This window comes from Mobula birostris, unplaced genomic scaffold (genome assembly GCF_030028105.1).
Source record: "Mobula birostris isolate sMobBir1 unplaced genomic scaffold, sMobBir1.hap1 scaffold_2497, whole genome shotgun sequence".
Classification (NCBI taxonomy): domain Eukaryota; kingdom Metazoa; phylum Chordata; class Chondrichthyes; order Myliobatiformes; family Myliobatidae; genus Mobula; species Mobula birostris.
This window is the reverse complement of record NW_027275547.1, coordinates 1-56273: the sequence shown is the minus strand read 5'-3', so window position 1 is coordinate 56273 and position 56273 is coordinate 1. Positions and strand designations below refer to the sequence as shown.

Below are 56273 nucleotides of genomic sequence, written 5' to 3'. Positions count from 1 at the left end.
GGGGGGGAGCAGCCCAGAAGTGCCGTCGTGCTTCTGCCGCTGACATAGCAGCCCCACAGCTCACCGAAACCTAACCCTTACCCCCTTCTCGGGAATGTGGGAGGAGGCTCTTGTGGGCCGAAGGGCCTGTACTGTCCTCGAGCATTCTTTGTTCAGATCTCTCATCACCTTCAACACTTGTATAGTGCCTCCTTCGTTTCCAGAGGAACAGGCACAAAACGCTGGGGGAGCTCAGCGGTCTGGGGACCCCTTGCTAATAGTATTGGTCCAGGGTGCAAAACAGGTTGGGAACCCCTCACCTACAGGGAGGAAGAAAGAGCTGACGTTTTGGGCTGAGACATTTGACCATGTTGGTTCATTATGAGCCACATTGGCGCGTGGCCAAGTGGTTAAGGTGGCGGTCTGGTAATCTGAAGGTCGCTAGTTCGAGCCTCCGCTGAGCCAGTGTGTTGTATCCTTGAGCAAGGCACTTAACCACACATTGCTCTGCAACGACACCAGTGCCAAGCTGTATGGGTCCTAATGCCCTTCCCCTGGACAACATCGGTGGCATGGGGAGGGGAGACTTGCAGCATGGGCAATTGCTGGTCTTCCATACAACCTTGCCCAGGCCTGCACCCTGGAAACCTCCCAAGGTGCAAATCCATGGTCTCACGACACTAATGGATGCCTATCATACATATGACATCATCATCAGGTAACATGATGTATGACATCATGATCAGGCGCCATGTCGTAAGACATGGCAATCATGGTCTTTCCATGGCCATGATTGTTCTTGGCAAATTTTTTTCTGCAGGAGTGGTTTGCCATTGCCTTCTTCCTCCGGGCAGTGCCCTTACAAGACAGGTGACCCCAGCTATTATCAACTCTCTTCAGAGATTGTCTGCCTGGCGTCAGTGGTCGCATAACCAGGACCTGTGATGTGCCCAACTGCTCATACGACCATTCACCACTTGCTCCCAAGGCTTCACGTGGCCCTGATCGGGGTTGTGGGGGGGGGGGGGGCTAAGCAGGTGCTACACTCTACCCAAGGGTGACCTGCAGGCTGGCGGGGCATGGGGGGTGGGGGGAGGATCGTCTTACACCTCTTTTAGCCGAGACGCTTGTCCACCCCCGCCACATCGTGAGTCCTGATGAAGAGATTCCGCCCCACCATCAAGACATCGCCAACCAGTTCCGACCTAACGTGCTCCGTGGTTGTTAAGGGAGGGGAGGGAGGTGGGGGTGGTGGGAGGAGCAGGGAGCAACAAGCATAAAACTAAAGACAAGGTGACTCAGGCAAGCATCTTACCTAGGCCGTGACCTCCGATTGACACTGAGGTGAAAGGGCAGAGAGCAAGGAAAGTCAGGTGAGATTGTGCTCAGGAAAACATAATTTAAAAAAAAAAATGAGCGTTGAAACCGATTGAAAATAAAATTGAAAAGTGTGCAGCTCTGGGTATAGAGGGTGTGTGTGCGCGTGGACAGGGGGTGTGCGTGACGTCGTAGCAGCTCGGCAAGTGAACGCTCCGCGCCACCCGCGCGCGCGCCATTCCCCCCACCCTGCCCCCTCACCTGTGACCGTGCACTTGCTGGCGTCGCCGGTGGGCAGGGCTCGGATGCGGTACGGGGAGTACGGGATCTCGTCACCACCGTACTTGATGAGGATGGTGTAGCGGCCGGCCATGGCCGGGATGTAGGAGACGGTGTAGGTGCCATCGCCATTGTCGCGGATGTTCGCCTTCCTGGGCTTCCCCTCGGGGTCCTGCCGGGGAAAATCGGAAGGTCGGGTGGGGCATTTTATTTTGAGATGGCGTTATCATTTCAGAGGATCTGTCCTGGGATCGTCACAAAGGCACGGCAGCACCAGTACTCTCTTAGAAGTTTGCAAAGGTCCAGCATGTCAGCTAAACTTTTACACACTTCTACAGATGGGCAATGGAGAGTGTCCTGACTGGTCGAATCACGGCTTGGTATGGAAACACCAAAGCCCAGGAATGGAACGGTCTACAGAAAGTGTTGGATACAGCCCAGTCCGTCACAGGCAAAGCCCTCCCCACCATTGAGAACATCTACTCAGAGCTCTGCCACAAGAAAGCAGCGTCCATCATCACCACCCAGGCCATGCTGTCTTCTCACTGCTGCCATCGGGAAGGAGGTACAGGAGCCTCAGGTCCCACACCAGCAGGTTCAGGAACAGTTATTACCCCTCAACCATCAGGCTCCTGAACTGGCAGGGAGAACCTCACTCACCCCAACACTGAAGAGATTTTACAACCTAGAGACTCACTTTCAAGGACTCTACAACTCATGATCTCAGTGTTATTTTTTAGTTTTGCAACAATTGGTTATTTTAAGGATAGTTTTTTTTCATGAATTCTATTGTATTTCTTCATTTTCCTGTAAATCTCTGCAAGAAAATCGGGGAATATGGGTCCAAAATTCCTTGAAAGAGGCGTCACAAGCAGATTTGTTATTTTTTCATTATTAAGTGCAGTTCTGAACAATAGCCAGATCAGAAATGCTGATCAAGTCAACCAGTTCCCGGAGAGAACTCTGACAGGCCAGTCAGATGGTTCACTGCAGCTCAGCGATAGAAACAGGCACAAGGGTCACGAGCCCCTGTACCCCAGAAACACAGCTGAGCAGTGCGGCAGAGGTATGTGCTATGCATGACCTGATCTGAAAGCACCAAGTTGACTCATAACAGATCGTGTTCACGGTGGAACAGCTTAGTCAAGGATGGGGTGATCAACACAGATGGACAAATTATACCTCCACTGCCAGATAGGCTGGTAAACAGGCTTTTGGCACATTCATTTGTTAGGTTCTGTGTCATATGACATCATCATTATGTGCCGTATCACATGTCATGGGTGATCATGGTCTTTGACCATGATTGTTCTTGGCAAATTTCTCTACAGAAGTGGTTTGCCATCGTCTTCTTCCGGGCAGTGCCTTTACAAGACAGGTGACTCCCAGCCGTGACCAACATCTCTAGGAGATCGTCTGCTGGATCTCATAACCAGGGCTTGTGACGTGAGACTGGGCGCGTCGGCCTTCATAAATCAAAGCATTGAGTACAGGAGCTTTGGGATGTTATGTTGAAGGTGTAGAAGATGTCGGGGAGGCCGAATTTGGAGTATCCGGTGCAGTGCTGGTAACCCTGCTAAAATATCGAAAGGCACAGCTGAATGCGTCAACAACCAGCAGGGTGTGGGGGATACGTGGGGGGCAGCCCGCTCTTGTAGCTGACCTTCCAGTGCCAAAGTAGCATACCCACAACTTACTAAGCCTTACCCAGACGTCTGTGGAATGTGGGAGGAAACCGGGGCACCCGGAGGAAACCTACGCGCTCTCGAGGAGATCGACGCATTACCTCTTTAACGAGGACGTTGGGTTGAACTCTGGACTCTGACCCCCCCCAGCCCCCGCGAGCTGCTAACTCTGGCTCCGAAGCTCTTCTGGCCGGCCTCTGAGGGGAAGGGACAGCCCCGGGATCTTGCTGTGCCACCGCACCCACCCTCCCGTCACACAGAGAAGAGGAGGCTCACGGTGATCTGGACCGTCAGTAGGCCCTCGCCCGCATCCTTGGCGTCAATGGTGAACTCCACGGGCAGGCTGGCAGGCACCCCGGTCGTGTTGAGGCCCGGTCCGCTGGCCCTGACCTTGCTGGCATCGTGGGTGGGTAGAACCTTCACCTTGTAGGGGCTGGGGTGGGGGGTATGAAGTGGTGAGGGTGGGTGAAGGAAAAGGGTTCATCAGGCCTTGTCAAGACTGGCCCAGCTCGGGCCCTCGGCCCCCAAGGCCCCGAGCAAACCCCTGTTTACCAAGCACAGACCCTTCCGTCCATTTTACCCTGCGCCCCGATCTCTCTGCTCCCTCATCCCCCACCCCACCCCCCACAGCCCCAATCCCCAGTTCCCCTCCCTCAGCCCACCCATCCCCATCCTCCAGTCCCCCTCCCTCAATCAACAATTCCCTCCAGTGCCCTCCCTCAATCAATAATTCCCTCGACCCCCTCCCTCAATCAATGATTCCCTCCAGTGCCCCTCCCTCAATCAATAATTCCCTCGACCCCCTCCCTCAATCAACAATTCCCTCCAGTGCCCCTCCCTCAATCAATAATTCCCTCCAGTCCCATCCCTCAATCAATAATTCCCTCGACCCCCTCCCTCAATCAATAATTCCCTCCAGTGCCCCTCCCTCAATCAATAATTCCCTCCAGTCCCCCTCCCTCAATCAACAATTCCCACCCTCCAATCTCAACCCTCAATCCCCAATCCCTTCCCTCCCCCAATACTCATCCCAAATCCCTTCTCCCTCGATCCTCATCCTCACCAGTCTCTAAGACCCACCCTCTTCATCCTCCTTCCGTGCTCCCTGCCTTCCCCCATTCCTCAGCTCTAGCATCTTCCTTCCCTTTGCCTGATACCCTAAAGAGAGCAAACCCCAGGTTGGCCTCCTCTCCAACACCCCCCCTCTCCATCCCAGCCCACCCCCAGTTCCCCATGGATCACTGTCCTGGTCCTGCCAGTTGGCAATAGGACATCCACCCACCTCCGTGGGATCTCCTGATCACCGTACTGGACGCCAATGGTGTAGGGGCCTTCACAGGTGGGGACGTAGTTGACCGTCTTGGTCCTGTTGGGATTGTCCACGATCTGCACTGGTTCCACCACCCCTGAGGAAGAGGGGAGAGAGAGAGAGAGAGAGCATAAAAACGGAAATTGATTGGTTGCAGGGATGCTTTGATAAAGATACTGGGGGATTTTGGGGTCCATGCCCATGGACCTTGCTTAGTCAGAGTGTCAAAGGTCACAGGGAGAAGGCAGGAGAATGAAAAGATAGGATTAGAAAGTTTGCAGATGTCATGAAGGTTGGTGGTGTTGTGGATAGTGTAGGAGATTGTCGAGGTTACAACGGGACACAGCCAAGATGGGGAGCTGGGCTAAGAAGTGGCAGATGGAGTTTAACCCAGGTAAAGTGTGAAGCAATTCACTTTGGAAGGTCAAATACGGCAGGATGCTTAGCAGTGTGGAGGAACTGAGGGATCTCGGGGTGCATGTCCTCAGATTCCTCAAGGCTGCCGCGCAAGGGGGCGTATGACTTGTTGGTCTTCATTAGTCAAGGATTGAGTCCAAGAGCCGCAAGGTAATGTTGCAGCTCTATTAAAACATGGTTAGACCACACTTGGAGAATTGTGTTCACTTCTGGTCGCCTTATTATAGGAAGGATGAGGAGAGGGTGCAGAGGAGATTTACCAGGATGCTGCCTGGATTAGAAAGCATGTCTTAAGAGGATATTAATGAATATATAATGGATATTAATTAATGAATATAATGAATATAAGAGGATATTGAATGAGCTGGGGATTTTCTCTTTGGCGTGAAGGAGGGTGAGAAGTGACTTGATAGAGGTGTACAAGACGATAAGAGGAACAGAATGAGTGGACAGCCAGAGACTTTTTCCCAGCGTGGGAATGACAACTACGAGAGGGGACAATTTTGAAGTGATTGGAGGAAAGTATAGGAGGGATGTCAGAGGTATGTTATTTACACCGAGGGTGGTGGGCGTGTGGAAAGTGCAGCCGGGGGTGGTGGTACTTTAGGGAAATTTAAGAGGCTCTTAGATAGTCACATGGATGATAGAAGAATGGAGGGATATGTAAGGGGGGGAAGGGGTGGATTGATCTTCAACTAGGTTAAAGGGTCAGCACAGCATTGCAGGCTGAAGGGCTTGAATGTTCTAGGCTCTATATGTCAGTGATTATACACCGGATTTTGATTTTGAAATAAAGAAGAGAGCTCGCCAGGACTAAACAAACGAGCAAGACCGAAGCTGGCAAACCTTTAGGCCCAAGCACGCTGACGTTGAGAGGGGCCACTCCTGCCTTGCTCGTGTCAACAGTGAAGGATTGTGGGACGTTGGCTCGGACGTTGTTTCCTAGGCCCTGCCCCGAGCACTTGACCTTGGTGGCGTCGACGGTGTCTCCGACCGGAACCTTGAATGGACTTCCTGTGTGCGAGGAGGAGAGAGAGAGGTGGGGAGACAGGGAGAGAGGTCAGGCAGCGGTAAATCGTCCTGCAGTCTTCTTTTCTCCGTCAATTCAGAGATATGGCATGGCCGACAAACGCCCGCCGCCCAATTACGCCCGCATGACCAATTAACCTACTAATCCACTCAGCGCGGGGGAAACCGGAGCACCCGGAGGAAACCCACACAGCCACGCGGACAAGGTACAAACTCCTCACAGGCACCGGTGGGAATGGAAACGCAGTCGCTGGTGCTGTCAGAACCTTGCGCTGACCATGCTGCGCCAGGAGATACAGCGAGGATCTCCGCCCACCACCACCCCGCTCGCTCTCCCGCGGCCTCACCGGGTATCTGCTGGCCTCCGTAGGTGATGATGACGTCGTAGGTCCCCGGCTCATACGGCGTGTATTCCACAGAGCAGCTGCCATCTTTGTTGTCCTTGCAGGTGATCTTGGCCTCGGACGGTCCTTCGACAGCGAGGCCCAGGCCACCGGTCCCTGCGTTCCTGCGACCCGGAGCGGGGAGAGGAGGGGGGAGAAAAACGGTTTGAGATTAAACCAGGGAGAGGAGACGTGGCAACACTTGCGGGCATGATCCTTGCTGATTTGATTTGATGCAAACGACATATTTCATTGCATGTTTAGCTATACATGTGACAAATAAAACTAATTTTTTTTTTTAAAAAGGATGTTTCCTATAGCGAGAAAGCCCAGGACCAGAGGACACAGCCTCAGAATCGAAGGATGCCCATTTAGAACGGAGATGAGGAGGAAATTCTTTAGCCAGAGGGTGGTGAATGTGTAGAATTCATTTCCAGAGACGGCTGTGGAGGCCAAATCGTTGGGATTTTCTAAAATGAATGTTGATAGGTCTTGATTTAGTGATGATGTCAAAGGTTACAAGGAGAAGGCAGGAAAATAGGGTTGAGAGAGATAATAAATCAGCCACAATGGAATAGTGGAGCAGACTCGATGGGCTGAATGGACTAATTCTGTTCCTATGCCTCATGGCACTTCGGGGACAACCTCGACATGTTGGCAGGCACTGCTGACAGCTTCATGGTGGGACAGGCAGATGTGAACCACTCTAACCTGACCCCGCGTCCCACGATGAGTGGAGGGGAGGGCGCGATGGGCAACCCCTTGGCCACCCCGAGTCTCACCTGGTCTCCACGGTGAACTTGTTGGGCTTGTTGGTGATTCCACCATCCAGGCCTGGTCCATAGGCCCGCACCCTGCCGGCGTCACAGCCTTCCTTCACGGGCACCTTGAATGGGCTCTTGGGAACGGGAGAGTCGTCATAGGAAACGTCGATGGAGTGTACACCTGGTGGTGGGGGTGGGGAAGGGATGGCAAGGAGAAACGGGGAGACGAGATCATTAACATCACCTTGAGGCTGTAAAAACCCAGGCCTCAGGTCTGGGTGTGTCTGCACCCGTGATGCCCCCTGCCCCTGGCACCCTCCCCTCTCTGCCACCTGTCCCACACCCCTCCCGTGGTGCTCCACCCTCGCCATTCCCAACATCCCTTGCTCCCACCGGATTTACAAACTCGCTACCCGCTCCACGTTGATGAGCCTAAGACTTTTGCAAAGTATTCTGGAAATTAAAATGGCTGCCACATCTCTGTCTGAAGTACGATCTCCTCCCCCACCAAATCTTGAGGCTATTTCATCTGGTTCCATTCTCATCTTCAACCCCTCCCCGCACCACCCACACCCAGTACACCAGCCCCTCAGCTTCTCACCTTCCTCAAACGGAGTGTATTCAACTTTGTAGGTACCGTCACCCTTGTCCTGAATCACAGTGTCGGTGTGGGAGCCTGAGGGGTTGGTGATGCGGGCTTGGACGTGCTTGCCCCCGGAGCTGGTCAGCTTCCGGGCGTCCACCTCGAATTCCGTCGTTGCCTCCCGGTACACTCCTGGGAGGGTGGGAAGGGTTTGGGGGAGAGAAGAGAGACCGGGCGTCAGCGCGAGGTACCTCATATCCGTCCACGAGAGAACCTGACCCCTGACCTCAGCTCCCACCCTCTGCGCGGGGACAATAGTGCGGGCCACTGTACGGCCAAGACCCTCACGCACCGATGGGCAGTTGTGGGGATGAGGAGGGGAGGGGGGACGGGGGGGTCTGGCAAGGGGAAGGGGGAGAGAGTCAGGAGGGAAGGGGGGGCAGGTGCAAGGCCACCTCAGAAGGTAGGGCGTAGGGAAGAGTTGGAGGGTGATGGAGGGGAAAGGGAAAGGGTTGAGGGACGGGAGGGCATGTTGGCTAGGATGCTGGCGATGAAGGGAAGGGGCTGGGTGCAGAGGTGGATGAGAGCGAGGAGAAGCAGGACCCGAGGGGACAGGCGGTGGGGATGGAAGGGGGGCAAGTGGGGGCCGCGTAGGCTGCCGTAAGTCTGAGGAACCGCTGTCCCAGCCAAACAATGACCTCGGGACCCCGGGGTACAGGTGGTGGGTAGAGAGGGGTGAAAATGAAACAGGGTGTGAGGAGGACGGTGGGAGAGGTGTACCATTCCCAAACCGCCCCCCTCCATCCCCACGAGGAGTGAGACACCCTAGGCCTGTTCCACGCTGGACGGATGCAGCAGGGAGACAGAACCCCTTCCAGAAAGTTGGATAGAGACACCACATCGCCCCCACCCAAATCGGCAGAGTGCTGTCCTGACGATGTGAGAGATGGTGGCCCCCGCCCCCAGTGGACAGAGAGACCCCAGCTGAGGGAACGGGCGGGGAGCGCCCTTCACGGATTCGAGGGACTGGCCACTGAACTCACCCAGTCCCTCCACTCCGGGCCCGTAGACCTGGACGCCGGAAGTGTCGATGGCCGGCTCCACCTCCAGCTTGGCAGGGAAATTGGGCACAAGCTGCCCGCCGTATTTGATGGTGATGGTGTAGGTGCCCGGGTAGAGGGGGATGTAGGTGATCGTATAGGTCCCGTCGCCGTTGTCCTGCACGTGGACCTCAGCCGGCGCCCCGGACTCCGAGATGATCTCGATGGTGAGCTCGGCCGCACCAGCGTTGCTGCAGTCCACCACGAAGTTGCCCAGCTCGCCGGCCCTGGCCCGCTCCAGGCCTGGCCCTGAGGCCTTCACCTTGGATGCATCGAAGGAGCCCTGGACCTTGGCCTTGAAGGGCGAGCCAGGAATGTGGGACTCAGCGAACAGGATGTTGATGGAGTAGTCACCGGGCTCGGTGGGGAGGTAGGACACGGAGCAGGTCCCGTCACCATTGTCCAGGCACTCGATCTTGGCCTCACAGGGGCCCTCCACGGTCAGGCCGAGGCCTCCCGCCCCGGCTCCCTTCGTGTCGATGGTGAAGGGGGCAGGCGATCCCACCACGCCACCTCGCAGGCCTGGTCCATAGGCCTTAACCTGGGGGAACGTGGAAGCAAGTGATAGACCACAAGACACAAGAGCAGAATGAAGCCATTCAGCCCATCAAGTCTACTCCCCCATTCCATCATGGCTGATTTATTATCCCCTCTCAACCCCATTCTCCTGTCTTCTCCTGTGATCTCCGACGCACTTACTAATCAAGAACCTATCAAACTCGGCTTTGAACATACCCAATGACTTGGCCTCCACAGCTGCCTGTGGCAATGACATTCCTCCTCACCTCTGTTCTGAAGGGACATCCTTACATTCTGAGGCTGTGCCCTCTGGCCCGAGACTGCCCCACTACAGCAATCATCCTCCGCACATCCCCTCTACCAGGGCCTTCCAATGAGATCCACCCTCATTCTCAAAAACTCCAGTGAGTTCAGGCCCACAGCCATTAAATGCTCCTCATACATTAACCCTTTCATTCCCGGGATCATTCTCATGAACCTTTCATTCTTGGAATAATACATTGTATCATTTTTTAACGCATGCATTTCTAAATGACAATAAATGGAAACTGAACTAATACCGATGAACCTCCTCTGGACCTTCTCCAATGCCAACACATCCTTTCTTCGATAAGGGGCCCAGAATTGCTCACAATACTCCCAAGTGCGGTCTGGCCAACGCCTTACAAAGCCTCAGCATTACACATCAACACACACAAAACGCGGGAGGAACTGAGCAGGCCAGGCAGCACCTATGGAATAGAGTCGCGCTCGAGGCTCAGCTTACGAACTTGCTCGAAGTGAACGCTAACATCGCATTGGTCTACCTCATCACCCACTCAACCTGAAAATTAACCCCTTGGGAATCCTGCACGAGGACTCCCAATGTCCCTTTGCACCTTGGAGCTTCGAATTTGCTCCCCGTTTAGAAAATAGTCGACGTCTTCAATCCTGCCACCAAAGTGTACGGCCGTACACTTCCCTGCGTGCTGGCTTCGTGTTTGCCTTCATTACTAGTGACTCAACCTTACCACAAAGTCAGTGAGCCAGTGAAGGTGGCAGCAGCCCCCCGCCCCCTGCAAACCCGCCCACCACACGCCTCCGACCCGATGACTCACCTTGGAAGGGTTGGAGGGGGCCACAGCCTCGACAGGGAAGGGGCTGCCCGGCACGGGGATCCCGTCGTAGGTCAGGTCCACCTGGTAGGGCCCCTCAGTCTGGGGGATGAACTTGATGATGCTGTTGTCCGCGCTGAGCCCCGGCTCCACCTTGCAGGGCACCACCTTGTTATTGGGACCCAGGATCTTGGCGGCCACCTTGCCCTGCCCTCCTGCGCCCTTCGACTTCACCGTGAACTCCTGGTCCGTGCTGACCTCCACCTCTGTCGGGGGGGGGGGGGGGACAAGATTCGGGCATTCAGCAAAGCAGGCCCCTCTTCCTCCGCCCCCTCCCTTCTGCCCTCAGCCTCGGTTATCCGCAGAAAGCTAGCTGGCCCTTCTGCCCAACTCTTTCATGCTCACCAGGGTTTCCATCTGAGCGAGTGCCATTTGCACGCGATTGTCCGCATCTAAAACTGTAACAAACTTCTACAGACACGCAGGGGCGTGGCTGTGTCGCCGCGTGGTGTGGAAATGCCAGTACCCAAAAAAGTTTACAGAAAGTAGTGGACACAGCCCAGTCCGCCACAGGCAAATCCCTTGCCACCTCTGAGCACACCTACAAGGAGCACTGCCCCGAGAAAGCATCATCCATCATCAGGAACCCCACCACCCAGGCCATGCTCTCTTCTCGCTGCTGCCATCGGGAAGGAGGTACAGGAGCCTCAGCTCCCACACCACCAGATTCAGGAACAGTTACTACCCTTCAATCATCAGGCTCCTGAATCAGAGAGTCATAATGCCAAGAAAAGTACAGTCCTTCAGTCCAATTAGTCTGGGCTGAACCATTTAGGCTGCCTACTCCCATCCACCTGCTCCGGTACCATACCCCTCCCATCCAGGTACCGATCCAAACTTAAACCTAGTCCATGCAGAAACCATTTAAACTGCCGACTCCAATCGACCGCACCGGGGCCACAGCCCTCCATTACCCTCCCAACCATGGACCTATCCAAACTTCTCGAAAACGTTGAAATCCAGCTCGCATGCTCGTTCCACACTCTCACCACCCTCTGAGGGAAGAAGTTTTTTCCCTCATGTTCCCCGTAAACTTCTCACCTTTCACCCTTAACCCATGACCTCTGGCTGTAGTCCCATCCAACCTCAGTGCAAAAAGCCTTCTTTCATTTACCTTATCTATACCCCTCACGATTATGTATACCTCTATCAAATCTCCCCTCAATCTTATACGTTACAAAGAATAAAGTCCTAACCTAACCAATCTTTCCTTATAACTCAGGTCCTCCAGTCCCAGCAACATCCTTGTACATTTTCTCCGCACTCTTTCAAAGTTATTTAAATCTTTCCTGTAGGTAAGTGATGAAAACTACACACAATACTCCAAATCAGGCCTCACCAACGCCTTGTAAAACTTCAACATCCCATCTCCTGTACTCAATACTTTGATTTATGTGCCAATGTGCCCAATAGCTTTCTTTGCGACCCCTATCTAACTGTGACACCGCTTTCAATGAATTATGGACCCGTATTCCCAGACTCCTTTGTTCTACCGCACTCCTCAGTGCCCTACCGTTGACTGTGAGAGGCCCACCCTGGTCTTACACAGTGACCAGCGTGGGTGACTTCACTCACTACATCCCTCAACGGATTCCACAACCTATGGACTCACTTTCAAGGACTCTACATCTCATGTTCTTGGTTTAATCTGTCACTTACACCAGGTGGGACCCGCTTTCAGGCTTCTGTGTCTTCCGCCCAAGGGGAGAAGAGAGAATGCCCGGGGTAGGTGGGTGATGGTGGGGGGTATTGCTGCTTTAATGAGGCAGAGGGAAGTGTAGACAGTCTGTGGAGGGGAGGCTCGTTTCTGCGATGTGCTGAGCCGTGTCCACGACTCCCAGCGGTTTCTCACGGTCACAGGCAGAGCGGTTGCCATGCCGAGGCCGTGATCCATCCAGACAGAATGTTTTCTATGGTGCGTTGATAAAATCAATGCCACTCCGCCGGACTTAACCCTAGTCAGGACAATTTACAATGACCAATGAACCTACCCACCCGTGTTTGGACTGTGGGAGGAAACCGGGGCACACGGAGGAAAGCCATGCGGTTACGGGCAGAACGTACAAACTCCTTACAGGCCGTGGCGGGAACTAAACCCGTGTCGCCAGTACCGTAAACCGTTGTGCTAACCACTATGCCACCATGTTTGCTCCAGACTGTCGTGGAAGCAGAGGCGCAGGAGAATTTTCTTGGCCTTGTTGGACCAAGACTGGCTTCTGGTGACCTCACTCCCAGGAAGTTGAACCTGTCGCCCCTGTCGATCGCAGCACCAGGCACGCGCATCCCCTCCCTCCCACTTCCCAAAATCAATGATTTGCTCTTTTCATCAGCTATGTAAGATGAGGTTTTCACTGTATACGAGACAATAATAAACCGAATCCAGAACTCCCCCCCCCACTGTCCCGCCAACCCCGCAGATCCCAAACCACTCCCCCCCCCCCCCCCACACTCACTGTCGTTGAGCCCGGTGATTTTAATCTTGCTCAGGTCGACGGAGGGCGCCACGCCAACATTGAAGGGGCTCTTGGGGATGGAGTCGCCTCCATAGGTGACACTGATACCAAGGTTACCCTGTAAGGCAGAGCGGGAGGTGGGGTCAGCAGGTGGGGAACTCTCTTGTCCACTCGGCCCATCTATCACCTCCTGTTTCTGTCTGCGTGTGTGCATCTGTGTCTGTGTGCTGGTGACACCCACCCTCCGTCCCGTGACCACGGAGATATTCAGCCCACAACATGTGGACATGGAGCAATGCTTCATATAGTGAGGGAGTCTAGGACCAGAAGGCAGAGCCTTGGAATACAAGGATGTCCCTTTGGAACGGAGATGAGGAGGAATTTCTTTAGCCAGAGAGTGGTGGAATCTGTGGAATTCATTGCCACAGGCAGCTTTGGAGGCCAAGTCCTTTGGTATATTTAAAGCAGAGCTTGATAGGTTCTTGATTAGTCGGCGTGTCAGAGATTATGGGGAGAAGGCAGGAGAATGGGGTTGAGGGGGATAATAAATCAGCCTTGCTGGAACGGCTGAGCAGACGATGGGCTGAATGGCCTAACTCTGCTTCTACTTATGTCACAATGCACTCACAGCACAGAGAGGTCTCAGGGTGGGACTCTCCACCTTCTTCCCATGACTGTGGAGGGGGGGGGGGTTGTGAAGCCAGTGGGTCTCGCTCTCCCTCCCTGCGGCCCTTCCCTTGGGGCACTTGGACCCCAACCCACTAGTGAAAGGTAACCGGGGCTCCTCCCTGCTTCCCGCCTTTCCTCAGCCCCCACCACAGGGGGAGTGAATCAAACCCTCTGACCTGTTGAGGAGGAGGGGGTGGAGGATGTAGGAACAGACCTCCCGAGTGGCCTGCTGGATGCCGGGGGGTTATGGGTCAGGGGTCAGAGGGCGACCTTACCTGCTGCACTGGCGTGTACTTGACAGTGTAGGTCTCGTCGTGGTTGTCGACAATCTCCATGTCTCGCACCGCCTCACCCTTGGTCGGCCCGGTGAACTGGGCATTGGGTTTGGCCTTGCCAGCTCCCTTGGTGTGGACTGTGAAGTGGGTCGGTTTGCCCATCTCCACTCCTGGGAGCGAGAGAGATAGACAGAGGCAGAGACAGACAGAGAGACAGAAAGAGTGAGAGAGATAGAGAGAGAGAGACAGAGAGAGGGATGGAGAGAGGTAGAGAGAGAGGAGAGAGTGAGAGAGAGAGAATCAGTCAGACAAAGACAGAGACGCAGAGAGAGACAGAAAGAAGAAAGGGCAAATGAGAGAGATAGAGAGAAAGAGACAGAGAGAGGGATGGAGACAGACAGAAAGAGAGAAAGAGAGAGAGAGAGAGAGAGAGAGAGAGAGAGAGAGAGTGAGTGAGACAGAGAGGAGAGAGATAGAGAGAGAGAGAGAAAGAGAAAGAGAAAGAGGGAGGGTGAGACAAAGAGAGACACAGAGAAAAGGGAGGAGGGTGAGAAAGAGGGAGAGGGACAGAAAGAGAGAGAGAGACAGACAGAAACATAGAGATTGAAAAACAGGATGGAGGTGGGTGAAAACAGGGATGTATATCAGCCCCTCCCATTTCCATTTCCTGAGGACCCCAGTTGAGCTCACACAGTCCGGTCCCCTCCCCCCACACGTGCACGCGGATGCCTGTTACAGCCCCTCACTGTGACGGGGGCTGCCTGCTCCTCCGGCGTCACATCTGTCCCCCAAAGAACCCTCCCTCCCTCGTCTCCACCACCGGTACACAATGGCTGCAGAGTGCCCTGCGGTCAATGGACCGGGCCACTCCCGGACACGACACGCCTGGCCCCACAGCTGGGACCCCACCTCCCGGCATGGGATTGCAGCCTCCCTTCATTGCCCCTGGGTCAGAGTCCCAGAGAGGCACAGGCGTTCATTTTAAGGATGGCGCTGAGCCACAGTCTTCATGGAGATTGAGGTTCAGATTTTGTCGGGGTTTCTTTAAGGCTTGCAGGGATGGATTTGGGCGACGGAGCGGGGGGATTAGGGGTCAGGTATGGGTTTAGAGGGAGGGTTGTGGAGAACTAGAGGTCAGGCTGGAATCTAAGCCTCTGTTCCACATTCGAAGGCCATCAACACAGAAAAGTGAGACATCACGGGTCGGAGGCTGGCCCTGCAGACCTCCCCCCAAGGGTCAGCGGGTTCCGGAGTCGGAGTTTGCACGGGCAGGAGGAGCGAGATCCGACGGCTTCGCGGATCGGTGAGGCCGGAGCTCGAGGCCTAGTCCTCGGTGTCCCGTTGTCGAGTCCAGAGTTCCGAGGCCCAGTGTCCGGTGGTCGACAGGTCCTGGGATCGATGACAAGGATCGAGGCTCGCGGTGGAGGGGGGAGAATCGGAATTCGAGGTCCTTCGGCTGTCGCCGCGAGTCGTTGAATGTCTGAGAGTCAGCTGAGCCTGCTGAAGGCCCTGGGTGGAAGAATGCTTCCCGCCTGTCCTCGGGGGTGGAAGCCTGGGTGTGTGTGGGCTGCTGAGCATTGTGGGTACCGCCATGTTGGCACCAAACTATGTGGCGACACTTGCAAATGACGCACCTCACCGCAGGCTTCAACTTAAATTGAAAGGGTGTGACCTTCCCAGCACCATCCCGTGCGACTGCGAAAAACCCCACAGACCCCGTCAAAGGGAGGCGGATCCTTACCAGTCCGGCTCAGTCCGGGACCCTCGACCTTCACCTTGCTGGCATCGTGGGACGGTTCCACCTTCACGCGGAGGGGGCTCATCGGAATGGCCTGGGGGGGGGGAAACGGCAGAGGTCAAAGTTGACAGCACGCTCCCAGCCGAGGCTGGTACATTCACGTCACCGTGAATTACAGAGGAGGAGGTGCTCACTGTCTTGAGGCAAATTAGGGTGGATAAATCGCCAGGGCCTGACAAGGTGCCCCCTCGGACTGGGGCAGAAATTGCAGTGGCCCAGCAGAGGCATTTAAAACTTCCTCAGCCATGGGAGAGGTGCCAGAGGATTGGAATTCAGTTCCGTCGTTTAAGAAAGGCTCAAAGAACAAGCCAGGAAATGATAGGCTTGAGAGCCTGACGTCAGTAGTAGGAAAGTTTTTGGAAAGCTTTCTGAAGGTCTGGATATATAAATATTTGGATAGACAAGGACTGATTATGGATAGTCATCATGGCTTTATGTGTGGTAGGTCATACCTAACCAATCTTAAGAGAGGAAGTTACCAGGAAAGTTGATGAAGGAAAGGCAGAGGGTGTTGCCTATATGGATAACAGCCAGACAGCATTCTGCCTCCTCTACCTCCACCCTGTCCCACAGAGACCGGGCAACATTCGGCCCCTCTACCTTACCCTGTCCCACAGAGACCGGGCAACATTCGGCCCCTCTACCTCACCCTGTCCCACAGAGACCGGGCAACATTCGGCCCCTCTACCTCACCCTGTCCCACAGAGACCGGGCAACATTCGGCCCCTCTACCTCACCCTGTCCCACAGAGACCGGGCAACATTCGGCCCCTCTACCTCACCCTGTCCCACAGAGACCGGGCAACATTCGGCCCCTCTACCTCACCCTGTCCCACAGAGACCGGGCAACATTCGGCCCCTCTACCTCACCCTGTCCCACAGAGACCGGGCAACATTCGGCCCCTCTACCTCACCCTGTCCCACAGAGACCGGGCAACATTCGGCCCCTCTACCTCACCCTGTCCCACAGAGACCGGGCAACATTCGGCCCCTCTACCTCACCCTGTCCCACAGAGACCAGGCAACATTCGGCCCCTCTACCTCACCCTGTCCCACAGAGACCGGGCAACATTCGGCCCCTCTACCTCTATCCTGTCCCAGAGCAACCGGGCAACATTCAGCCCCTCTACCCCACTCTGTTCCATAGAGACTGGGCAACATTTGGCTCCTTCTCCCCTCCCCGGCCTGTTCCAGAAGTCTGACTGACAGCCCCCTCCATTTTGCAAGGTGCACCCCCCAGCCCCAGGGAGCCGATGTCCTCTGCTCCCTAACCCCAAATCCCATTCCTTTCAGATCCTTTGACTGCCTCTGTCTCTCTACCCCTCAGACTAACCCACTCCGGCGAGGGGCTTGGGAAGGGTCGCCGAAGGCTTGCAGGTGGAGAGGCCTTCCCACTGACCTGGTCGGCGAACAGCACCATGATGGTATAGTGGCCCGCACCGGGGGGAGTGTACTTCACGGTGAAGGTATCGTTGTCGTTGCGGATAATGTCAAAATCGATGTCGGCCTCCGCTGGCCCCACCACACCGGGGGCACACTTAATCCCGATGCTGATGTCACCTGCAGTGGGGGAGATAGAGCCCAGTCACGTCGGTGAACCCTGCACTGACACTCGCCCCCCACCAACTCCCTCCTAAGAACATAAGACCGTAAGATATAGGAGCAGAAGTAGGCCATTCAGCCCATCAAATCTGTTCCGCCATTCAATCATGAGCTGATCCAATTCTTTCAGTCATCCCCACTCCCCGCCTTCACCCCATACCCTATGACGTCCTGGCTAATCAGGAACCGATCTATCTCTGCCTTAATGACTTGGCATCCACAGATTTACTGCCCTCTGACTAAAGTAATTACTCCACATCTCTGTTCTAAATGGACATCCTTCAATCGTGAAGTTGTGCCCTCTTGTCCTAGAATCCCCTACCACGGGAAATAACTTTGCCATATCTAATCTGTTCAGGCCTTTTAACATTTGGAATGTTTCTATGAGATCCCCCCTCACCCCCCTCATTCTGCTGAACTCCAGGGAATACAGCCCAAGAGCTGCCAGACGTTCCTCATACAGTAACCCTTTCATTCCTGCAATCATTCTCGTGAATCTTCTCTGAACCCTCTCCAATGTCAGTATATCCTCTCTAAAATAAGGAGCCCAGAACTGCACACAATACTCCCAGTGTGGTCTCACGACTTCCTTATAGAGTACGTTAGCCTGCCACCCATTTCGGTTTCTGTCCTGAGTACACAGCTCCACCCACTCCCTCCTCCCCTCCCCACTCAGATGCCAGGGAAACGGGACCCTCGTTACCTTGTCCGGCCTCAGCGCAGTCTACGGTGAAGTACGTTGGCTCAAAGGCCTTCAGGCCTGTTTTCGCCACCCCCGGCCCGTAGACCTTGACCTTCTGCGGGTGGCTGCCTGCTCCGACATTGACCTGGGGTCAGGAGGGAGGCCGGAGGTTAGAGGCCAAGATTCAACATTCAACTTTGTTTCTCACGCGCACATTGAAACACGGGGTGAAATGCCCGCAAAAGTCACTACACGTTCCGGCGCCGACACAGCGTACCCACAATGCTCGGCAGAACAACACAGAGCACAAGAAGCAACGAAACAACGACAGCGAAACGAGCCTCATTTCTTCCTCCCTCCTGCACAGACATCCAACCCCAGGACGGTGTGTAATCTTCAGCCTCCTGGATTCGGAGGCCAACGTACTAACATTGGGCCTCCGACTTCCTCAGCGGACTCACAGAGATTTGCTGACTGGGGGCTCCGGCCACTTTCCAGACTTCCAATTCAACCCTCAGGCCTGGATGCTCAGCATCGACCACAAATCTGCCGATCACCGGCCACCAGGCCTCCAGCTCCGGACTCGCCGATGGCAGGACCCCGAACACTAGGCCTGAAACTCTGGCCTTGCTGTTTCGCAAACCCAGGCACCCGCCAGAACTTGGTCCTCCTGCCCGGGTGGAACTCTGATTCCAGAACCCGCCAGCAGCCTCCGTCCACGCTGGTCTGCCGACCGGACATCCTGGCCCGGTCAGCGAGCCGGCCGCGAAGCTTCAAATTCAGAGAGGAGAATTAAGATTCAGGCCTGCCCTCTAATACCCCCACATACCCGTCACTAAAACCAAACCTGACCTCTAACACTCTTCTCTGTCCCCAAACCATCCCTACAAACCTACAAAGTACTGAGAAACAAATCAAACTGAGGCGCAACCTGAACGGGCAACTCAGCTGGACTCCTGTCTCAGATCTCAGGTCAGGGGGCGAGGGAAAGACCCGTGGCGGAGATGGGTGGGGGGGGGGGCTGGCTGGAAGCGGAACACTCACCCGGAAGGGGCTGTTGGGGATGCTGACCCCGCCCCAGGACACCAGGACGGTGTGTTTGATTGGCTGCTTCGGCGTGTAGGAGCACGAGTACGTGCCGTCTTTGTTATCGCGGACCCGCACGTCGATCGACATCCCCTCCGCGTCCTGGGGGGGGGGGGAAGAACGAGCGCAGTTAGAGAAGGAGGAGGGAGGAACAGACAGCCGGGGGAGGAGGAGGGGAGGAATGGACGCCCGAGGGGAGGGGGGAGGGAGAAACAGATAACTGGGGGGGGGGGGTCGGTGGGGGTGGAAAGGAGTGGAACAGACAACTGAGGGGGACAACAGGAACAGATGCCGGAGGGGTGGAGGAGAGGAGGAACGGACACCCATAGGGGAGCAGGGAGGAAAGGATGACCGACAACTGGTGGGGGGGGGGTGGAATTGGACGCCCAAGGGGAGAGTGGAGTAATGGACAACCGAGGGGAGGGGGAAGGAATGGACGACTGAGGGGAGGTGGAGGAATCGGACGTCCAAAGGGGAGGGGGGAGGAACGGATGACCGGGGGGAGGGAGAGGGGGGCAGACTCGAGAGGAGGAGGCAAAGGAGCTCAGAGCAGGAGGGAGATAGGGAGCATCAGAGATGCTCAAGGGGTGGGGGAGGGAGAGGGGGATGGGGCTGAGTCACTGGAGGGGAGGGAGGAGGAGGTGAGACTCAAAGGGAGATGGAGGGAAGGCAGAGATGCAGGAGGGTAAGTGGAACGGGAGACAGAAGGTGCAGGGGAGAGTGCGTGAGGGAGGTAGGCAGAGAAAGAGGTGGGAGGCAGGAGGGGAGAGGGAGGAAGGGAGTTGATTTGGGGAACGTAGAGGTGCCCGTACCTGGCCGTACACCTTCAGCTGGCTCTTCCCCGCACTCTTGGCGTCGATGGTGAACTCTGCCGGCTTGTTGATGACATTCCCCGTGCTCTCCAAGCCTGGGCCGTAGGCGCGAACCTGCAGGTGTCGGGGAGGCAAAGGGAGGGAGTGGATACTCGGCTACAAGTGCCGCTCGGTGAGAGCCTGTCAGCACCCCTCCCCGTCCCACCACCCGCCCTTGGGGGAGGGGTTGGTCGCCGGTGTCCTCCTCTCTTGTCAGAATGAGAGAGGAGAACAGAGATCACAGGCAACACACACAAAATACCAGAGGAACTCGTCATTGAGAACCTTCACTCTGTCTGCCGCAAGAGGCCACCTCTCCCAGATTCAACTCCCCATTCTGATATGTCGGTCCATGGCCTCCTCCACTGCCACAATGAGACCAAACTCAGCTTGGAGGAGTGGCACTCATATTCCGTCTGGGTAGCCTCCAAACTGACGATGTGATCATCGATTTCTCAAACTTCCAGTAACTGACTCCCCTCTTTCTCTTTTTCCATTCTGGATCCCCTCACCTCCCTCTGGGTCCCCTCCTCCTTCCCTTCCTCCCAGGGTCCACTCGCCTCTCCTATCAGATTCCTTCTTCTTCAGCCCTTTCTTTTCCACCAATCACCTCCTAGCTTCTTACTCCATCCTCCCCTCCGGCCCACCCCTCTTCCTCCTCACCTGGTCTCACCTACCACCCCTCCGCCTTCTTGTTCTGGCTTCTTCTTTCCAGTCCTGAAGAAAGATCTCGGCCCCCAGCACCCCCCAACCAACCTTCTGCCTTCTTCCTCCTCTGTTTCCAATCCAGATGAAGGGTCCCGACCCAAAACATCGACTGTTTATTCATTTCTGTTGATGCGGCCTGACCTACCGAATTCCTCCGGCATTTTGCTTGTGTTGCCAGCGTCTGCAAGAATCTCGTGTTCTGGGGTCCAGGGTGGGGGTGGGGGGGTGATCAAGGCAGGGTCCTCCCCCACCCCGCGGCAGGAGACAGGGTGGGCAAACAAGAGGCCGCTAAAGGCAGTGGACAAGTACCAGAGGTCATCGCCAGGGTTAAAGGTCAATAGGGTCAAGTGAGGCCAAGACACCAGCCTTCCCAACACCCCGTGGAATGTGGGGAGGAGGGGTACGTCATCTTTTTGGTCAGAGAGCGGAACAAATATTTTCCCTCTGTAACCTTTGTTATTTATTTAGAGAGATACAGTGCCCTACAAGCTGCACTGCCCAGCAACCCCTGAAAAATCCGATTTCACAATGACCAGCAAACTTTGGACTGTGGGAGGAAACCAGAGGAAATTCATTACAGAAGGTTCCGGAATCCGGAATCCGACGTTGGGAATGTCCCGACCTGTAAAAGCATCGCGTTAACTGCTACACTCTTGAGCGGCCTGGAGGCCTCCCACAGGGTCAAAGGTGAGGGGGCATTGGGTAAGATCACAGGTTGAAGATTGGCCCCAAAAGCAGGGTTGCAGGGTCCCTGAGATCCCCACGAGGGTGTGAAGAGGACAGGCAGCCTCCCACCCCCCACCACCCTGCCCTGACGCCCCCCAACCCCCTCCCCTCACTGTCTGCTCACCTTGTCGGGCTTGAAGTTGGGCGGGGCGGCCTGGATGTCGGCCATGAAGGGGCTGTACTTGATGTCCTCGTTGTTACAGAGGACGTGGACGGCGTACTCCCCGGGCTCCGTGGGCCAGTAGCGGACGTCGCACGAGCCGTCCCCCTTGTCGTCACACTCAATCTTGGCTTGGGACGGCCCCTCGACGGAGAAACCTGTGAGGGGGTGTGGAGGAAGGGCGGTTACGAGTGGCTGTAGAGAAGGCTGACCGATATCAGCGGGCACCTTTCCTAAAGACGGGTCGGACAAAATCTTTTTTTCCAACTTATTTTGATTTGGGAGTCCTTGTGCAGGATTCCCTGAAGGGTATAACTCGCAAGTTGTGTTGGTGGTGAGGAAGGCAAATGCAACATTGGCATTTATTCTGAGAGAACTAGAATGTATAAAAGCAAGGATGTAATGCTGAGATTTTCTGAGGCACTGGTCAGACATTAGTTGGAGTATTTTGGCCCTTTATCTAAGAGAGGATGTGCTGGCATTGGAGAGGATCCAGAGGATGTTTACTATAACGATCCTGAGAATGAAAGGGTTAATGTACGAGGAGCATTTGAAGGCTCCGGGCCTTTATTCTCTGGAGATCAGAAGAATGAGAGGGGATCTTATTGAAACCTATCGAATACTGAAAGGTCTAGATAGAGTGGATGAGGAGGGCGTTTCCTATAGTGGGGGAGCCTAGGACCAGAGGGCACAGCCTCAGAATACAAGGATGTCCCTTTAGAACAGAGATGAGGAGGAATTTCTTTAGCCAGAGGGTGGTGAATCTGTGGAATTCATTGCCACAGATGGCTGTGGAGGCCAAGTCATTGGGTATATTTAAAGCAGAGGTTGTAGTCAGGGTGTCAAAGATTACGGAGAGAAGGCAGGAGAATGGGGTTGAGAGGGATAATCAATAAGCCATGATGGAATGGTAGACCAGGCTCGATGGGCCCAGTGGCCCAATTGTGCTCCTATGCCCTGTGGTCTAATGGCCCAATGAGGCGAGCCGCCCATGTGACCAATTAACCCACGAACCGGTGCTTTTTGCCACGTGGGAGGAAACCGTAGCACCCGGAGGAAACCCACGCGGTCACAGGATGAACATAGAAACACATTTCAGACAAACTTCGACCAACACAGGCCAGGGCTGAGCGGGGGGAGGAATCTGGAGCCGCATGGCCGCGGGGAGAACATGGCTCAATGGGCCGAACGGCCAGCTGCTGCTCTGTCACGGATTTCTCCCGACAGCTTGTAACTGCAGACCCCTCCCCGTGGCCCCCCCCCACCCCGAGCCCAGCGGCACTCACCCAGGGTCCCAACGTCGGTGCCGATGGCCTCCACCACAAAGTCGGCCGATTGTCCAGCCACTCCTCCCTCCAGGCCTGGACCCCACGCCCTCACCTTCTGAGGCCCGGCCTCGGACCCCACCTTCACCTCGAAGGGGCTGCGGGAGGAACGGGAGGAGGCTCGCTGAGTTAGGCACAGAGGAAGTGGGCCGGAAGGACGGGCACAGACAGGGAGAGGGGGACCGCGATGAGGGAGGGGAGTGCGAGGGGCGAGAGAACAGAGCGAGACAGAGCGCAAAGGGGAGAAAGAAAGGGCGCAGAAAGAGCCAGGCAAGAGGGAGAGAGGGAGGGTGGGGGAGAGGAATAGACGGAGAAAGGGATGGTGCTGGGGAGACGGGGAGTGTTGGGAGAGGGGTGGAGAGAGGGGGGGGGTGGAGAGAGGGGGGGAGGGGAGAGAGGGGGAGGGGAGAGAGGGGGATTGGGGGTGAATGGGAGGGGGAGAGAGAGGGGATGGGGAGGGAGGGGGAGACGGGAGAGGGGAGAGGGGAGAGGGGATGAGGGAGGGGGAGAGGGCGGTGAATGAGAGTGGAAGAGAGGGTATGGGGGAGGGAGGACAGAGATATTCCAGACAGTGTGGGGGCCGTGAGTAGGAAAGGAGATGCAGAGAGGGAAGGGGAGGGAAGGGTTCAAACGGGCCGGTGAGGGAAGTACACACCTGCGAGGAATGTGCTGGCCGCCCCAGGTGATGGTGACGGTGTAGGTGCCTGGTGTGTTGGGGTAGTACTCACAAGCGTAGACACCTTCGCCCAGATCCTTCTGCCTGACCAGTTCCTCGAGACCCTCTGGGAGTGGAAACAAGACACGGTCAAACACACCTCCCCGCCCCACAACCACCCATGTTCCTGCCCAGTATTCCCTCGCAGGCTGGGGAATTTTTGACAAAGTTCATCTGATGCACAGTGGAGAGTATCCTTCCTGGTTGCACCACGGCCTGGTATGGAAACACCAATGCCCAGGAATGGGAAAAGCCAACAAAAAGTGGTAGATAGGGCCCAGTCCATCACAGGCAAAACCCTCCCCGTCATTGAGCACATCCACTAAGAGCTCACCACAAGAAAGCAGCATCCATCGTCAATGATCCCACCACCCAGGCCATGCTCTCTTCTTGCTGCTGCCATCAGGAGGAGGTACAGGAGCCTCAGGTCCCACACCACCAGGTTCAGGAACAGTAATTACCCCTCAACCATCAGGCTCCTGAACCAGTGTGGATCACTTCACTCACCCCAACACTGAACTGATTCCATAACCTATGGTCCCACTTTCTATGACTCTACAACTCATGTTCTCAGTTTTAGTTTATTTGCACAGTTTCTCTTATTCTGAACGTTGATTGTTTATCAGTCTTTGTTTGTGTGTAGTTATTTTGCAAACTAAATTGTATTTCTTCTAAATGCCTGCAAGAAAATGACTCAAGGGGATACAAGACCATATGACATCATCGTTATGTGCCATTGTATGACATCATCGTTATGTACCGTGCCGCATGACGTGGGTGATTATGGTCATTCCATGACCATGATTGTCCTTGACAAATTTGTCTGCAGAAGTGGTTTGCCATTGCCTTCTTCTAGGCAGTGTCTTTACCAGACGGGTGACCCCAGCCATTATCAATACTCTTCAGAGATTGTCTGCCTGGCGTCAGTGGTCGCATAACCAGGATTTGTGATCTGCACCGGCTACTCATACACCCATCCACCACCTGCCCCCATGGCTTCACATGACCCTGATCGGGGGCTAAGCAGGTGCTACACCTTGCCCAAGGGTGACCTGCAGGCTAGCGGAGGAAAGAGCACCTTACACCTCCTCTGGTAGAGACGAATCTCCACCCCGCCTTATAAGACATAGGAGCAGAATTAGGCCACTAAGTCTGCTCCACCATTCTATCATGGCTGATTTATTATCCTTCTCCATCCCATTCTCCTGCCTTTTTCCTGTAACCTCTGACACCCTGACTAATCAATAACATATCAGCCTCTGTTTTAAATCTACCCAATGACTTGGCCTCCAGCCGTCTGTGGCAGTGAATTTCACAGATTCACCACCATCTTCTCATCTCTGTTCTAAAGGGACGTCCTTCTAGTCTATGCCTTCTGGTCCTAGACACCCTCACTACAGGAAACATCCTCCCCCTGTTCACTCTGTCAAGGCCCACAATATTCAATAGGTTCCAGTGAGATCCCGCCCACCCATTCTTCTAAGCTGAAGTGAGTACCAGAGTCGTCAAACACTCCTCATACGTTAACCCTTTCGCTCCTGGGATCATTCTTGTGAACCTCCTCTGGACTCTGTCAAATGGCAGCACCTCCCTTCTCAGGTGAGGAGTCAGTTTAGTGCTGAGGTGAGGGAAACGGGTCCAGGAGCCCGGTAGGTGTAGGACAACAACTGCTCCCAAACCTGGTGGCCTTGGGGCCCCAAGACTCTTGAACCTCTCACCCAATGATAAAGAAGAGGGGGAGACAGGTCAAACATAGGCAGACGGGACGGGCTCATTCGGGGGACCTCAGCTGGCACAGAGTACTAGTTTCCATCGCGGGCCTTGACGCCTTAATCTGGCTTGAAGCCCGGCCTGCCGAGCTTTGGTTGCTTCAAGGTGCTGTACCAGCATTCTCACAAGTCAAGGTCGCCAAATCCTTCAGGAGACTGTAAAATTGCCAGTTTGTTTTAGATGGCTCAGAAGTCAGGTTCTCAAAGGGAAACTCCAGTCTGCAGGTTGCAGCGATTGTTGTCCACAGGTAGATCTAGAAGTTTTGTAAGCTACCAGCAAAACGTCATCGTATTTCACCAACGCCATCCTGTGGTGAACATTTGCTGTAATCATGAGACCCCCACCATGCCTCTTCTGACAGTTCCTGTCAGGGCGGGAGGTACAAAAGCCTGAAGTCCCACACCTCCAGGTTCAGGAGCAGCGACTTCCCTTCAACCATTCGGATCTTGAACCATCCAGCACAACCCTACTCACCACCTCAGTCCAGCAACACTGTGACCACTTTGCACTAGAGAGGATGGTGTAAATCATGGCCTTTCTTGCAAAACTCACCAAACGCTAACAAACTTCTATAGGTGTCCTGACGAAAGTACCCCGACTGGTCGCCCCGTAGTCCCCTGCGAGAGGACCCGAAACTTGTAGGGGTTGGAGGTCTGCCTCAATGACCCGGAGAGCTCTGTTGTCCTTGTGCTTTGGCTTTTGATTGGGTCACCCATGTCTGGTAGAGACCAGATTAAGAGTGGTCAACCTGTCCTACAGGTTTGGGGGTTCATCTCAGGGCTAACAACCCTGACTGGGAAAACAAAACTGCGACGGGAACGGCAATGAAGAATCTTTCTACAGCTGTGTGTGACAGAGTTGGATGACCTTTGTCGCTGCCCAAATGCCAGTGGCATAAGTTGCCCCGAGGTCTGCTACGGCAATTTGAATGCGCGGGTCATAAGTCCAGAGAGTAGTGGACACTACCCAATACATCCCAGGCACATACTCTCGCCAATGTCGGCAGTATCTTGCAGGCATTCACAGTAGAACAAAGAAATACAACAGAGTCAAATGAAAAACTACACCAAGGCTGACAAACAACCAAAGGGCAAAATACAAAGAAAACACAAATAATAATAATAAACAAATAATCTTGAGAATGTGGAGTCCATGAAAGTGAGTCTGCAGGTTGTGGAATCAGTTCAGAGGTGGGGTGAGTGAAGTGATCCACACTGGTTCAGGAGCCAGATGGTTGAGGGGTAATAACCGTTCCTGAACCTGCTGGTGTGGGACCTCCTTCCCGATGGCAGCAAGAAGAGAGCATGGTGGAGATTTTGGGGATCCTTGATGACGGACATACTTGTAGATGTGCTCAATGGTGGGGAGGGCGTCGCCTGTGATGGGCTGGGCTGTGTCCACTGCTTTCCCGTTCAAGGGCGCTGGTGTTTCCGTACCAGACTGGGATGCAACCAGCCAATAGACGCTCCACCCTGCGCTCTTTGTTGAAGAAGAAGCATTACTTCATCAGAGGGATTGAAATTCTGGTGTGGGGGCAAAAAGAGGCAGATCTTGTTTTCCCTCCGCACCCCCCCCCCCAGCAATATCCCGACACGTCCCGGCGAACCGTGTGCCCCTCCCGGCCCCGCGACTTACTCGGGTCCTTCACCAGCACCTTCAGCTCCCCGCTGCCCGCTCCCTGGGTGTACACTTTGAAGTCCGCCGTCTCCTTTAGCCGCACGCCCTTAGGCTGCAGCCCCCTGCCGATGGCTCGGCAGGCGTTGGGGTTACACGCTGTGGGGTGGGGCGGGGAGGGGACAAGAAGAAAAATTTTTTACAAAAGGAGAGGGGAGTGAGTGAACTCCAGATAACCTGTTCTCCTGCAACCCACCCACAGAGATTTCCCAGCCAATACCCCTCCCGCCCGATGGGGTGGGCCAGTGGTGTGACGGGGGCGGGGCGGCAACATTTCTGGCGGGGGGAGAGACACCACCTTGGAAATGGGAGGATGGGGGCGGGTGGGGGTGGTATTGGACTACGTTGGCCCAATGGGGAGGAGGTGGAGGGTGGAGGCTGGAGAGGGGGGAGGGAAAGGGAGGAAGGGGGTCGAAGGAGTGGGTGAGTAAGGGGGTGGAAGTGAGGGGGGAGACAAGGGGAGGGCGAAGAGAAGACAGGGCAGAATCTACCAGGTAGGTCATGACAGGGACTAGGGAACTAAGTGTGGGCCGAAAAGCCTTGCAGCAGTCTGGCTTGACCAGGAGATGACGGAGGAAGGCAGAGACCCGCGCAGCGTTCACGGATAACCGCCAGGCGTGGAAGACTGCAGGGGAAAGCGGGTTAGCATCAACGCTTAGGGCTGAAGGGGGAGCTGTGAGGGGGTCAGAACCGCGGATAGACTCACTGGAACCATCAGAAAGAAAGGCATCGGTGGCAGGAGGAGTTCAGCCCGAGCTGCATCCCACGTCCCGGAGACGGGCGAGAGTCAGAGTGCGGAGAGAAGATACGAGCGTACGAGAGAGAGGGAGAGAGAAAAAGAGAGAGAGAAAGAGAGAAAAGTAGAGGAAGGAGAGAAGGTAGTTAAATCTCTGGCTGAATCCACGAGCCACTTCATTCCCGGTCCATTGTCAAACTGACTCAAACCAACCCAACCCACTCAATTCCAGGGGACCTCAATGGGAGCATTCTCCCTAGAGGGGGTGGGGGAAGAACTGGTACAAAGAACCCACTTCCCCCCACATGAACCACAGAGACCAGCTATGCACACCCAACTGCTCAGAACAAGGTTGTCACGACCACTCTTGTCATAGAAACAGGCCCTTCTGCCTCTCTAGTTCTGTGCAGAACTGCTAATCTGTCCAGACCTGGGCCATAGTCCTCCACAGCCCTCCCATCCCGGTACCTATCCAAGCTTCTCTTCAACATTGAAATCTAACCCACTTCCGCTGTCAGTTCGTTCCACTGCCCTCTGAGTGAAGAAGTTGCCCCCTCATGTTTGGCCTCAAATATTTCACCTTTCACCCTCAATCTTTGACCTCTAGTTCACCCAACTTTAAACCCCTAATAATTTTGTATACCTCTATCAAATCTCCCCTCGTTCCCCTCCACACCAGGAAATAAAGTCCTAACCTATTCAGACTTTCCTTATAACTGAGGTCCTCAAGTCCCAGCAACGTCCTTTAAACTTTCTGTATACTCTTTCAATCTTATTGACCTTTTTCCTCTAGTTAGGTGACCAGAGCTGAACACTTCACTCCGCTGACCTGTCTAACTAACAAGGTAGTTTTGCCCACAGAACTACTGCTCACTGGATGTTCTTTCCGTTTCCTGGTCCACTCTCCGTAAACTCTAGAAACTTCCTGTGCATGGAAGTCAACAGATACTCAGACCACCCCATCTGGCACCAACAATCGTTCTCCGGTCAAAGTCACATTTCTTCCCCATTCTGATGTTTGGTCTGAGCAACAACTGAACCTCTTGACCACGTCTGCATGCTTTTATGCATTGGCTTGCTGCCACGTGATTGGCTGATTATGTATTTGCATCTGGGTGCAGGTGTAGCTGATAAAGCAGCCACTGAGCGCAGAGACGTTTAATTTCTATTTTAAAATCGTCCGGCCACTGGTGTTGTGCCGAGCTATTTTAACTAGTAATTAGTCCTCCTTTTGCTGACAACGTGTCCAGATCGGTCCGTTCCCTGTACATTAAATGCTTCTCCAGGAGCCATTTAAACGCCTTGATCGTATCTGCCTCCACAGCCTCACCTGGCAGCACACTCCACACACCTGCCTCTCACTGCATTAAAAAAAACTTGCCCTGCAACTCTCTCTCCATGAATGCACGTCCTCTAATATTAGAGGTTCTAACCCTGAGGGATAGATACTGACCTTTGCACTCTGACCTCTTACCTCTTCTCCTCACCTCCCCCGGTGCCCCTTCTCCTTCCCTTTCCACTCTCCTCTCCTATCAGATTCCTCCTTCTTCGGCCCTTTACCTCTTCCACCTATCACCTACTGGCTTCTTGCTTCATCACCGAGCTGGCTTCACCTATCACCTTCCAGCTTGTCCTCTCATTCTGGCTGCTTCCCCCTTCCTTTCCAGCCCCGATGAAGGGTCTCGGCCCGAGGTTTATTCCCCTCCATAGGTGCTGCCCGACCTGCTGAGTCCCTCCAGCGTTTTGTATCTGTTGCTCTGGATTTCCAGCACCTCTTGTGTTTACTGTTTCTGAGCCCCTTATAAACCTCTGACAGGTCTCCCCTCAGCCTCTGGCTCCCCAGAGGGAAGCTCGTGTGACCTCTAATCCTGGTAAACCAATCCCGCACCCTCTCCAAAGCCCCGCACGTCCATCCCGCGCTGGATCGAGGAAGGGGAGCAGACCCACCTTTGGCGATGGTGACCGAATAGGGGCTCTTGGGGATGGGGGCACCGGCAAAGCTGATGGTGATGGTGTGGAGACCCTCGACGGTGGGCCGGTAGGTACAGCGGTAGCAGTTGTTTCCCCGGTCCTCCAGCTCCACGCTGACCGTGTCCTCCTTGCCGTTGGGGTCGGTCACGATGACCGTCACGTTGCCGACCCCGGCGCCTGGTGGGAGCGAGAGCGAGGGGTCGGAGGTCAGATCAGCGCTCGTACAGAGCTCCTCACCTCATGCACCGTTCCTCACCGTGACCCTCCCATCACACCTCGCACACCCCGTCCACCCTTACTCCAGCGACCTCTCTCACCCCATTGCACCTCTCCCTTCCAAACCACCAACACCCTCCCCTCCTACCCAGCTCAGCCCCTCCCCCCGTGCCCCTCACTTCCCTCAACAACACTCCCCTCTGTTCCTTCCCTTCATGGAAATTTGCCCTCCTCCACCCTCGAGCCCTCCCTCCCTCCAACCCACCCACCCCACTTTGCCCCTCCCATCCCATTCCACCCTCCTAATATTCCAGAACTCCCCTCTCCCTCCCTCCAATCCGCCAGTTCTCTGGTCATCACACACACACACACACACACACCTCCCAACATCAGGAAAGCCTGCTGCACTAGACCAGAGTTCCTGGGGACACTCGTGCCCCTGCTCCCTCTCTGTCCCGGGGCAGAAAGGGTCAGAGGGTGGGCTGAGGGAGGATTATTGGGAGAAAGATCATCCCCACCCCTTCCCCACCGGCGGGGTGAGGAATGGACGGAAGAAGGCTGTCAGGCGAAGGGTCACACCTCACCCCCATCCCCATCCCAGGGTGGGTGGGAAGGGGGCAGAGGAGGGGATTTCCTCCCACAGTCCAAAGACGGACCAGTTGGAGGGGTTAATTGGTCATTGTAGATTGTCCCGTGGTCAGGCCGGGGTTAAATCGGGAAGGGTGGGGGGGTTGCCTGGCAGTGAGGCTTGAAGGGCCGGAAGGCCGGGAATGCCTGTATCCAAAAACAAAATGTTGGCAGAAGGGTCACCCCACACCCTCCCTCTCTGCCCCAGGATGGGTAGGATGGAGGGGGGAGGGAAAGGGATGTCAGGAGAACGCCCCCCCCCCCCACCGCCACACCCTACCTGCGGTGTAGACGTCGAAGTAGGTGGCCTTGTTGGCGATGTTTCCCAGTGGCTCCAGCCCGGGACCCTGGGCCGTCACCTTGCTGGCATCCCCCTGTGCCTTCCCCACTGTCACCTCGAAGGGGCTCTTGGAAATGTGCTGCCCTGCGAACAGTACGGTCACCTGGCAGAGACAGAGGGAGGGACAGGGTGGGGTGGTAAGTGCAGGCCATCAGCTCTACGGTGAAGACCCTCCACTGGGGTGGTGGGGAGGGTGTAACCCCTCGGAAGTGGGGAGTGGGGGAGGTTTCTTCCTAGTGCTCCAGTTTCCTCCCACGTGCCAAGGGCATAGGGTTAGTGTCACCGAGTTGCGGGCAAGCTATGTTGGAGCCGGAAGCCTGGCGGCCCTTGCGGGCTGCCTCCAGTGCATCCTCACTGATTTGATTTGACGCAAATGACACTTTTCACCGTCTGTTTCGAGGGACGTGACAGATTGGATTGGCCATACCGAGAGAGTCCGGGGCGGTTGCATGCGTTAGGGTGTCAGAGGGATGGATTTCCTGTGGGGGGGGGGCAGTTTAATACAAGATTATGTTGCCTCCCACACAAACCTGGGCTGAGAAGTGGCAGATGGAGTTCAACCCCGAAAAGTGCGAAGTTCATCCACTTTGGAAGGTCGGATACAGGGTTAAAGGCAGGAACAGGAGGATGTTGGGGTTCACGTCCACAGACTCCTCAAAGTTGGGAGGACGGATAAGAAGGCATATGGTGTGCTGGGCCTTAAGTTCAAGAGCCAAGGGATGCCGTTGCAGCTCTATAAAACCCTGGATAGACCACACTGAGAGTTCAGTTCAGGTCATCTCATTATAGGAAGGATGTGGAAGCTTTAGAGAGTGTGCAGAGGAGACTTACCAGGATGCTGCCTCGATAAGAGAGCGTGCCTCATGAGGAGAAGTTGAGAGAGCTCGGGCTTCTCTCTTTAGAGCGAGGGAGGATGAGAGGTGACTTGATAGAGGTGTACAAGATGATATGAGGCATAGGTCGAGAGGAGACTGACAGAGAACTCTCCCCCAGGCACCAGGGGTATAATTTTAAGGAGACTGGAGGAAAGTATAAAATCAGATGTTTTTTACTCAGAGACTGGTGGATGAGTGGAACACCCTGCCAGAGGTGGTGGTGGACACAGATACATTAGAGACATTTAAGAGACTCTGAGGTAGGTACATGGATGATAGAAAAATGGAGGGTTATGTAGAGGTGAAGGGTTGGATTGATCTTAGAGTAGATTAAAAGGTGAGCACAACATTGTGGGCTGAAGGGCCTGTAGTGTTCCAAGTTAAAAATTCTAAGTTTTAAGTTCTAAGTTATACAAGGGCCTCCCTCACACTTAAAATAAGTGTGGTCATTCGACCCAGGGATATGTCGAGTCCAACTGCATTGAAGACGCTCCGTGGCCAATGGGAAGCCAGGGCCAAACCTGGGGGCGGGAGGAGGAGAGTCGCGGGGCCCAGCTGAGACGGAGCTGAGAATGATCAGGTCACAGGGTACTGGGACCCAGAACAGACTGGCTTCGCCCAGAACAACCATGGCAGGGTCCTTACCTTGTGAAGTCCAACCACTTTGGGTATGTAGTACACAGAGTAGGTGCGGTTTTTGTCGTTATTTGCCGTCACCTTCGCCTGCCGGTGGGGGAGGTGAAGGGGTGGAAAGGGGAAAGGGAGGAAAATGAAAGAGAAACCATAAGACATAGCAGATTTAGGCCACTTGGCCCATCGAGTTTGCTCTGCCATTCCATCATGGCTGATTTATTTTCCCTCTCAACCCCATTCTCCTGCCTTCTCCCCGTAACTTTTGACGCACTTGCTAATCAAGAACCTATCAGCCTCCGCTTTAAATATACCCAACGACTTGACCCCTACAGCTGTCTGCGGCAACGAATTCCACAGATTCACCACACTCTAGCTAAAGAAATTCCTCCTCATCTCTATTCTAAAGGGACACCCTTCTATTCTGAGGCTGTGCCCTCTGGTCCTAGACTCCCCCCACCCCACCTCCGCCACTATTGGGAACAGTCCCACGGAAGGTAATGGTCCATGGGACGAAGCTGGCTGGTGCACTGCAAGATCCCAAAAAGTGTAATTCAACTGCAGGCTGGGTTAGGGTGGAGCTTCCTCTGTCTCCCCACACTGCCCACCCAGGCCCTAAACCAGAACGATGGGGGTTTCGGAGGGAGGAGCTGGATAAACACCAACAAGGGGAGGATACCAGAATAGAGCAGAGGGGCCAAATGGCCTGCTTTTAAAACAAAAATCCTTTTTCTTGTTTTCCTTCCCCCAGTCTTTTTATTAATTTTCAAAATTATAAACATAACAATAATATTAATAAACAGAGAATGGGATTACATTATTGATAGCTAACATTTGCAAATATAAAATTGCTGCAACAGGTATGTTAGATCTCTCCAACTCTAAATGTAATTGAACATGGTAAAGGATAAATGGGGAAAACAAAACTAAAAAAAAACCCAAACTAGAAAAGAAAAAAAAACACACTAAACTAAGCCAGGCAAAACTAGACTAAACTAAATAAAACTAAAACAAAGTCAGGCTAACATATTACATCAGATACTATCATTAATGTCATTAACTCCACTCCTCTAGCTGTATATTACTAGTTAAAAAAAAGGATTCGAAAAAGGTCAAACTGTGTTGGGCACGTGGCCAAGTGGTTAAGGCGTTCACCTGGTTATCTCAAGGTTGCTAGTTCGAGCCTCAGTTGTGGCAGTGTGTTTGTGCCTCGAGCAAGGAACTTAATCACACATTGCTCTAGTCTGTGTGAGGAGCGGCATCCCACACAGACTTCCAGCCTGCGCCTTGTAAGGCATGAAACATGCCCGACGCAGGCCTCTCATGGTCTGAGTTGATGTTCCCTCCCCTCCAAACTACATCGTATGAAAATGTTGGGTAAATGGTCTCCAAGTCTCTTCAAATTTAACCGAAGGATCAAAGGTGTGCCACTTCTGATTCTCTCTAAACTTAACCAAGATATGGTTTGAAATGTAGTAGGAGGGTTGAGCTCTTTCCAATTCAATAAGATAGATCTTCTAGCCAGTAATGTAAGGAATGCAATCATCCGACAGGCTGAGGGGGATGAGTAACTATCTTTCATCAGTGGTAACCCAAAAATTGCAGTAATGGGTGAGGTTGTAAATCAATACACAAAACTGTAGAAATAATATCAAAGGTATCTTTCCTATATTTATCCAAAAAAGGGCAAGACCAAAACATATGAGTCAAGGAAGCAAATTCAGAATGCCACTTATCACAAATAGGGCTTATATGAGAATAAAAATGAGCTAATTTATCTTTAGACATATGAGCCCTATGTACCACCTTAAATTGTATCAATATATGTTTAGCACATAAAGAGGACATGTTAACTAATTGAAATTCTTTTCCCCATTTTTCTGTAGGTAAGTAAAGTTGAAGTTCCCTTTCCCATTCAGTCTTAATTTTATCAGAAATACCGGAATGGATTTTCATAATCAAATCATAAATGATTGCTATTAAACCCTTCTGATAAGGATTTAAATCTAATTTTTTTTCCGTGATATCAAATGGATCTGAAGTTGGAAATGTAGGTAGCTTAGTATTTAAAAAGTTTCTAATTTGTAAACATCTGAAAAAAAAATGAGATCTTGGCAAATTATATTTATTGGATAACTGTTCAAAAGACATAAAACATTTATCCAAAACTAAATCACGAAAGCTTAATATACCCCTCATTTTCCGTACCAAAAAAGCTTGATCTGTAACAGATGGTTGAAAGAAAAAGTTAGATATAATAGGGCGAGATAAAATAAATTGGTTCAAACCAGAAAATTTACGAAATTGAAACCATATTCATAGTGTATGTTTAATTATTGGATTAACCATTTGTTTATTTAATTTAGAAAGAACAAGTGGAAGAGGAATCCCTAAAATGGAAGTCAGAGAAAACCCTTGCACGGATTTACATTCCAGGTTTACCCATTGTGGGCATAAAGTTATATCCAAATCTTGTGTCCAAAATATTAAACATCAAATATTAATTGCCCAATAGTAAAATCTAAAATTCAGCAATGCTAAACCACCATCCTTTTTAGACTTCTGTAAATATTTTTTACTTAATCTAGGATTTTTATTTTGCCATATATATGAAGAAATTTTAGAATTTAAAGTATCAAAACAGGATTTAGAAATGAAAATTGGTAATGCTTGAAACAAGTATAAAAATTTAGGTAGGACAATCATCTTAATAGCATTAATTCGACCAAGCATTGATAGAAACAACGGGGACTATTTAATAAACAATTGTTTAACCTGATCAATTAAAGGTTAAAAATTATGCTTAAATAAATCCTTATGTTTCTTAGTAATTTTAACACCCAGATAAGTAATCAGTAACCATTCTGAATGGTGAACATCTATAAATTGGAACCTGCATATTTAAAGGGAAGAGTCCGCTGTTATTAAGGTTCAATTTGTAGCCAGAAAAAATTACTAAACTGATCAAGCAAGGATATTACTGCCGGAATAGATTTTTTGGGGTGAGAGGTATATAGTAATAAATCATCAGCATATAGTGATAAGTTATGTATTTCATTCCCCCGGGTGATACCAAATATATTAGTTGATTCTCAAATAACAATGGCAAAGCAATATCAAATAACAGTGGACTAACGGGACGACCTTGCCTGGTGCCGCGAAAGAGATCTTTGATTATTGGTAAGCACCGACGCCGAAGGAGTAAGATATATTAATTTAATCCAAGATATAAATATCGGACTAAAATTATATTTTTCAAGCGTAGTAAATAAATATGTCCATTGTTGAATGGACAAAAATTCTTAAAGTGCATGCATGGATACAATCTGAAGACTTTCATCAGAATAGAAATTTCATGGTCCACAGTCCACAACTCACCCTTCACCCCCCCCAATGAAATTTGATATATGGAGTAGATTAAGTCATGTTGTCATCATTATTGTAGCCAGAGCTCTCCCTTTCGAACAGATCCCGCAGAATCCAGTCCTCCCAATCCCCCCACCTGCCATGGCCAACATTACTTCGCTGATGCGTGACAAGATCCGAGGGGTAGAATCAAAGGGGTGGGGGAGGAGGGATGGTACCTCACCTCCTCACGATGACCCGCAGGGTCTTCAACGTAAACCAGCACCTCACCGAGCCCGGCGCTCACCGTCTCCACGGTGAATTCCGCCTTCCTCATCACCACATTCCCAGTTGGTTCGATGCCTGAGAATTGAGGAGGGGAGGGGAAAGAGAGAGAAAATTAAAAAATTAATATTAATAAAAAGCAAAAATAATGATAAGGTTTAAGGCAAGCACAACCAATTCTAATAAGAAGTACACAGCACTAAAGTTATCTGAAAGCACAACCCGGAAAAATGAGGACATTATCACTATTGAAGAAAAAGTTAACCAATGGAAGGGCATGACCCTCCATGGAAGACAACCCCACGATCTGAGCAGACTAGAAATAGCCAAGGAAGCGGCGAACTCCTGGCTCAGAGTTGGAGACCTCTTCCCAGAACCAGAAGGGGTCCTTGTGACAATACAGGACCAGGCAGTTAACACAAAAAAATATCAAAAATACATAATAAAAGGACCAACAAATTCAAGACGATCAATGCAGAAAATGCCAAGAGAAACCAGAAACAATCCAACATATTACAGGATTCTGTAGCAGTTTAACTCAATCTGATTACCTACACAGGCACAATCAAGTGGCAAACATCGTTCAGCAAAATCTTGTTTAAAAATACAAACTCATAAAAGACATCATACCTTACTATAAAGTTTTAGAATCAGATTCCTACAATTTATATTAGGACTGATCTGTCATTACTGATAGGACAATCCTGAACAACTGTCTGGATATAATGGTACAGGATAAGCAAACAAAAACAACTTGCTTAATAGATATAGCCATTCCAAACACACATAACTTACAGAAATCAATAAGTGAAAAACGCCAGAAATATGCTGAATGAAAAAAGGAAATTGAAAGACTATGGAACATGAACAGGGAATACATTGTCCCAATAGTAATATCTACAAATAGTATCATCCCAAAGTCATAACACAATAGCGTTAAACATTTAGGGCAACACAGCAATACTTATGTAAGTCTGCAGAAAGCCACAATACTGTACATCACTAGGATAGTCTGAAAGTTCCTAGCAATTCAGAAATGAGCGTATTTGGCTATGCTAAACTGAGGTTTTACTAGCTGGAGCTGAGAAAAAAGTAAATTACAATAATAAGAAATAATATTAATCATAATTTTAAAAAAACAAACAAAATGGGAATAATAATTTGAAAGACAGTCGGCATATTTTCAGTAAGTTCGGCAGCTAACGAAGACAATTCTACAAACCCGCGGCGAAGACAGACCTGGTCCATAGGCTCTGGCTTTTTTTGGATTGAGTTTTGGCCGAAGGGGAGCCCCCGGTTTGAGCTTGGCTTTGGGAAACTGCGACAGGTAGGTCATGACGGAATGCTCGTCCACGTTGGGGTCCAGAATTTCCTCGGGGGTGATAACCTGAGGGGGTTGGAGAGGGAGAAAGGGAGAGAAGGGAGAAAATTTTTAGGAAACCACTGCACAGATTGATTGGGTGGCAAAGACGGTGTGCGACGAGCTCACACACAAAATGCCGGAGGAACTCAGCAGGTCGGGCAGCATCTATGGAGGGGAAGTAATCAGTTGAAGTTTTGGCCCGAGAATATTTTTTAGGACTCTCTTTGGAAGGGAAGGGTGGGGGGGCAGAAGCCGGAATAAGGTGCTGGGGGGAGGGGGAAGGAGTATTAGTTGGCAGGTGGGGGGGGGAGGCAGGGTGAAGTAAGAAGCTGGGAGGGGATAGGTGGAACCGGCGAAGAGCTGAAGAAGGAGGAATCCGATTGGGCGCCGTGGGTAGTGCAGTGCCATGACAGCGCGGAGTGTCCCAGAGTTTGGAGTTTACTTCCGGCGCCGTTCCGAAAGGAATCTCCGTACAGCCGTGGTTTTCTCTGGGTTGTCCAGGTTCCCTCCACAATCCACAGACGTACCGGGTAGGCTGGCTGGTCGTTGGAAATTGTCCTGTGATTAGGTTAGGGTTTGTCGGGTTTGACCAGGGTTACCGGGGCGGTGTGCCTCGAAGAGCTGCAAGGGTCAGCACGTGCGTTCATCGGCAAACAGGAGAGGGAGCAGAAAGAGAAGGCGGGCGGGGTAAGGAACCGAGACAGGGTACGACAGGAACCAGAAAGGGGATTGGAAAAAGATAGAGAGGGAGGGGCGGAGAAGTTACCGGACTTCAGAGAAATCGATTTTTACGCCGGCAGGTTGGAGGCCACCCAGGCGGAACACGAGGGGTTGCCCCTCCAGCCTGGGATTGGCCTCACTGTGTCAGCGGAGGAGGCCGTGTTGGAATGGGAATGGGGAGAAGAAATGAAATGGGCGTCCAGCGGGGATATCACGCCCGCTGTGGCGGACGGGGCGCGGCGCACCTGCGGAATCCCCCGGGCGTATGGCGTGCTGGGCCCGATTAGTCGACGACCTGCGTTAGAGAGTCAGGAGGTTACACTGCCGCCTTGTGAAACTCCATGACGGGGTGGGTGTGCTCTGGAGAGGGTGCAGAAGAGGTTCACCAGGATGCTGCCTGGATTAGAGAGCGTGAGAGGATGGACGGACGTGGGCTGGTTTCTCTGGAGTGCCGGAGGCCGAGGGAGGCCTGATAGAAGTTTGTAATACTATGAGAGCCATAGACAAATTGGACAGACAAGAGTCATATTCCCAGGGTTGAAAAATCTAACATTGGGGGCATTTCCAGTGAGAGGGGGTAAGTTCAAAGGAGATGTGTGGGGCAACATTTTTTTTTTTTGCTTACACAGAGAGCGATGGGTGTGTGGAACATCCCGCCAGGGGTTATGGTAGAGGCAGATACATCAGGGACATCTAAGAGACTCAGATAGGGCCACAGGTGATGGAAAAATGGAGGGTTATGCAGGAGGGAAGGGTTAGATTGATCTTGGAGCAGGTTAAAAGGTCAACACGACACTGTGCTGTGCTGTAATTTTCTATTTTCAGTGTTAAAGAGGCTGGTGGATACGTGAACATGCAGGAGCGCAGGGGTACAGATCGCGAGCTGGCAGGAATATTTTGGTTTAATTCGGCACAGACATTGCTCCTGTGTTGTCGCGGTCTACATCCCCGGCCCCGCCGTGCCCAAACTTGCACCCTTTGGAGTCCCCAGTCTGATCCGACGAACACCTGGGCCTACCTGAGGAATAACAGCTTGTCGGAGGCAAGGGTAGGACTGATCCTAGTGTAGGTTAAAGGGACAGCACAGCACTGTGGGCCGAAGGGCCTGTAGTGCGCGGTGTCGTTCTAAGCTTTATGTTCTGAAGCGTGGGGTGATCAACAACAACAGTTCAAATGCCAGAGGGCATGCACAGTGTCTTGAGGAGCACTGATCGGCAAAGGAAAATCAAGATCCAAGCCCACAGCTCCCCGATTGTCGCCCCAGAGCAAGCAGGAGGTAGAGAAGGCACATGGCACGCTTGCCCTCATGGCAGTCAGGGTGTCGAGTATGAACCCTGGCCCTGCCACTCCCGACGAGTATCACGGCCTACCTGGGGAATGCCCAGCCAGTCGTCAGCCTGTTGCATTGCCTCTCGGGCGTTGTCCACGGGTCTCGTCCCATCCCAGGTCTCCCAGTCAGGGCACAGGCCTGCAAAGAGGGAAAAGGAAGCCATGACGGTCGGGTCCCGGAAACACTGGGCCACCTCCCACCCAGCTCCAAGCCCATGGCCCGTCAGCCTCAGCCCCAGTCCAGACGAGTACTTCTGAGTTTAAAATGTGCAAGGGTCACCAATAAGAAGACAACAACACCAAACAAGCCCAATTCTCACCTTCCAACCCACTAGCTCAGACTCACTGAGTGATAGTCCTGTTTGCTTTGTCTGGCCCAAACCTCTCTTATCCACGTGCCTCTCTGAGTGTTTCTAAATGTTATTGTACCTGCCTTCACCACTTCCTCTGGCAGCTCTTTTCACGCACCCTCCACCCTCTCAATGAGCTCGCTTCGAAATCTTTCCCCTCTCATCTCAAAACCCCTGTCCTCCGGTTTCTGAACGGCCCGTGAACACAATGTCACTGTTTTTGCTCTCCCGCCAGATTCACGTTTATCACGACTGAAGTATGCCACAAAGTGTGCTGTACTGTGGCACAATTGCAGCATTTAAGAAAATTAACGGTGGAAAAAGGGAGAATAACAGTGAGGCGATGTTCGTGGGCCACTCAGAGATCGGACAGCGGAGGGGAAGGAGCTGTTCCTGAATCAGTGAGTGTGGGCCTTCAGGCTCCTGTACCTCCTTCCTGACGGTAACAGTGAGAAAGAGAGCATGACCTGGGTGATGGGGCCCTTAGGATGTTGCCTTTTTGAGGCATCATCGCTTGAAGAATGTTCTGGATGCTGGGGAGGCTGGTGCCCATGATATGGAGCTGGCTGAGTCCACAACTCTCTGCAGCTTACCTCGATCCCGGCAACCCCCCACACCAGATGGCAATGCACCCAGTCAGAGTGCTCTCCACCGTATATCTGTAGAAACTTCCCGGAGTCCTTGGTGACGTACCAAATCTCCTCCAACTCCTGATGAAATATAGCTGCTGTCAGGCCTTCTTTGTAACTGCATCGATATGTAGGCCGAGGATAGATCCTCAGAGCCATTGACATCCAGGAAATTGAAGCATAATTTATTTATTCATAATAACTAAGTGATTTTTCAAATTCTGTCACAGAACAATAAACCATGACATCTGACAGTGATTATAAACCTGATTTTGATCCAATACTTCATATAACTGCAAGATAACGTCCCAACTCAAATCCTCAATGCCCTGACTGATGAAGGCCGGCATATCACGCAGACTCTTCACCCTCTCTACCTCTGACCCCACCTTCAGCGAACCCAGTATCTGAAGGTCAAGGTCCCTCCGTCGGTCGAGGTCGTACGTGGATGTTGGATCCGAGCAGTCCTATGATAACGTGTCGACACGCAAAGCAGGACGCACGACATGCAGAGCAAGCTGTTGCCCGTGCAGCTGGCTCCCCCTCCTCCGCGCTCCAAAGGTACGGCAGGGACCGATACAGTTTGGCACAGGAGTTGCCAGTCGGCACTGAACTCAATGTCAGACTGCCGTAGGGACTCCAGCCCTGGATTTTTCCCTCGGGGTTTACTCCCGAAGCCTTCCCCACGAGTGGGTGTAGCCTCAAGGCAGTGAAAGTTGCTGACCACAGCTGACGAGCCCGATCTGCCCGGAGTGCCTGGTTTTGAGGCGCCTTTCCCCCTTCTCTTGCTGGTAGAGACAGTTCCACCGGGCTTAGCAGCCGCACGTGAAGGTCGGGAGCTGGACTTGGTTGTCAGAGGCTGTTTGAGATGTAGGCCATTGGGAGCATTTAATAGGTAGTGGGAGCTTGTCCCCATTCCCACCCCCACCCCCAGCTGGACAATCTTGTAGAACTACCTTCCATTCAAAAACATCCTGAAAATCCTGACTGGGTGCTTCATGGCCTGGTACGGAAACAGCGAATCCCATGGAAAAGGCAAAAAAAAAAGTGTATTGACACAGGCCAGTCCGTGACAGGCAAAGCCCTCCCCAGCACTGGGCACGTCTACATGGGGGTGCTGCCACAGGAAAGCAGCGTCCATGGTCAAGAACCCCCACCCCCAAGCCCAGCGCTCCTCACTGCTGACATCGGGAAGGAGGTACAGGAGCCTCAGGTCCCACACCAGCAGGTTCAGGAACAGTTATTACCCCTCAACCATCAGGCTCCTGAACCAGCGTGGATCACTTCCCTCACCCCAACTCTGAACTGATTCCACAACCTACAGACTCACTTTCAAGGACTCTACATCTTCAGTACGATTTATGACTTAATTTTTAATGCGTTTGCACATTTTGTTGTTTTTTCTCCCACATCGGCCGTTTGTCAGCCTTTGCGTGTCGTTTCTGATTGGTTTCTTTGTTCTACTGTGAATGTATATGGTGACACATCCATACTCTGATAATACTTTGACGTAGTTCAGGGAATGATGTAACTGAATTCCAAGGTCCCTCCGTTCCACAACACTCCCTTGGCCCGGTTGCTCACTAGAAAGGTCTCAGCTCGAGTCGACTCGCCAAAATGCAACACCTCGCCCTTAACTGGACTGAACTCCATTTGCCCAATAATCAAGGTCCCCCACCCCGTGCAATTTTTGATGACCTTCTCCACTGTCTACGACACCACCCATTTCTTGCATGACTCCCTTTGTAGCTCTCTCTACCCCGGGGGGGAGGGGGAATTAGTATTCATTTCGAGAGGACTAGAAGCAATGGTGTAATGCTGAGGCTTTATAAGGCACTGGTGAGGCCTCACTTGGGAGTACTGTCAGCAGTTTTGCGCTGCTTATCTAAGAAAGGATGTGCTGAAACTGGAGAGGGTTCACAGGAGGTTCACAAAAATGATTCCGGGATTGAAGGGCTTATCATATGAGGAACGTTTGATGGATCTGAGCCTGTCATCACTGGAATTCAGAAGGACGAGGGCTGACCTCATTGAAAACTATTGAATGATGCAAGGCCTCAATAGAGTGGATGTGGAGAGGATGTTTCCCATGGAGGGAGAGTCTAACACCAGAGGACGTAGCCTCAGAATAGAGGGCGTCCTTTTGGAATGGAGATGAGCAGGAAATTCTTCAGCCAGAGAGTGGTAAATCTGTGGAATTCGTTGCCACAGGCAGCTGAGGAGGCCAAGTCTTTATGTATATTTAAGGCAGAGGTTGATAGAATCTTGATTGGTCAGGGCGTGAAGGGATACGGGGAGAAGGCAGGAGCCTGAGGTTGAGAGGGAAAATGGATCAGCCATGGTGAAATGGTGGAGCAGACTCGATGGGCCAAATGGCCTAATTCTGCTCCGATACCTTTCATGGTCTTTGGACTGTGGGAGGAAACCAGGGCACCTGGAGGAAACCCACAGATCCACAGGGAGAACGTACAAATTCATTAGCGGGAATTGAACCTGGGTCGCTGGCGCTGTAAAGCATTAAGATAACCGCTACGCCCCGTACCGACTCTCTGAACTCTTTCAAAGCTCAAAGTAAATTTATTATCGAAGTACATCTATATCATATACAACCCTGAGACTCGTTTTCTTGCGGGCAGTCAGAGGAAAAAAACAAAGTACAATGGAATTTACAAAAATCTATACATTGAAGACTGTGCAATGGGGTGGGGGCAACAGGGTTTCGTAGCGGTTCTATGCTACCAGTGATCAGTATCCTATTCCTGCTGCTGTCTGTAAGGAGTTTTACGGTCTCCCTGTGACCATATGAGGTTCCTCCGGATGGCTCCCATACGGGTTGGGGTTAGCGAGTGGTGGGCATGCTGTGTTGGCACTGGAAGCGTGGTGACACTTGCGGGCACCCCTCAGCGCACCCCTGTGCTGGTCGTGGATGCAAAACTCCACGTTCCTCTGCATGTTTCGATATGCATGTGAAAGATAGCAGGGAACCTTCTTGTAATCTTTTAAAGACAAACTGTGCAAATAATGAATCATACTGAAAACAATCATCGCAGAGTCCTTGAGAAAGTGTGTAGGTTGTGGAATCAGTTCAGTGTTGGGCTGAGTGAAGTTATCCACACTCGTTCAGGAGCCTGATGATTATGAGAAAAGAACATGAGCTGGGTGATAGGGGTCACACACACACACACACACGCACACACACACACACACACACACACACACACACAGACTCTCTCTCTGAAACACACACAACTCCAGACATGGACAACATCGAGCTCGCCAGCACAAGGACTGCAGATGGTGCATGTCTGAAATAAAAAGCCAAACCCACTGGCAACTCCCAAAGGGTCAGACTGCATCTGTGTGGGCGAGGGAGGTACAGAGAGAGGGAGAGAGACAGAGTGTGAGAGAGTAGTGGGAGAGAGAGTAGGAGAGAATGTGTGAGAGAGTGAGAGAGTGTGAGAAAGAGAGTAGTGGAAGAAAGAGTGGGAGAGGGTGAGAGAGCGAGAGAGAGCGCGAGTGAGACACACACAGGGAGAGAGAGTAGGAGAGAATGTGTGAGAGAGTGAGAGTGTGAGAAAGAGAGTAGTGGAAGAAAGAGTGGGAGAGGGTGAGAGAGTGAGAGAGCGAGAGAGCGTGAGAGAGAGCGTGAGAGAGAGCGCGAGTGAGAGAGAGCGCGAGTGAGAGAGAGCGCGAGTGAGACACACACAGGGAGAGAGAGTAGGAGAGAATGTGTGAGAGAGTGAGAGTGTGAGAAAGAGAGTAGTGGAAGAAAGAGTGGGAGAGGGTGAGAGAGTGAGAGAGCGAGAGAGCGAGAGAGAGAGCGCGAGTGAGAGAGAGCGCGAGTGAGAGAGAGCGCGAGTGAGAGAGAGCGCGAGTGAGAGAGAGCGCGAGTGAGAGAGAGCGCGAGTGAGACACACACAGGGAAAAGGCAGTTAAGGGACTCAGGACCCCACCTCTCCCTCTGACAGAAGTCACAGAGCCCAGGCGTTAACCCGTTCTCTCCACCGAGCTGCCCGGGATGGGGTGGGGTGGGGGGGGTTTCAGTTTGAGTTTCTATGGAAACTGCAACGTGCACTTTTGCCAAAGGAAAACCACGCAGGCGTTGGGGTTAGTCATTGCAGACGCTTAACAGCCACAAGTCACGTAGTGGCAGGGAGCCACGCCAGCCTACCTCAGATTAACGGCACATCCGACCGTCCCAACAAGACCATAAGACACAGGAACAGAGCCTTCGGCCCACAATGTCGTACCGAGCTAATTATATTAGTAACCAGGCACCCAACTAAACTAATCTCTTCTGCCTACACAATGGACATCCATGTTTCTATCAAAGAAGCCGCTGCCCCCACCATCTCCCTTGGCTGCACATTCTAGGTACCCACCACACTGCCTAAAAACTTGCCCCCTCACACATTGCCCCCAAACTTACACCCTCTCGCTGTAAATGCAAGGCCTCTGGTGTTAGACACGTCAACGCTGGGAAACAGATACTGTCTATCCTTGCCTCTCGTAACCTCACACACCTCTATCAGATCTCTCCCCTCAGCGTCCGCCCCTGCAGAGAGAACAAACCAGCATTATCCAGCCTCTCATCTTCACTCACGCCCTCTGAACCAGGCAGCGCCCTGGCGACCCTCTGCACAATCTCAACATCCTCCCTATAGTGGAGTGACCACAACGGTATGCGATACTCCAAACGTGGCCTACACAGAGCTTTATAAAGCTGCCACGTTATATTGCACATAGAACCGAATTTGGCCCTTTGGCCCATCCAGTCTGACTGGCCCATCATGGCTGACCATTCCACTCAGTCCCATTCCCCATCTTCTCCCTGTAACTTCTGACGCCCTGACTAATCAATAACCTATCTACCTCAGTTTTAAATATACCCAATGGCTTGGCCTCCACAGCTGTCTGTGGCAATGAATTCCACACATTCTCTGCTCCTAGATAATTTTTTTCCTCGTCTCTGTTCTAAAGGGATGCCCCTCTATTCTGAGGCTGTGCCCTCTGGTCCTAGTCTCCCCGACTGCATGAAGCATCCTCTCCTAGGCCTTTCAATATTCGACTAGTTTCTTTGAGATCCTCCCTCATTCTTCTAAACTCCAGCGAGTACAGGCACAGAGCCATCAAACACTCCTCATACGTTAAACCTTTCATTCCCGGGATCATTCTCATGAGCCTCCTCTGGACCCTCTCCAACGCCAGCACGCCCTTTCTCAGGTAACGGGCCCAGAACACCGTTTCTATGGGTTCTCCCGCGGTGGGGTCCTTACCGGGAGCGCAGCTGTCCACCAAGGCGCCTAGAGCCTTGCCCGACTGCCAGTCGCGGCTGAAGTTGGTGATGGGCATGTCTGGCAGCTTGTTCTGGATCCAGCCGAGCAGGCGCTGCTTGGGCGTCTGCTTCTTTGCCTCGTCGTCCTCCTCGTCCCACACAGGCATGGAGATGGAGTAGTGCAGGATGAGGGTCCATATCAACCCCAGGATCAGCTTCAAATTGCCATCAACAATGGCCTTGCTGTCTGCAGAGAGAGAGAGAGAGAGACACACACACAGATGCAAGTTAGATCATACAGCCTGGCCAATTCTGCGTAGTCTGTCACAAACTCCATCTCGCCATCCCTTCCAGCCCTCCAAACTGCACTGCCTCAGCAAACCCACAACCCCGACTTAACGCTAACCTAATCAGGGGACAGTTTACCATGACCGATTAACCTTCTTTGGACCATGGTTGGAAACCGGAGCACTCAGGGAAAACCCAGGCATTCCACGGGGAGGACGTACAGAGACTCCTTGCAGAGGATGCTGGGATTGAACTTCGAACTCCAGAACGCCCCGGGCCGTAGTAAATCCTATGGTATGTCAGTCTTTGTGTACAGTGTTGGAAACCCTCCAGCAGTCTCTATGGGCACCGTTATTACAGCTCAGTGCGTTGGGAGTTCAATTCCGGCTTCCCCTGTAAGGAGTTTGTACACTCTCTCTGTGACAGCGTGGAGTTTCTCTGGGTGCACTGGTGTCCTCCCACAGTCCAAATACTGTGTTAGTAGATTCCTTTTTGCCATTAGCGCAATTTGTCCTCTTTTCCCCAAATCCACGCGTTGGGTGTTTGACGTTTTTCTTTGAACGGGATCCAAGGTATTCCTTTGTTTCGTGGCTGTCTGTGGGAAGACAAATCTCAGGTTGTATACTGCATGCAATCCTTGATAATAAATGTACTTTGAATCTTGGAATCTAATTTTAAGGTGATTTGGAGAAAGTATGGCGTGGATGTCAGGCGTAATTTTTTTTATGCAGACAGAGTCAGGGGTGATGGTCGAAGCAGATACATTAGGGACATTTAAGAGACTCAGATAAGCACATCGATGGGAGAAAAATGGAGGGCTTTGCAGGAGTGAAGGGTTAGATTGATCTTGAAGTAGGTTAAAAGGTCAGTACATCATTGCGGGCCGAAGGGCCTGTTGTGGAATGTTCTATGTACTACATTCCTATCAAGTCCTTCCTTATTCTCATCTTAAGCCTATCCTCTGGAGCTCTTGAGTCCCCAATCCTGGAATGGTACCTTAGCGGTTAGCACAACGCTTTACAGTGGCAGCGATCACCGATCAGGGTTCGATTCCCATCGCTGCCCGGAAGGAGTTTGCATGCTCTCCCCGCAGCCCAAAGGAGCGCCAGATAGAGTTAGGGTCAGTGATCGTAGACTTCAGGAGGGGGAAACCAGAGGTTCATGAACCTGTCCTCATCGGAGGATCAGAGGTGAAGAGGGTCAGCAGCTTTAAATTCCTGAGGGTCACCATGTCAGAGGACCTGTCCCGGTCCCATCATATAAATGCAATTGCAAAGAAAGCAGGACAAAGCCTCTGCTTGGTCAGGAGTCTGCGGAGATTCAGCATGTCATCAAAAACCTTGGCAAACGTCTGGAGATGCGTGGTGGAAAGTGTGCAGACTGGCCTGGTATGCGATCACGAATGCCTTTGGACGTAAAATCCTAAAAAAGGTGGTGGATTTGGCCTCGTACATCACGGGTAAAAACCCTCCCAACCACAGAGCACATCCACATGAAACGCTGTCGTCGGGAAACAGCATCCATCATCAGAGATCCCCACCACCCAGGCCATGCTCTCATCTCGCTGCTGCCATCAGAAAGGAGGTACAGGAGCCCCGCGACTCGCATCACAGGTTCAGGAACAGTTATTACCCCTCAACCATCAGGCTCCTGAACAAATGGAGATAACTTCACTTACCCATTGCGATGTTCCCACGACCAATGATCTCACTTTAAGGACTCTTTATTCAATATTCTCATCATTTATTGCTATTTATTTATATTTGCATTTGCAGAGTTTGTTGTCTTCTGCACTCTGGTTTATCTTATTGCTGAGTATGCCCACAGGAAAATAAATCTCAGGGTTGTATATGGTGACAGATATTTACTTTGACGATAAAATTTACTTTAAACTTTCAGTTGTGAGCACGCTATGTGCGTGCTGAAGGGTGGTGATACGTGTGGGGCTGCCTCTAGCACGTTCCTACAGATTCTATTTAACGCAAATGACACATTTCACCGAATGTTTCGATATACGTGTGACAAATCAAGTTAATCTTCATCTTTCTTTAAAGTCCCACTGAAGGGACTCAGCCTGAAATGTCGACTGTCCATTTCCCTCCATCGACAGCTCCTGACTTTCTGAGTTCCTTCACCATCTTGTGTGTTGTTTGGAGATTATGTCCTTAAACCCAAACTCCTCTCATCTTTATTGCCCCATTTTCATCTTCCTTGTCCCAGCCTCGAAATCAAGACCCCTCCAATATCTGCCACTTCATGGTTATATCTGCTACATCATTGTGGAACAGAAGGACCGGGCGTGGGAGGGTGGGGTGGGGGAGGTGGGATACGAGTACACAGTGCCCTGAAGATTGTGACACAGGTAGTCAGGGTGAGGATGGAGTTTGGCACGCTGGCCTTCGTTGGTCTGGGAACTGAGTACAGACATTGGGAGGTTATGTTGCAGTTGGACAAGACATTGCGGAAGCCGCACTTGCTCAGACCACAAGATATAGGAGCAGAATCAGGCCATTCAGCCCATTGAGTGCTCCACCAATCCATCATGGCTGATTTTTTTTATCCATCTCAACTCCATTCCCCTGTCTTCTTTCTGTACCCTTTGACAATCTTACTAATCAATGAATTTCACAGATTCACCACCCTGTGGCTAAAGAAATTCCTTCACACCTCTGTTCTAAAGTCCTCTATTTTTGAGTTTGTGCCCTCTGGTCCGAGACTCCCCCACCGGAGGAAATCCCCTCCATTCTAGGCCTTTTGGTATTTGATTGGTTTCAATGAGATTCCCCCCCCCCCACCCCGTTCTTCTGAACTCAGTGAGTACAGGCCCAGAGCCATCGAACACTTCACATACAAGTGCAATCCAAGGTGCCCAGGACTTTCACACAGTACTGCACTTGTCAATGCGGAGCGGAGAGCGCGTTTGTAAATCTGGCGGGAGCAAAGGCTGTTGGTAATGGTGAGGGTGGAGCGCCTGCAGGAGGGGTGAGGGACAGGTGGCAGAGAACAGGCAGGGGATGGCACACACCCTGCCCTGAGATAGCATTTCAAAGAATTGGTTTATTGATCATTAGAGAATGTCTCCCTGGTGATTCCAGCTCCCTCCCCTCTCCCTTCCCCTTCTCCCAACCATGATTCCCCTCTCCCTGTCCCCTTCCAACTCCCATATCAGAATCAGGTTTATCACCACTCACATACGTCATGAAATGTGTTTTATTTGTGGCAGCAGTACAGTGCAATACATAAAATTACTACAGTACTGTGTAAAAATCTTAGGCACCCTCGTTATATATATGTGCCTAAAACTTTTGCACAGAACTGTATTTAACCCCAGCCTCATCACAGGACAGCTTACAATGCCTGATTTGCCTACGAACCAGTACGTCTTTGGATTGTGGGAGGAAACCAGAGCACCTGGAGGAAACACATGCGGTCACGGGGAGAACGTACAAACTTGCAAGCCTTTTGCTCAGTGCTGTATGTTAACTCTTTCATTGCCAGGATCATTCCCATGAACCTCCTCTGGACCCTCTCCAAGGCCAGGATGTCCTTTCTTAGGCATGGGATTAAAACTGCTCAGAATTCTCCAAATGCAGCCTGCTGGTGCATCGATGTGTTGTCCTGGGAGCAGGGAAGAATTACCAGGATGTTTCCGGGACTCGAAGGACTGAGTTATAGAGAGGGGTCGAGCAGGTCGGGCCTTCTAATTTGCTGATGTGCACGAGACCGAGGAGACCTTGCAGAGGAGTTTAAGTAGTGAAGGGCGCAGATGGGATGAGGAGGAGGAGAAGATGGCAGCACGACGCAGCGTGTGCGGCCACTCTGGTGGTGATGTCTGTTATCTGTCAAGTAGGGGACCGTGCACATTCCTGATTTGATGGAGACGGACGTGAGAGTATGGAGGAACATCTGGAGAAACTTCTGAAATGCCCGCTTCGCTGCCGCTGCTACTGTGCGATCCGGAATCTCCGGAGGGGAAGGCCCCGAGTCCTCGGCTTTGCTTGTTTCGGCGGCCGGGGCGAGGTCGAAGGCGCTCGGCAGAGGATGGCGCTCGGGAGGCTGTATCGGAGGGGCTGGTCGGAGGCTCGAAGTTTTCAGATGGGTGGACTCAGTGTTGGCTGTGGTCGGCTGCTTCCAAGGCATCGGCAAGATGACGGTGTCTGGAGGTTTATGGCAGGGAGTTTCTCCCTTTTGCCGCCTGCTATCGGGGACTCGGGAGTCGATCAGGACTTTGAGACTTTTTTTTACTGTGCCCATGGTCTGCTCTTTATCAAACTATGGCATTGCTTTGCTCTGCTGTAACTATATGTTATAATTATGTGGCTCTGTCAGTGTTAGTCTTTGGTTTGTCCTGTTTTTCTGTGATATCACTCTGGAGGAACATTGTATTATTTCTTAATGCATGCATGCATTTCTAAATGACAATAAACGAGGACTGAGTGTTCTCATAATCTAATCTAATTCTGCCAAACCCGGCTGCGGAAGGGAGGGTTGGACTTTGGGGTGAGCGACTCCGCCCCTTAAAAACCCAGAGCTACGGAAACGGCAACAGAAGCTCCAAAGACTGCTGTGGGACGAGGGCCCCTGTAGACGAGCGATTGTTCTCTCCCTCTCTCTCGAAGGGGAGAGAGAACCTGTCAGACCCCGGGACCGGGTGGTGGGGGGGGCGGGGGTGCTCGGAGAAGGGACGCAGAAGACTGAAATGTTGGAACAGCTGGTTCCCCCCTCTCGCTGTTGCAGGAGCGACCTCTTTCTCCCTCGATGGAGAGAGAGAGAGCCTGGCTGAGATACCGGTGTTGGGTTGCGGACTGCAGTTTTTGATGGGCTCCAGGCTCTTTGGGGGCTTGCATGTTTGTGGGGGGGGGGGGGGGAAGATGAAAGAGCTTCTGCTGCTGCTTGTGTGTGGGAGGGGGCGTGGGGGCTTTGGGGTTCTGATGGTTATGTCGTTCATGCTGTGGGGTTTCTTGTTTCGCGGATGTCTGTGAAGAGTAAGAATTTCAGGTTGGATACCGTACACATTCTCTAACGTTAAATTGAACCTACTGAACCTTGGAGAGGACAGATCTTCGAAGATGGGCTGTGTCTGGGGAACAGCTTGAAGGGCTGGCCCGGGACAGGGAGATCTGGTGGGCTACTGTCGGCGGTCTTTGCCCCAGTAGGGGTGACTAGGTACAGAAAGGATGAACGTACACAGTTTTACTGCCCGGGGCTGAGGGCGAAGAGTACACTTAAGGTGACAAGGTTGCAAAGATTGAATAGGAGCCTTAAGTGCAAGAGAAATCAAACTGAACAACATACAGTGACACTGAACCCAATTTCCACCCAGATGATGGTCAGTATATGAATTATCATCAAATGTCATCTGTACACAAACATATCATCCAATATCAGGTAGACAAAACCAATAAACAACACAGAGAGATGACACAAGGGGGAGAGGGGGAGAGGGGGAGAGGGGGAGAGAGTTAACAGAGAGAGAAGAAGAAAGGGCAAATACAGGGGAGAGGGGGGGAGATGGAGAACAATCGAGTACCCTGATCTGAGCAATAATGAGCTTAATCCTTCAGCTGCAGTGATGTGGACAAGGAGTGAAGCCGTGTCCCACCCTCTCCCTGCCTGCCTGTGTATGCGGAACAGAGGGGGGGGGGGGAGGTGTGATGTAACGGGGGAGGGTGCTTTGTCTAAGAGGGAGAGCAGACAGCCCAAAACAAGCCACTATGTGCAAGATAAACAAAACCATAGGAACATAAGACAAAGGCACAGAGTCAGGCCATTCAGCCCATCAAATCTACATTAACATTCCATCATGGCTGATTTATTCTCAACCACATTCCTCTGGCTTTGACCCCCCCCCCCCCAAACTAATCAAGAACCTACCAACCTCTGCTTTAAATATACCCAATACCTTGGCCTCCACATCCGTCTGTGGCAATGAACTCCACAGATTCACCACCCTCTGGCTAAAGAAATTCCTCCTCATCTCTGTTCTTTAGACGTCCTTCTACTCTGCGGCTGTATCCCCTGGTCCTGGACTCTCCCACTATAGGAAACATCCTCTCCACGTCCACTCTATCTGGGCCTTTCAGTATTCGATCAGTCTCGATGAGATCCCCCACCGGCGCGCCCCCCCCCCCCCATTCTTCTAAACAGCGAGTACGGGCCCAGAGCCATCAAACACTCCTCGTAGGTTAACCCTTTCAGTTCCAGAATCACTCTTGTGAACCTCCTCTGGACCCTCTCCAATGCCAGCACTTTGGTTCTCACACAAGAAGCCCAAAATTGCTCCCAATACTCCAAGCCCCAGCAGTGCTTTATAAAGCCTCAGCATTACATCCTCGCTAGTCCTCCCAAAAAGGAATACTGACATTGCATTTGCCTTCCTCACCACCGGCTCAGACTGCAACCTTCAGGGAATCCTGCACAAGGATGCCCCAAGTCCAGGCACTTAATTTATTCAGTGTTTTATCTGGCACAGAATGGCTTCTTCCTGTGTGATATTGTTCTTTATGCTGACCATACGAAATGTCCCTCAGTGGCCACTTTATCAGAATCACTTGCTCGTTAACGCAAATATCTAATCAGCAACTCAACTCCTGCATGGCACCATAGCGGTCAGCCCAACTCTGTGACGGCTGAGTTTACTCTGGGCGGCCTCTCGCAAGTTTGTACGTTCTCCCTCTGACCGCCTGGGCTTTCCTCCCAGTGCTCTGATTCCCTCCCACAGTCCAATGATGTACCGGTTAGTAGGCTGACCAGGCACTGTAAACTGTCCTGTGGTGAGGCTGGGGTTAAATACAGTCTTAGGCACATATATATAGCCAGGATGCCTAAGATTTTGCACAATACTGTAGAGATTTTATGTATTACACTGTACTGCTGCCACACAAAAAAAACAAATTCCAAGACATATGTGAGTGATGATAAACCTGATTCTGATCTGGGTCTCTATTGTGGACTGAGTGGGAAGGGGACAGGGAGAGGGGAATCATGGTTGGGAAAAGGGGAAGGGAGAGGGGAGGGAGTGGGAAGCACCAGAGAGACATTCTATAATGATCAATAAACCAATTGTTTGGAATCAAATGACCTTGCCTGGTGTCTCCGGGCTGGGTGTGTTTGCACTCACACCTCCCCACCGCTGGACACTCCTCTCTGACTGCTGCCCCACTCCCCTCCTGCGGCGCACTGCCCCCGCCGGATTTACAAACGCGTTCGCCGCTCCACGTTGACAAATACGGTCCTGTGCAAAAGTCTGGCAACATATATGTGCCCAAAATTTTTGCGCAGTACTGTATATAATTGTTGTAATTATTTAATTTTTGCACTGTACCATTGCCACAGAACAACAAATTTTACGCCAGCAACATTAAATGTAATTCTGAAATTTGACCCCAAGTCCTCCCGGAGGACACATTTGTTCCTCTGTATTGAACAGAATATGTAATTTCCCCACAGCACTGCTCCCCCTCACACTCTGTCGTGGGAATGGCACGCTGAGCGATTTCCCTGTAAGGAGGGAGGATGAGCTCCCCTCGCTGTCGAACTGCCTGTGGGTACACAAGCACCCAGTAATTCCTCGACGGGGTTGGTACTGGCTGTCTGAAGGAGTAGGGACAACAACAACAGCTGCTTGACCCAGGGTTCATGGAACTAGTCAGCTCCTTAGTGTTGTGTATTTAATATTTCAGTAATATTTGAGTCATATCAGAAATATATTGTTTAATTAAGCATTCTTCCTCGTTTAAATAATTAATTACGGGTGACATGTAAAAGTACGCAAATGGCTAACGTCATCACAGCACCACGTCGCACCTCGCTAAAATAACAAAAAAAAGTATACAGTTACTCCTGGCTCTGTACATTACTTTCAATTAGTTAAATGCTTCAGAGTTGCAAATCGTAACTAAAAGAACGAGGAGGTCCCTTTTCAACGAGGGTGTCCTTCCCCTGTACGTTAGGGGAGAGAGGGGTGACTCATGGAGAGCGGCGCCCAGCAAAAAGACCTCCAGTTGCACCAGGGATCACACAGCTGCTTGTCACTTGTGCAAGCTGGAAGTTTCAGTCCGCAATAGAGAACCATATCAGAACCAGGGTTATCATCACTCACATTTGTCATGAAATTTATTTTTCCTGGCAGCAGTACAGTGTAATACATAAAATTACGAAAGTACTGTGCAAAAGTCTTAGTCACTCTAGCTATATGTAGTGCATGTGTGCCTAAGACTTCTTGCACAGTAATATACATATAAACCTATATATTTAATTACAATTTTTTAATATACAAAAAACGCAAAGAACAAAATAAAAGTGAGGTTGTATTCAGGGACTGATTGTTCTTTCAGAGATCTGATGGCAGAGGGGAAGAAACTCGTTGAGCGTGTGTGTGTGCCTTCAGGCTCCTGTATCTCCTCCCTGACGGCTGCAATGAAAGAGGATACTGGGGATGCACTGTGATCCGGGGAATGGGGGACCCATAATTCCCCCACCCACTCTCCAGGGACCTTGACGACGTCCAGCCGCACAGGGCAATCCCAGCCATTCCCCACTCCCCACCCCAGACAGAGAGCGCCTTCACCCAGACTACGAGGGGCCAGAGGTCCCGTGAAAATCACTTCCAGAAGGAGTCTGTACATACAAGTCTCGTCAGAGCGATGATCAATGAACTGCCTTCCTCCAACCCCCTGGGGCTGTTGGAGCAAGATTTTTACTCAAGCAGGAGGAATTCTCGGCTACCTTGCCTTATATGGTGTGCACACTGTCCTGGGCAGACAGCCACCTCGCAGGCACCCAGTGTCTTCCACGGCCCTCTGGGGGAGCGGGGCAGTCTGTACCCCCCCCCGCAAACTCAACCTGTCTGCCCCAGCCCCGATCACTGGGGCACCCCTCCCAGACCAGAATCATGGGCGGTGTGGCTACACCCATCCCTCTCCTCTCCTGGACGTAGGCAATCTGGGGGGGGGGGGGGGGGGGGAGGAGTAGGGAGAGAATAGGTCAAGGGTCAAGGGAGCAGCAAATCTCTGTAACCTCCTGCCCTTCTCTGTGCCTCCCTCCCCCCTCCCCTACACCCATCCCTCTCTGTAGCCCCCTCCAGAACCTTCACCCTTCCCCATTTCATGAACCCCTCCCTCCCCTACACCCCTCCCCATCTGTGACACCCTCCTCTCCCTACACCCCTCCCCAACTCTGTGATCCCCTCCCTCCCCTACACCCTTCCCCTTCTTTGTGACCTCCACCAGCCCCTTATCTCTTCTAGTCTCTGTGAACCCTTTCCATCCCCTATACCCCACCCTGTCTCTGTAACCCCCTCCAGAATCTACATCCCTCCCCATCTCTCTGACCCCCTCCCTTCCCGACACCCCTCCCTATCTCTGTGACCCCCTCTCTCCTCTACACCTTGCCCCGTCTGTGACCCCCTCTCTCCTCTACACCCCTCATCTCTGTGACTCCCTCCTTCCCCTACACCCTGCCCCGTCTCTGTGACCCCCTTCCTCACCACCTGATGAAAAAGACCATGAACTAACTTTGCCACTGTCAGGGTCTGGGCAGATCTCCCCCCCCATCACAGCCCAATTCCCCCCTCCCACCTCCCTGAGCTCCTTCACAGTTTACATACCCCTCCCACCCAGATTCACATGAACCAACATCGCCCTGGCTACTTGTTGTGAAGCCTCTCTGCCATTGATACTCCGTCAGGACGGGCCTGTCGCTCGGGGAATTTGCCTTAGAAGGCAGCTCGAGCCAGGGGCTGGCCAGGATCCAGGGCCTCCCTGCCTCCCGGTCTCTGATTTCACTGAGGGATCCACCCCTGTGAGGCGGAAAACCCTCACGGGCCCAGACAGGGCCTCTGGCACACGCAATTGGATAATTCCTCCCTCCTGCACACCAAAGAGGGGTGAGAGTAGCAAAGGCTCTGACCGTATTGTGGGCCCGACCCGGTATCTGCCTGTCAGAGTCAACTCGAAGTAAATGTGTTATCAAAGTACCTCATTTTACCTCGAGATTCATTCTCTTGCAGGCACTTACAGGGGGGGGAGGGAGATAAAGAAATACAATGGAATGAGAGGCGAACAAAGACAAACACAAATAACGAGCAAAAGAGGGAAAATTGTACAAATTTTAAAAATTATTACTGAGCACGAGCTGTAGAGTTCAAAATGCACGGAGTCAGCAGTTGACCCCTCCACTTCCCCCATCACCAACCCAGGCCCTCGACGTTCTCTCAGGACTCTCGCTAGCTAAACACCTTTTCAATTTCTTCTCCACTCCCTCCCTCCTCATCTCCATCGCTC

The 56273-nt window shown here is 52.2% G+C and overlaps 1 protein-coding gene across 1 annotated transcript; it reads right to left on the bottom strand.

The window, feature by feature from the left end:
- Nucleotides 1-1221: 1221 nt before the first annotated feature.
- LOC140192756 (filamin-A-like) lies at nt 1222-45950 on the bottom strand. The gene is made up of 28 exons (XM_072250254.1): nt 45704-45950; nt 39490-39587; nt 37276-37423; nt 35996-36114; nt 32422-32499; nt 30842-31004; nt 29695-29895; nt 26973-27110; nt 23508-23634; nt 22814-22950; nt 21492-21685; nt 19895-20008; nt 19041-19184; nt 18018-18141; nt 17112-17272; nt 15657-15747; nt 13916-14085; nt 12972-13089; nt 10462-10724; nt 8789-9386; nt 7764-7937; nt 7181-7343; nt 6363-6523; nt 5833-6000; nt 4543-4666; nt 3537-3693; nt 1558-1747; nt 1222-1318 (listed from the first exon to the last, which is right to left on the bottom strand). The coding sequence occupies exons 1-28, from the start codon at nt 45867-45869 to the stop codon at nt 1278-1280; spliced, it is 4530 nt and encodes a 1509-aa protein (XP_072106355.1). The 5' UTR covers nt 45870-45950; the 3' UTR covers nt 1222-1277.
- Nucleotides 45951-56273: the final 10323 nt, after the last annotated feature.

Coding starts and splice junctions, on each gene's coding strand:
- LOC140192756 (XM_072250254.1), bottom strand. CDS start 45,869: ATGCCTGTGTGGGACGAGGAGGACGACGAGGCAAAGAAGCAGACGCCC. Junction 36,115..37,275: donor AGCCAGAGCCTATGGACCAG/GTCTGTCTTCGC, acceptor CTCAATTCTCAG/GCATCGAACCAACTGGGAAT. Junction 31,005..32,421: donor AAGTGGTTGGACTTCACAAG/GTAAGGACCCTG, acceptor TGTCTCTGCCAG/GTGACCGTACTGTTCGCAGG.